Here is a 72,089-nt window from a genome sequence, read left to right on the forward strand (position 1 = left end):
AGAAAAGATAGGAAGCTTAAAGTAAGTATATGTTGATTCTGATTGCGAAGGTGGGTTTCGATCGCATGGTTCGGTAATCAGAATTTTGAGATGTTGCTTAAGAGTTATAATATATTGCTTATGAATAGATAACAACAAGGTTTTCATGTGGATTGTAAGGATAAGTTTTTCCGCAAAGTTTTAAAATAAAAGAAAAAAGGGTTTTAATTTTATTTATTTTAAAAATATCCTTACAATGACATCTGTGGAAAATTATTGCTTATATGTTTCCAGTATTAGCAATATTGGAAAGTGGATTTGATTCTTTCATTTGTGGTAGTGTCTGAATTTACCAAATGAAGAAAGTTTTTCATCTCCCAAGTTTCAATTGGACAGAAACTTGGAATCATACAAGTTGTATTGTATGATGAATGAGAATTTTTATCTTTGAAAATTAAGACTAATTCTTTGATCACATGTATATGTGAGTCAATTGACGGACTAAGGAATTAGGTACACTGGGTGTGCGCTGGTCAAGGTCCACCACAAAGATGATTTGTCATGATTTACTAAAGATTAGTAAATATGATTATACTTATAAGGTTAAGTATAATTCTGTAACATTGGAAAGGTTACAATGTATGACAAAACAAATGAGAAGAATCAAATTAGGCAGAAAGATAAAAGTTTCTCAAATCTGAAAGGATGGGAGAGTACTTTAGTATCATATTTCATGATCATCTTAATGATTATGAAACCATATCACAAATTCATACTCTAAGGACGTCTTAGTGCATTGTTATGGCCAAGAAGAGAGGTCATGAATTGTTGGATTGATTAAAATCAAGAAGATGAGTCATACTTCGTTCCAAAACAATTCTTGTAGTCATACTCCAAGATTGTAACTTTGAGTGACATAAAGGAAGATTTATTAACACTAGTCAAATGTAAGAGTAAAATGTTTTCTACTCTTGTACATTTGAAATTGGTAAGTTGTGATGTCTTGGATGAGACAAAGACCAACTAAGACCAATTGTGTGAAGTGTTAGTCTTGATAAGAATCCACACTATCCCTTGAGTATTTGTTTTGTCAAGGAATGGTTCTTGACTGGGGAAACTTATATCTCAAGGGGACAGTGGGAGCATTAAAGATCCTGAAAGAGTTTCAAGATTTAATCAAGAGTAAAACCTGTAATTTATCACTAGCACACGACTTAAGGTTTGCAACCTATTGTGTTGACATAATTCTTACTTCTGTACCTACTTCAAATAAGTTGAATTCGCATGTGAGTTATCAGAGTTCAACTTGGAAGCATTGGTGGGCCTTGTGCTACCAAGGTGACAAGAAACTAAGATTGAACAAGTTTAATCCATGTAAGGCTGAATTTGTCACTAACCTTATCTTGTGATTATGGTTTTGACAAATTCACATGGATAGGAACTCATACACTATAAAATCTAAGTGTCATAAGGTTTCTCACCGATTCATGAAAATGATGGTGAGGAAACGCTTTCACTAAGTAGATTTTAAGTAGATAGCAATTGTGTTATTTGCATTTTCAAAAGTCGTTAGTGGAGCGCGTGTGGTTAACCGGCACACTAACATGGACTTGTGAGAAATGGAAAATGCCTAAGCAATTGAGACTATGATTAAGGCATCCCTTTTCATAGTTCTGAAAATTGTTTGGACACACATGTGAGCTATCTAAGAAAGGGTGTATGAATCTAAATTTCAGAAGTCCAACAGATTTCTGGAAATATGTCAGAGCTAGTGGGAGCATAAGTGTTATGATGATAATCATCATGTTAGTGGGAGCATGATTATTACGTTTAGTGTTGCAAGTTAGCAATGTTAATTATAGAAAACAAAGTTTCAATTCGTGAAGTTGCAGGGGTTGAAAAGTTGTTTTGCTATAATTAAGGGAGAGGAAATTATACTTCATTTCACTTCTAAAGCTTAGATTGAGATTTTAGAAGTCTTTAGTCAAGAACATATATATGAATTTTATGTCTGAATGGTTCGACTTAAGGAAATTCTATATATATTGCGTTCTCAAAATTCAATTATGACTACGGCATCCCTCTTCATAGTTAAATCTTGAAAACATGGCAAATAAAAAATATTGTAGCAAAAGACTGGTCTAGTATCATGTCTTTATGTGAGACATCATGAATCGTGTCCCATATGCTTTGGATATAGGATCGATTTCATGTGCTATAATATTCATCCTTTCTAAATTTTCCAAATGCTTAAGGCATTGAGAAGGGAAAGGTATAGAACTGGATATGACTAAAGTGATTAAGCAATTGTCGAGGACAAATCTAAGGTTCGCCAAAGATTGGTTGCTCAGTGAAAGTTGGAAGTATGATGTAAGTTTTCGGAAAGGACCACATTGACATTTTCTGAAAAGACGTAACTCTTATTCATAAGTGATAGTCAAAATAGGACTATGGAAATGTTTCCATAAGTGGAAGTTATTCAATCTATGTAAGATTAGAAAACCTTAATGCAAGAAGGATGTTCAAAGCAATGTACTTTGAATATGAGATTTCCGTTCCATAGAAGTTGACCTTCTTTGGAATGCTCTGTAATGACTGGTGACAAGGTTTTTGTGACTTTGTGAATAATCATTACAAGAGGAACATTGCATAAAAGTTTAAAATCTAACAGATTTTTTGGTAAATGATAGGAATCGGGGATTCTCATATTTACAATAAGGATTTGGGATTGTGAAATGAGTATCATTGGAATCATGTTCAATTGATCTACATCACATTGTAAGGATCATAGCCAAACATAGTGTGCATACTTGGAGTATGGCATAACTATTGTTTAGAAAAACAAAGTGTACATGCTGGGAGCATGGGACGACTGTTGTTTTTATTCAAGTCTTAAGTTGATTGTTTGAAACATTATACAATGAATAATGTGTAATCAATATGGTGATAAATAAAAGGTGGTTTTATTTATATTCAAAAGGGTTCTGAGACCATATTGGATTCGATTATTATTGTGTTTCACTTTGCATGTTTTGACTTCCAAAATAGCTAGGTTATTCTTTCCGAATGACTAAGTTATTTAAACACTCCACAGTCGTTCATATGTTGGAAGTAAGTATGAATCAAGACTGTCATGAATCGGGTTTGTAGATGGCTAAATGGGTTTAGTCATAGTAATGGTTGCTACAACATTCATGAGTGCTCATAAGTTATGAGTATTGGAATAAACCCACGCTCACTTGTATCACTTCATGGAATTTATCTCGAGTGATCGTGAGACGGTAATATCATATAAATCTTCAAACCTAGAGATATGAGTTGTTACCTATGAGTTGGTTGTGCATTGATTGCACGTAAACGCATCAGTAACTTGATGTTATAAAACGTGCCTTTGTGTACAATTCAACAAGTAGTAGAACAAGTATATGAGTCGAAGTTTATCTGTTCCTTCTAGAAATAGAAGCGATATCTGGGCCCCTCGATGATTTTGTTGTGACCTATGTACCGGCCGGTCAGAACTAAATTGATGTGTTCGATTATGTTCTTTGTCAAACAAATCGAAAATCGAGAAACAAACTGTTGGACAATAAGTACGACGTTGTTCCATGTATTTGTCCGGCTGATATCATGAGAACAGAGGATTATATGATCACTTATCTAAAATGGCACTTCATAGTTCAACGGAGTTTTCGAGAGCTACGATTGCTGGTTGGTTCCTGAAGTAACATACGCAAATATAGTTATTAGACTTATCCAAGTGGGAGTCTATTGGATAAGGTGTCTAAGTCCATAACTTATTTCGTATATACTTGACCCGACCCGGCATGGTCCATTTGGGTTGCATCTCATCCAAACTATTTATGGATAATTTTATGAGAGTTATACACATATGTTTATTAATATATTATAAGTTATAATATATTAATATGAGATTATGTTATTTAATTAGTTTTAGTCTTAAATTAATTATGAATTAATTTAGAAATTAAAAGGAAGACTAATTAGATTATGGGCTATTGGTTTTATATAGTGTGGGCTAATGCTCTTTTGTTAATGGGCTAGGCTTATATGGAAGTCCATGGATGATCCATGGAGCTTTTAACCCATGGATCCTTGGAAAGGAAAGGTCATGGGTTATTAGGGTTTCATCCTAACCATGCACACTATATAAGCATGCTTATGGAGCATGAAATGGTGCCAAAGTGTAACTAGTGAACTAGTGTGTGTGAGCTTGTGTGTGGCCGAAATATACAAGTGTATACACTCTCTCAAAGTTTTCCAAGAGTTTGTGGTGTTTTGTGATTCCATTTGAGGCATTCACACTATTGGTGCTTGGCCCTCAAACTCCTTAGAACCAAACTCATCAAAAAGGTATGTAATCTCTTCTAACTCTTCTATGTTGAAATGTTCCCCATTCCATGTTAGATAGGTTATAAACCTTGGAAAATTATTATTTTGCATGTATTTAGACAAACATAGATCCAAGGTTTATTAGGGTTGCATGCACACTTAGGAAGTGTTAGATTGCTCAAAACCCAACAAAATGACCATTTTACCCCTGGTCAAACCCTAAGTCAAAGTCAGAGTCAACTTTCAGTTGACCCGACTCGCCGAGTCGGCTTTCCAACTCGCCGAGTTCCTATCCAGACGATTGTCCTGGGTCCCTGATTCTACTCGTCGAGTTAGGCTATGACTCGACGAGTTCTTCTTCTAAAGTGACATTGAAGTTCTTCGTCCTACTCGCCGAGTTGTATGAACAACTCGTCGAGTTCATCTTCATCCGATGAACACTCATGCTTAGACTCGCCGAGTTGTATGAACAACTCACCGAGTCTGTTCTTGATCTATGAAGATTGCCTTGGACTCGCCGAGCCTGGCCATGACTCGTCGAGTCCTACCATGGGTGAGTTCAGCTTCCAACTCACCGAGTCACACCCTGTGACTCACTGCTCAAACTCGATATAACAAAAAGGGACAAATTCGGTGACTCGCGAGCAGACTCGCCGAGTCACGTGAACGACTCGCCGAGTCGTCACCATGCATCCATTAATTACACCGATTTGTTCGATTCCAGTCCATGCCATTCATAGATCTGGGCTTCTAAGACACGAATCACACGTAAAGTTTCCAACTTTACGTGTAGATATTCACCAATATGGATTTTAGGGTTCAAAATTCCTCAAAAGGGTAGATCTAGGGTGAACAAGCCACATGGGTCCATAAAGCTAACAGATCTGAGCTCCCGGAGCTCAATCTTGCCTAGATCTAGAGGCCAATCAACTTATTACGAAACATTATGCACATACTAGCTTGGGGAATGGCTCAAGAATGTCTTAAATGAAACCTTAAGCATAGAAACAGGGGGAAAATGGGATATACCTCAATGAAACTGCTGAAAAACACAATGATGCTTGGATGGCTCTCCTTCCTCTTGATCTACTTCCCCTTCTTGCCTCAAAGCCTTCAAGAACACACACAATAGCCTCAAACTCTCAAGGAACAAGCTTAGAACGAGGGTTGGGAGCTCTGGGGATGAATGGGGGCTGGCAAGGGGCGGATATGAGGTTTAAATAGGGTGCAAACCCCTGAAACTTAGGGTTTCATCCAACAGCGGTGACTCGCCGAGTCGCCAACTTAAACGTGTCCTGGGTCTCGTCCCTACTCGGCGAGTCGGACCTATGACTCGTCGAGTCCAAGGCTAAAAATGGAAAATACTTAAATAAGATTTACATACCAGGAGCCAGGTGCTACACCTCTTCAACCTCCAAACTACGCTCGGGGTCCACTACCTGTAATACAGAAAACTTAGTGGGTCAGGCTTGGGAGCCTGGTGAGCATATAGGGTTTTCAACCCACAAATAATAAATTTATTAATTTTCATCAACCCAAAAATAAATTTATTAATTTTATCAACCAACAATAACCCTGATTACCCATTCTCGTTATCCTCACTTTACGTCCCTAAACACCTATCACAAGGGACCTAGTATAAGGATTTTCATCGGGGTGACAACACTGCTTTAGGGGATTCCTCAGCAATTTATGTCAAATAAGGCAACCATGTGGGGGATGGAGTATAACATTGAATACTAAGTTCACAAACACCTACAGGTTGCGAGCCTGCTAGCGTTCCACTGGACTGTCTAGAAAAGTCTATGGTCATCATCTATACTACATTAGATGACTGAAACAATAACAATACCGAGGCCTCTTATTATTTTAACACACATCAATTATTTCATCTACCCATGTTTTACCCAACATATTTGTAGATAAAAATACATATATAGTTTAACTCATTTTAAAACCTGTATAAAACATTCATTCAACACCCATCTCAAATAGGCAAACAACAAAATATACACATAGCACATATTTTATAGAAAATACTTCATATCTATGTGTAAGATGAAAGTGACTACACACTCACTTGTTTTAATGAAAATTGGGCAGCACCTCGTTTCTTAAAACAATCGTTTCCGATAAAACCGAGATGTTTTTCCCAAAAACCGAGCTCCACACGGGCAGAGTTTTGACTTGACAAACTCTTTTTCTTGGAGACTTCGGGGCTCTAGAAATTGCTTCGGGTTCTAGGACAATACACTAGGCTTCGGGGATATTTCTTGCAATTTAGGAGAGAGTATAAGGGTGAGAGATGTAAAGAAAGTAAACAAAATTCGGGCAGCCTTGAGTTCTATTTCTAGTGGCTGAACATCGGGGTTACATTGGGCGTAATGTCCTCATACGCTGGGCGTACGGGTGGATCATCCCGGACGCATCGGGGCTACGTACATGCGTCGACCATGTGATGAAGTAGGCTACGTGGCCCAACTCAGACCACGAATACAAATACGTTGGACGTACTCCGAATTTTCAAACTTCTAAAATTCATAACTTTTGCATACAAACTTCGTTTTTGACGTTCTTTATATCCACGAGTAGGTGAGACTGTGCTCTACAACTTTCGTTTAGACTTTATCGTCTAATTTTGAATTCAAATTTTAAAGTTATATTCTAAACAGGTCGAGACTGGAAAAGTCTGTTAAAAATTCATAACTTCTTCATCTGACGTCCGTTTTCGTCTGTCTTTTTACCGTCAAACTACAATCAACAAGATCTTTGATTCTCGTTTAGATTCTTTCGGCTAAAAATCACTCGATCTAAAATTCGAGTTTCGGACTGCATGCTACTATGCCAAATCTTAAAAAAATTCATAACTTCCTCATACGAAGTCAGATTTTGACATTCTTTTTATGCACGCTCTCGGTTTAATGAATACTACGACTTTCGTTTAGATCACTAATGCTAAAAAACACTTTATCATAAATTCACTTTTTACGTCATATAGCGTTGTGTCAGTTCTGTCGCGAAACTTCGACATATCATAACTTCTTCGTTATAACTCGAATTTCGGTATTCTTTATATCTCCGGAATCCTTATGTCAACCGCTACAACTTTCTTCATAGATATCGGGTTTATCTAATGTTTATTTTTGATACTTATTTTTATTTTTAACTTATTAAATCATAATAATTAAGTAAACAAGCACAAAATTCACATAATATTCACATAATTCCTCTTTATTACTTTAAAACGAGTTACAAAGGTTAACCTAGACTATTACATCATCTTTAGTGCTTAGCCCAGAAACATGGGTGTTATAATATGCAACACAATATTTCATAAGTTATCTACAACCATCACAGTTTCATATACTTCATTATAAGGCAATGCTTCAAAATAAAAAATACCATTATAGAAAGCATTTATAGAACCAATTTCATTATTAAATGAAAATCTAAAGCCTTGTCCGTACAAACCATGAAAAGAAATAATGTTTCTCGCTATTTCTGACAAGTACCAACAATTATTCAAATCTAACCTTAAGTCACTACTAGGAAATAAAGAATAAACTCTAATCTTGGTGACAGACGACACTTTCCGATTCCCCATGATCATATTAATCTTCCCGTGCTCCACATCCCTGCTTCTTATTAGACCCTGCAAATTAGACTGGGTGATTGTTGAAGAATCGTCCATGATAGCTCTAAGGAAATTGCAGAGAGAGAGAGAGAGAGAGAGAGAGAGAGAGAGTTTATTCAAGAAAGAAAATGAAAAATGAAGAAAAAAACGTTTTTATACTAGAACCCACGAAATCGCAAATGGAAAAGCAAAATCGTATGTGGGTTTAATCCATGTGCGATTTTAAATGTTATTTTTGTAATTTGATTTTTTTTTTTTTTACCTGTTTTCCACAAAGCAATTATTTTATTCGGTTAAATTTATAACTTTCTCCCTTGAAAATAATTAGTAGGTAAAAGAGTACTATACGAGTTATTGGTCATACAAGATTTGCATAGAGGGTAGTTGAGACTGGAGATATCCTAGATTTACAAGTCTACCTCATACTATCGGTATTGGATCATACTGGATCTTCTAAGGGATACACGTGGCAAACTTTTGGTGCTACCAACTCACCTGTAAAAGCCAATCCTGTTATAGGTTGAGAAAAACGTAATCTACGCTAAAACGTGGCCCAATCATATGTCTCATCGTGTCATTGTAAGGATGACAACGTTGACTTTCATGATCCTTTTTCCTTGTCCAGGAATAACCCACGTGTCCCTTTCTCCTTGCACTCTTTTTCTACAAAATTTGTTATTGAGTTTATTCTTTTAAATACTAACCATTTTATAAGCGAATTTTGTTTTTTTTTTTTTTTTTTTTTTGTCTAAAAAACGTTTGTAATTGGTCTAAAAAGCGAATGTTATTTCTATTCCGTATTTTTTAGAAGTTATTACTTGAATGATTTTTTATCATTATATTGAATCTGGATGATATTGAGGTTTTCTTTTTGAAAGTGGTGATGTTATGTGCATTATGATGGATTTATTACTCTTATATTTTTGACCGAATAATTTATATATATTTAAGATACACGTAGGCACAATAATTAAAAACAAAGGCTTGATGATATATTTATTAAAAATTCAAAACAAATAATAAATAATTCCATAACAAATTCTAAAGTAAAGCTAAAATTGTCATTTTAGATATATAACAGTGGATGTTTAACCATAAAAATCTCTTGGACAAAACAATTTTTGCCAACCACCATAACTATCCATGTAAAACTTTCAAGACATAAAATGCATAACACTGCAAACCATGGGGATAAAAACCATAATTAACTCATTCTTACTAAATTTTTTATTTACTAAATTAAAAACTACATAAACCAAAGTAGTTACTCTATTTCCTTTTAAAACTAAAAACCAAGGAGACTAAATGAATAATTTTCTTAATTAAAAACTATAATAACAAAAACTGCAATTAATCCATTGTAAATATATGGATCAAAACTATAATTAATAATTTTTCTTTTGGAATTGAAAATTTCCAAACAATATAAAGACCAAAATTATAATTTTTTAAACTAAAAACTACATTGAAAGCATATTATAATTATGCTTTCAATGTAGTTTTTAGTTTAGAAAATTATAATTTTGGTCTTTATATTGTTTATATATATATATATATATATATATATATATATATATATATATATATATATATATATATATATATATATATTATAATTTTTTAATTCCAAAGGAAAAATTATTAATTATAGTTTTGATCCACATAGTTTTGGTCTTTATATATATATATATATATATATATATATATATATATATATATATATATATATATATATATATATATATATATATATATATATATATAGAGGTATATGGAAAACAAAAACCCTAAAAATCATAAAAATGCATAAAGAAATAAATAGAGATCACAAATCTTTTTTTTACTCTATATTCTTTAAACCACACATTTTTATATAAATTCGCTAAAAAAATTGGAAAAAAAAAACAAAAAAAAATAAAAATATTAAGTAAAATAAAAAATAAAAAATTGATTTTTTAATTTGTTTTCAATGAATTTATTAAAAAAGCTAAGATTTTTAAGAATATAAAGTCATAAAAAAGATTTGTGATCTCTAAGTATTTTTTATGCATTTTAATGATTTTTAGGTTTTTTATGTATTTTCATATAACCCTTCCCTATATATATATATATATATATATATATATATATATATATATATATATATATATATATATATATATATATATATATATATATATATATACACACACACACACACACACACTAGATGTGTGCCCGAGCAAAACAGCAAAAATAAACTGTGTTTTTTGGTGAATAGTTTCTTACAATGAAATAATTATTAGATTTTATTATTAGTTATTATATAATAAAAAATTATCACTTTTAAATAAAATATTTATGTTTATATTTTTTGTTTATACTATTGATGTAAATTAATTAATATTGATATTTAGTTTAAGAAATTTAAATTAGTTTATATACATAAATTTAATATTTTAAAGTTTTTATTTTGCTCCAAATTAAATTTCTTAGTTATTTTCCTTAATTCAAGTCTTCAAACTTTCGTTAAGTATTAATGAATTATTTATGCATAACTAATTTATACAAAAAGTTTTGTAACTTATACCTCTTAAAATTTAAGATATAACTAATATGTTATATATATATATATATATATATATATATATATATATATATATATATATATATATATATATATATATATATATATATATATATATATTAGTTTATAACCCGTGAGAACTAAGGTTATAAGTTTAAATAAACTTTCATGTTAAAACTTAAAATTATTAATCAATTATTTTAAATAAATTATTAATTAAGAGATATTTTTTAGTTATATAAAATTATAACCGTTGATTTAAATAAATACATGAAATTATATCACCATATAATATATATTTATTTTATTTTATTTTTTATTCTAATGTTATTAATTTAATGTAATTAGATTGTGAAATTTAAATTTTGAAATTTAAAATGAAGAATTATATATCTATTTAATGTAATTAGAATGAAAATTTTAAAATTTAAATCTGTAATGAAGAATCAATTATTAATTTAATATATTTAAAGTGGAAAATTTAAAATTTAAAGTTTAAAATAAAAAATTAATATATTTAGATATTGCATGATAGGTGGCATATTAGAACAAACTAAAAACTAACAACAAAGAAGAGAAATAAAAAATTAAGCTAAAGAATACAAAATGTGTTTAATGATTTAAGTAGAGTTGTTTGACAGCTAATTTGAATTTATAGATTATCTAACTTTCTTTTAGATCAAGTAAACTCTAAATTCTCCCCAAGTAGGATTTGAACCTACGACCAGTCAGTTAACAGCCGACCGCTCTACCACTGAGCTACTGAGGAACAACGGACTTAAGGGGTTTTCACGAGCGTTGGCGGGTTCTGGAGTGTCTGTCCCATTGCGAATGTACCTCCGTGCTTCCAATCTGGTCATGCACTTCTTTAAGATGTGTCGCGAGGAAAGAAAGAAGAGCGACAAGGTTAAGTTCAGATTTGACTGTTTGCAGCATGGGAGCAGATTACCCAAAAAATACCTGGGAACAATGAAAAAACAATTTTTCCTTTCAATGATTTATTTGTATTTTTATAATTCAACAATCACCATAATCAATCATACAATGAAGTCATTTAACACAAATTTATGTAAAATACACTTTCGAAACAATATTTGCCAATGTTTTAAAAATTAGGTTTTTAGTTGCACTAGTTTAATGACCGATTTTTGGTTCAACCAGTTTGACTATCAGTTCAACTGTGTTTTTAGTTGCACGAGTTTAATGACCGGTTTTCTATTCAACTAGTTTGACTATCGATTTTTAGTCGCACCAATTTAATTTGAATTTATAGATTATCCAACTTTCTTCTAGTTGCACCAGTTTAATATACACATTTGAAACAGTATTTGTCAATATTTTAAAAACTAGGTTTTTAGTTGCACTGGTTTAATGACCGATTTTTTGTTCAACCAATTTGACTATCTTTTTTTCGTTGCACCGGTTTAATTTGAATTTATAGATTATCCGACTTTCTTTTAGATCAAGTATTTTTCCTCTCGATGAGATCATTTGTAATTTTATAATTCAACAGTCACCATAATCAATCATACAATGAAGTCATTTAACACAAATTTATGTAAAATACACCTTTGAAACTGTATCGCCAATGTTTTAAAAACTGGGTTTTTAGTGGCACTAATTTAATGACCAATTTTTGGTTCAACAAATTTGACTATCGGTTCAACTGTCGCTCAACATCTAGGAGTGGTGTATGTTGGCTTTTGAGTTGCACACTCTGAATAAGCCAATCGATCGGGTTATTCAATTTTGTTTTAAATTTGTTTTTTTAATGGGCCAAGTGGAATTTAACTAGACAAATACAATAAACAAGTCAAACTGTTTTTTACGGATTTAATCACGCCAATTCAACCCGATTTTTAAAGAAACCGTTTGGTTCAATTCGGTCTACAACTTAACATTAAGTTGGTTGTTATTGAACCACCATCGTCCTTGATTTCTAGTCCGACCGGTTTTTAAAATACACTACTTGCGTGATCGGCATACATACTCATTGCCTTTAGTTTTATCTTTGATTTTTCTTACATGGTGGTTTGATTAAATGAATGATTACCTTACATAATAAATGAATTCAAAGCTATGCTTCAATCACCATGTTGTAAATTAATAGTTTTGTTTAATAACTTATAAAGCGAGAATAAATCAATTTAATTGTACCAAATCAGATTAAATAGTCAACTTAATTTAATATGGTTTTACAATTCTCATTTCTAACATCATAAAATCACATCCAGAATTAAATTGACTAAAATAGATAAAAACCACTTGTAAATAATTTGTACACAACCATACAAAAAAAAAAAAAAAATCTTTCTATCAAACATTAATATAACTTCTGAATTAGCTAAAAACATATAAGTGTAAAACGGTATCAAATATCTAATTTTTATTAAACGAATCAAAATTCAAATGACATAAAAATACGTACGAGCATAATAATTATTAATCTTTAACCTTTTTCAGCTATCATTCTTCTTTTTTTTTTTTTTTTTTTTTTTTTTTTTTTTTTTTTTTTTTTTAACAGCAAGAAGAGTTATTATTGTATAAAGAGTCATCGACATGTAGCCAAATTAGTTGAAGAATTATTCAACCGTATTCTCTGACATGTAATATATGAGATAAAGAAAGAATGGGAAGTTGTTTAGTTGACTCAGGAAACTTAGGACACATTAATAAGAATCACGAGGGCAATCTTGCACTTTTTGCTTAGTAAGCTATGAGCTGGTTTCCTTACCACCCTATTTAAGTCGACCTTAATCCTAGCCAACTTCCAACACAAAATGGCTAGATTAACTTTCTTCATAGTGGCAATGCTTCATCTTCTCCTCCTCTTATCTCCTCCGGGCACCACACATAGTGGTGGCAACGCTATATTCTGTGGTGGTGGTGGTGGCGGTGGCGTTGCAGCTATGAGACCATTAGGAGAGAAAGGTGGAGAGTATGTTACATACAAGCCCAAGACAAGCGTGATAAATCAAGGCCAAGGTGTTGATGGTTGCTTGCCTAAAGGAATTCGACACAGTTCTGGTCCTAGCCGATATATTAATTATCGAACTCTTGGCTTGCCTAGCGCATGTTCCACAAATGCACCTGAACCATAACCTCAATTGTATTTGATAAATGACGAGTTACACATGTTGTGATTGTTGTCATACATTACAATATACTACATATATAAATTAAACATGTATACAAAAACGTAGTTTGTTTAATTTATAGTAATGTCTATACATGAAGTGTGTATATATATACAAAAATGTTATACCTAATACATGTAAATGCATAGTAGTTGGATCTATCAATAAAGATATTATATGTTATATGTACTATACTTGTTTTATGAATATATATATATATATATATATATATATATATATATATATATATATATATATATATATATATATATATATATATATATATATATACATATGTTTTTAGTGTAGGAATAATCAAACAAGAAAATAGAATAGGTTGATGTTTGTGTTTAATATAGTGTCCTTAAAACAAATTCGTGTGCTATGAGATTTTTGTTATTCAGGATACAACAACTTTGAACGATTCTTTAAGATTGTCGAACATCACAACGGCTTGAATTTTACGTTTTATGTAGCAATAACAACTTATTAGAAGTAGTAGAAAGTGACATTTTTTTCTTTGAATTCTAGCCTCTAGTCTTTTAAATTGGTTTTAAAGTGGTGTTATTTATACTAGATATTTTCTAATCATCAAATTACGATTATTCACACCTTGGTTGTACATAGGTGTTATTTATACTAGACATTAAGTGCACCACGTAGATTCGTATGGTTATTCACATCTTGTTTGTAATCCTCGGCATCCCAGTCGCAAATTTGAAAGGCATAATCGATATTAAACATGTCATTGAAAGGTTCAATGAATCTCAAAAGATCTATGAATTTAAATTCATTTAAAACTTAAACTTTCTTTTTCGTTTTTCATGGTGGAAATTGGTAAATCGTCATTACCTACCTTCACATATTCTGCAACTAAATTACGGCATTCCTCTTCTAGATTGTAAAGTATTGTGTTCGATCCTAGCCTTAATATCACATTTGGGTGTTTTATTAAGGACTCGATCAATTTAACTTGAATTTTTTCTCGTTTTTATAGATTTCTAGTTCTGACAATCATGGTCTTCCTGAATTCTTTGAAAATGATATTCCATGATATGATCGAGGAACAAGAGATCATGTTTCACTTCCTCTACCTCCTCCAATTATTCTCTCTAACCCACAAGTTCGAAGGCTTGAAAAGTTCAAACTCACTCAAGCCCTTTTGACAAGTAAACACGAAGATGGGAAACCTGTGTGTACACACGTCTTAGAGATGAAGTCACACATTGACAGGTTAAGGATGATGAGTGTCGAGATTTCAAGTGAGTTGGATGTTGACTGGGTTCTTCACTCATTTCCTGAATCATATAATGAGTTCGTAAGAGAGTACTATATGATGGAACACGACGTGACCCTAATTGATCTCACTTATTTGCTTATAGCTGCTGAATCAGCAATGATTTGGCGTGCAATTCAAGCAAATTTGACTGGTGAGTCAAACTCCCAAGATTCAATGGATATTAGCAACATTGGAAGTCCAGAAAGGACTGAGCATGAGATTGTCCTATGTAATTTTCCAAAGGAGTCCATTTGCTTTTATTGCCAAGAGAAGGGGCATTGGAGACGAAGCTGCCTTGTTTACCTGAGAGATCTAAGAGATGGGAGAGTCAAGACGTATGGCTCTACTTCAAGTAAAATCCATTAACTAACTCTATAAGTTCCTATTTTTGGTTCTTAATACATGATGTAATAAGATTACATTTTGATGTTTTGTAGGATCGAAGAAAAGAAAGGAAACTTAAGGAAGAAGCGTGTTGAATCCGATCACGAATAAATGGATTTCGATCGCATGGATTCAAAGATCGGATTTTTGAGCTGTTGCTTTAGAGTTAGAGTAGATTGCTAAGAAATATGTAATAACATAGTTTTTCGGTTGAATTACATTGTAAGGACAAGTTTTTCCGCAATAAAATAAATTTTGAGTTTTATCATATTTATTTATCCTTACAATGGCGTGTATAAAAATATTGATGTTTGTGTATTTCTATTATTAGCAAATGGATTTGATTCTTAATTAGGTTATTTGTGGAAGTGTCGAGAGTTTACCAAATAGGGAGAGTTTCTCATCGCCCAAGTTTCAATTGGATGGAAACTTGGAATCATGCAACGTGTATTGTATGATGAATGAAAAACTTTCACATTTGGGAAATTTAGACTAATTTTTTGACAAAGTGTCAATTGAAGGACTATGAGATCAAGTACATTAGGTCGTATGTTGATCAAGTCTACCACAAGAGTAACAAATATATTCGTCATGATTTACTAAAGTTTAGTAAATATGGTTATACTTATAAGATTAAGTATAATTCCGAGTTGATTGAAAGAGTTTCAATTAATAGCAGAACAAAATAAGAAGAATCAAGTATGCAGAAAGACAAAAGTCTCTCTATTCTAAGAAGAAGGGAGAGTACCTTTTATTGTGTTTCTGATAAGTCTTAATGATTAATAACCATGTCTCAATTGATCCTCTAAGCGAGTCTTACACCCCGTTCCCGAGTTCAACTTAACGAGAGAAAGGAAAGGAAACGGGTGGAAATGAGAAGAAAATTAAAAAAAATTGGTGTTCCCGAGTTTCATTAAAGGAGGAAGTGGAGGGAAATAAGAGGATCACTTTCCCTCCTAACTTTCCTTCCGATTTGGGAGGATTTGGAAAGAAAGAACAAAATGATTCATTTTCCTTCCACTTCTCTCAAACTCGGGAACACAAAAGAAAATTTTATTTTCCTTTCCTTTCTCTTCTTTTCTCTCATGACTTTCTTTTCTCTTCTCTTCTTTTCTTTTGTTAAACTCGGGAACGAGGCGTTAGTGCAATTTCATGTCTAAGAAGAGGAATCGAGAATTGTAGAAATAGTTAAATCAAGAAGTCAATCATACTTCGTTCCAATATCAAGTCTTAGAGTCAAGATTGTGACTTAAGTAAAAGGTCTTAAGTAGGTTTGTAACACTTATCAAATGTAGAATAAGAAAGTTTCTTATTCTTGTACATTTGAAATTGGTAAGTTGTGATGTCTTGGATAAGACAAAGACCAACTAGGACCAATTGAGTGAAGTGTTAAGCTTGATAAGAAGCTACGCTAACTCTTGAATATTTGTTTTGTCAAGAAATGTTTCTGTCACACCCCCGAACCAGACGGCGGAAACGTCCGAGGGCTATTGTGACTCAATTGAATACCATCACCATGAATATACATGAAACATAACATCATACAATACCAAGCATTGGAAAATTACAACTGGTAGCGTTTACATTCGGTACATTGATCCATAATATTACATGCCCAAAAGTAAATTGTTCGGTACTAATTAAAACAACAACAAAACGTTACTGAGTACATTTCTTTTTCCTTTTCGATTTACCTGTTACCTGAGAATACAAGTATTTTGAAAAAAATGTCAACATATGAAATGTTGGTGAGTTCATAAGTATTGTTTGAAATAAAGTGGTTTGTATTGTTTTGAAAATCACCAGAAAATCCGATATTTTCTTAAAAGAACTTAGTATAAAAAGTGTGAAGATCCGTAAGTATGCTTGTTTGTTTCTATAAATGTAAAAGTACAATTTGTAAAACTCGGTATGTACTCGTAGGTGTGTTAATTGAAAACCCTAGGAAAACCCGGTGTTTTCCTAATATTTTGCATTAATGAGTTGTATCTTGTTATTTCATTACGACGGGTGTATTCGTTGAGTCCCGGTGACGTTGGATTAATTATAGGTTGTGAATTGTTATAAACACACATTAATGAAAATGACTAGTTTACAACCATGCAAACGATCCCTTAGGCGTCGCTCGCACTATTCACTTAATCCAATCACCCGGACTTCGTGTAGCCCCACAACCGAGGAGGAAAAGAGGGTGCGAAGTCCCGATATTTTCCGTAAGTCGTTCAAGGCTATCGTGAATGCGAAGGGCCCTTAGCCCGACTCGTATTTGGTGAATTCTCGACTTTACTAGCAGCACCAGAAGGCCCTTGGGGTCCAATAGCGCAAAGCCTGTAAAAGTCCTTTTACACGAAATTAGGTCATATAAGACCCATTTACATGTAAGCGAGTTTCCTTCGGGCCTAAAGATCATGCCATTGGGCTAGCTAGGCCCAACAACCACGATTTGAAACTTTTGAGCCCAAAGACGGTGTACCGACGACTGGTGTATTCTCACGTGTGTATTGACTTCCCGAAATTTCCGCGTGTGTATTGAAGTTTCGTCGTGTTAGTAATTTCGGATTCGCTATTGATTCGAGACCTAATCAATTCGTTTGATAACGATTTTTGGTGTTGAAGGTGTATTATAATTTGCCGATAGTCGAGGTGCTAGTATTTCATCATGACGGATTTATTTCTTAAAGCATTAGGATGTTTCATTATTGCAGCCCCTTTCCTTTAGATAATTTACACATTTAACCCTTTGTATAAAATAAATTTCTATTTTAGTCCTCAAACCATTTTTCTTGACACTTTAGCATCCAAACTTGTGGAAAAGTTATTTTTCAGCCCAAAGTTATTTGAAAAACAGTTTTAGTCCACCAAATGAAAATTTTCTCGTCTAAAACCCTTATTTTCGCAATTTTTACACTTTGGGCCCAAAATAGAAATTTTTTGCATCTTTGGTCCCTTTTAAATATGAAAAGCATTTTTAACCCTTGAAATGGACTTAGAGCACAAGTAGTCCCCTGTTTTACAAAAAAATACAGTTTCAACCCCTCTAAATTGAAAATCTCGCATATTGGGCTTTATTGGGCCGAAAAATTCATTTTTGGCCCATTATGCTTAAAATTTTCACATTTAATCCTACAAAGAGAGTATTTCCAGAAAAATACCTTATTGAAACTGTTTTGACTCATTTCATCCATCAGAATTTGTATTTTGTCATTTTGGGCCCTTTAACTTCATATTTTTAACATTTTGAGTCCAAAAATGAGATTTTTAGCCCAATGAGTTCATTTTAACCAACTTGGTTATTTTTCTAGAAATGATTTGTGTGTAGTAATATGTTTAACACTTGTTTCATACATCCTAATGCAAATCTCGATTTTTAAGGTCTTTTGACTAGTTTCAACACCATAATCACATATAAACATGTAAATAAGCATAGAAATCATACAAAGCATACATATACTCATAGATCTACACATTTGCTTGTATTCCCCCCCCCCCCAAAACCTATAAAAACCGAAAAATAAGGGGTATGAAGCTCACCTTTGGGTGTGGTTTCGGTTTTGGAGAAAAGATGGAAGAAAATGAGGTGATTTTCGGCCCTAGCACACTTTGATGAAGATCTCGACCTTGAGGTGATTCTAGGATGCAAGATCATAAGAGTGAATGAATTTAGAAGAGATTTTGATGAAGTGGAGGGAGTTAGATCATAAGTTAGACATTAAATTACCTTAGATGATGAATTTCTTTATGATGATCCTTAGGCTTCAAGCCAAATTTTCGAGATTTTTGAATGGAGAGAGGGGATGATTCTTGAGTAATTTAGAGAGAGTTTGTGAGGTGTGTGTGTTCCTTTCTTATTCTCGGCCGAAGGAAAAATAGGGAGAAGAGAGTGTGCATGGGAATGTGAGTAAAGCTTGGATGTATGATGAATATTAGCTTGGATGCCCACAATATAATAATAAGGTGGCTAGCCTAAGTCAACCCTTCTTCTTGGGTTTGCTTTGGGCCGAGATTTTGAAAGAAAAAGGGGATTATTGGGCTTTAATGCCCCTAAGCCCATATTATAGTTAGATTGGATGATTTTTGGCCCAAAAAAAATATAATATGATTTTTACACTTTGTTGGGCTAGTTTAGGTTAATTATGGTTCAAATATTTAACTTATTTCATTCTAGGCCCAATATGGCCCAAAATGTTGAATTAAATGGATGTGGATCCAATTAGAGCCCATTTAAAGGTTCTAAGCCCATGGTAGTCAAATTGGAAGCTTATTGGTCCATTGAGTCCAATAAGGAAGTCCTAGTCCAAAATGGACCTAAACAAGAACTTCTAGGGTTTCCAATTGCTTGTTGACTATTTGTAGTACTTGTATGGTGTATTGGATTGAAATTTTGTTATCATAGAGTAAGCATCATACATGCTCTTAAGTTTTTGATTCAACATCTTACTTGAGTATAGTGATTACAAGACACAAAATTTCTAGTTGTGACAGTTTCTTGAAAAGAGAACCTTATATGTCAAGGAATCAGTAGGAGTCTTAAATGTCCTGAAAAGTTTCAAGAACAAATTCAAGAATAAACCTAGTTAATTATCACTAGCACATGACTTGAGTTTTACAACCTATCATGTTGACATAATTTTGTTTCTGTGCCATTCCAGTTAAGTTAATTATGTATGTGAGTTCTATGAGTTCTAAATTAGTTGCATAAAGGCAAGATACTCTGATCAATGGAAAGTACATTGATGGGTAAGGGTGAGCTTCTTAACAAACTGAAAGCAATGGTGGGCACTCGTGCTGCCATGAGGAAAGAAATTAAGATTGAACAAGTTTAGTCCATATGAGTTAGATTTGTCACAAACATTGTCTTATGATTGTTGTTATGACAAATTTACATGGATAGGAACACATACGCTATAAAATCTAAGTGTCATAAGATTTCTCTCCTTCATGAAAATGATTGTGAGGTAATGCTTTCACTAAGAGAGATTTTAAGGAGATAACAGTTGTGTAAATTGTATTCTCAAATTCGACTATGATTACGGCATCCCTCTTCATAGTTCGAATTGTGAGATTTGGCAATTAGTTTGGACATTTGGTACTTAGTAACATAAGTTCTGAATTCGTTTGGACACACATGTGAGCTTTCTAAGACAAAGGTGTATAAGTTTAAGAAGCTTAGATAAAGGCTTATCAAAGCATCAGGTATCAGAAATATGAACTTAAGAAATTCAATAAGTATTGTCTTCTTGAAGTTTAATTGTTTTCTGAATACATGTCAAAGCTAGTGGGAGCATAAGTGGTATGCTAATAAGGAAATAATCATTGTGTTAGTGGGAGCATGATTATTATTTTAAGTATTGCAAGTTAGCAATATTAATTATAGAAAACAAAGATTCAATTTGCTAAGTTGCAAGGGTTGAAAAGTTGTTTTTGCTATAATTAAGGGAGAGAATATTATACTTCGTTTCAAAATCTAAAAGCTTAGATCGAGAAATTTTAGTAAAATTTAGTCAATGATACATAGCACGTTCTCAAATTCGACTATGATTACGGTATCCCTCTTTGTAGTTCAAATTGTGCGAACATTGCATAACAAAATGTTATGGAAAAAGACTGGTAAAGTATCACGTCTTTATTTAAGACATTATGAATCGTGTCCCATATGCTTCGGGTACAGGATCGATTCCATATGCTATAATGTTTGACCATTCTAAAATTTTCCAAATGCATAGTGCATTAAGAGGGAAAAGGGACTAGAATCATTCTTGACTGAAATAATTAAACAATTATCAAAGGACGATCCAAAGTTCGCTGAGGATTGGTCACTTGTGTGTAGTTGGAAGTATAATAATGGATGGATCATATCGACACTATTATAAATAGATAAGATTCTATTAAGAATGAGTTGTCATATGGAAATTATGGAAATGTTTCCATATTGGGAGTTAGAAATTAAGAATTTATGTCTAGATTAGAAAATTTTATGCAAAAGGATGTTCAAAGGAATGTACTTTGAGTGAGAGACATCACATCTATATAATTGTTTTATAACAATTTCTGATAGAGAACCTTGTAATTTCATTGGCCAAGTCTTGGTGACTTTTGTGTTATGACTTTACAAAAGGATCGTTGCATAAAATGTTAGAATCTAACATATTCTAGTAGTGGCAAGGACCTTGTGTTCACAAAGCATGGGACAACTGTTTTTGTGAATTGAAGTAATAAATTGATTATCCGAAACATTAAACAATGAATAATGAGTAGTTAATATGGTGTTTAAATAAAAGTGTTTTATTTACGCTCAAAAGTTTTGGGGCCATATAAGATTAAGTATTATTATTGTGTTTAAATTTTGCATGTTTTGACTTCCAATATAACAGGGTTATTCGAACCTCCACAGTTGGTCATACGTTGGAAGTAGGTATGAAGGAAGAATGTCATGAATTTGTTTGTAGATTGTCTAAAGTGTTTAGACATAGCACAAGTTTGCTGCAGAGTTCACGAGTGCTTTAATAAGATTAGAGTATTGGATTAAACCCACGCTCACGTGAATCACTTAATAGATTTTATCACGAGTGATTGTGAGACGATAATAATGTATATTCTAGAAACCGAGACGTGTGAGTTGTTATTTGCTGGTCAATTGCACATTGATGATAAGTAAGCGCACCGGTAACTTGGTGTTATAAAACTTATTGTTGTTTGTGATTTGATGAGTAAGTGCAAGCGAGCATTTGAGTCAAAGTTTATCCATTGCTTTTACCCAAAGTCGGATAAAAGCGATATATGTGGGCCCCTCGATGATTTAGTGATGACACCTAAGCGCTTGGCCAAGCCGGGACTAAGTTGATGTGTTCAATTGTAGTCTGTTGTCAATCGTCATAAATCGGAATGTCGGGAAACAATATAGAGAGAATAATTAAAATCCATGTCTCGTGTCTATATGATATCTTGAGAATGGAGGAATATATGATCCCTTATCTAAAGGACACGCGTATCTGATAAGATCAGAGTTGACCGCGGTTTTTGAAAGCTACGATTGCTGATCAGGTTCTAAAGTTATGCAAAATAGTTATTAGACTTATCCAAGTGGGAGACTGTTGGATTAGTGTCTAAGTCCATAACTATTTTGGTATGTACTTGACCCGGTTATGAGCATGGTCCTTTTGGGTTACCTTCACCATAGCAATATGTAGGATGAATTAAGGAGAGAGAGGTTTAATTATGATTTATTAATATATTAGTCAAGAATTAATCGGAATTACTTTTGTGGCTAAAAGAGATTAATTAAACTTAACGGAATTATTGTGTAATTATAAGATAATTACATAGATGGGCTAATGGACTCCATAGAAGTTAGAGTGGACGAATTCTATGGGGAAACCCGTTAGAAATCTTCCAAGGCTTCTAAAGAGGGAGTCCATGGGCTGCTTAGGGTTTAAGCAGTCAGATTAGTGTTTCCTAGCTGTAAACCTTAATAGCCAACATATATAAGGAACCCTTATGGCCCAAAAAACGTGGTGAATACTTCCTTTAGGGTTTCCAGCAGTTTTGGTGCCTCCTCTTTCCTCCCTCTTCATCTAGTTGCTTAGTGGTGTTTGTGACTCCATTAGAGGTGCAACACTTGAGGCACTAAGATTTCTGAAGCCAAGGAATTGATTGTTATTGCTATATAACAATCAAAGGTATTCTCTAAACCCCTATTCAGTTTATTATATGTTAGATCTAGGGTTTATAGGTTTGGGTATTCAATTGCATGTTCATTAGACAAACTAGATCCTAAAGCTATTAGGGTTTGCATGTACACCATAGGAATGATGTATTGATCGAAACCCATCAAAAACTTCACTTTTAATTTATAAATAAAACCATAATAATCCAAATCATCTCATAAAAACATAAGTGATAGTATTTCAAACAACGTGTCAAAACACTGTATCAAATCACATGTCTAAATATCAGAGTATAAGCATCCTAGGCTGAACAAATAATGTGTGCACTACAATCATCCCGAGCTCTTCCCCTTGATACCGGAACTACCTGAAACCAAAACTAAAATCTGTAAGCATGAAGCTTAATGAGTCTCCCCAAACTACCATATATTATACATATAATCATGCTACTTGGAGATACGGGCCCCGCCCACACTCTAGGAGATACGGGCCCCACCCACACTCTGCTAACTAAGAGATATGGCCCCGCCCACATTGTATTGGCTAGGAGATACGGGGCCCTCCCACACTCGACTGGGTAGGAGATACAGGCCCCGCACATACTCTGCTAGCTAGGAGATATGGGCCCCGCCCACACTCGGCTAGCTATGAGATACGGGCCCTGTCCACACGCAACTACTAAGCATACATACTGGTATCACATAGACAGCAAGCATAACAAATCTATCAATCAGTTCTATATCAAATGATGCTATGAGATACGGGCCCCGCCCACACTCGGCTAATGATGAGATACGGTGTAACAACCCAATATTTTCAATTCAATATAATGATCTAAAGTCATGTATTGTAACCTATTGTTTTTGAAATCATAAGAATAGTGTCAAAAATGAAATGTTCAAATTATCAATTGGAATGTACTAAGTGATAGATATTGTACCAAGGCTTTCAAAAACATAAAGAACACTAAAATCCGAATTATAATGAATAAGTTATGACCAATCGAAGATCCGCAACAAAAACCTGTAAAAACATTGTTAAGCATAAAATGCAAAATTTCATAAAATACTTCTTAGCCTTAGGTATCAAAAGGAAAGTCGTAGATATCATTAAACCGTAAACGTATATAAAAAGAATGTCCAAATCTGACTTCGTATGAGGAAGTTATGATTTTTCTAAGTTTCGGATATAGCAGTAGATAGCTAAAAAATCGAAATAGAGATCGAGTGACTTTTAGCCGGCACAACCTAAACAAGAATCGAAGATCTAGACAATGGTAGTACAATGGTAAAAAGACAGACGAAAACGGACGTCAGATAAAGAAGTTATGAATTTTTAACAGCCTTTTACAGTCTTGGCCTGTTAAAAATATAATATTAAAAAGAAAAGTTAAAATTAGCCGATGGAGTCTAAACAAAAGTTGTAAAGCATAATATCACCTACGCGTGGATATAAATAATGTCAAAATATAAACTCGTATGCGAGAGATATGAATTTCCGAAGTTCGGGACACGAATTCCCACCCTGTCAGAGGACTCACGACGTGAGCCTGAAGCTCATGACGTGAGCCAGTAATGGATAGGTTCCAAGGTCGGGCTGTCAGAAGTCGAGTCAACAGATGGATAGGATCGAACTCACGACGTGAGACACTCCATGCTCACGACATGAGCTCCAAAATTACTCCCTATAAATAGAAATCGATGGTCTCGGGTTTAGGCTACTCAGTTCTATTTCCCTCTCTACTTTTACTCTATGGTAAGCAGCCCGAGACTACCCCGATGCCCCGGTTAGGTGTCCAAGCCCTGACGAAAGCCCGAAGTTCCCGAGAAACTTGTGTCTCTCCGATCAAAGTATTGCCCTCGTGAAGCTCGTTTCTTCACCAGAAACCCACAGTTACGTCAAGAAACATTCCTAGAAACGAAAACGCTGCCCGATTCACTATTACCAAGTGAGTTCGTACCCCTAACTTATCTTTTAAATGATTTTAAATGCTTTTATAGGGGGAATACAAGTAGAAAACCATATAGTTGTATAATCAATCACATGTGATTTATAACTATCAAAACAAAAGATTTCTTATACTTCAAACTGTGTTATCAAACAAACTAATTCAAATCAATTCAATACCTTCGAGTAGCAAAGGTGTACAAACATACCCAGTCATTCAACACAACATTACTATTAAACTATAATAGGTATAGTTTGGAGGACTACTTGTGACATCCCCAATTTCACGGCCAGAAAAGACCGATTTGTTTATGCTTTGTTTTATAAAATCAGAGTAAATCTTTTAAAGAAAACGGTTGCGGAATTTGTTCCCAAAACAAAATATGATAACCATTTATAAAAACATTTCTCAATGAGAACGTATTTTCATTAAATAATAAAAATCTCCGGATGTCATGTCCCGATACAAACCAAAAGCATAAAAATATAAAATAGACCTTACAACAGTTATTTATAACTACTGATCTATAATCCAAAACCTCTCGTCAAATCCACCAACTTATACTCTTGTGCCATTACCTATAATGCAAAGAAAACTGAGTGGGTCAGGCTTGGGAGCCTGGTGAGCATATAGGGTTTTCAACCCACAATAAATAATTATTAATTTCATCAACCAATAATAATCCAATTACCTATTCCCGTTATTCTCACTTTACATCCCTAAGACAACTAACACTAGGGACCTAGTCTAAGAATATTTCATTGGGGCGACAACACATGCTTCGGGGGTTTCTTATCAATATAAGTCAAATAAGGCAACCATGATGGGGATGGAATACAGCGAATGAACACCCAAGTTCATTAACACCTACAAGTTATGAGCCGGATAGTGTTCCACAGGACTGTCTAGAAAGAGTCCGTGGTCGTTATCTAAATTCCGCTAGATGACTGGATCACAATGACATCGAGGCCTCTCATCTGTTTATCACACAACTATCTACCCATGTTCTACCCAACATATTAGTAGATAAAAATATATATTTTTATACATAGTTTAAAACCTTTATATCATTCTCATTCAATACATATTCCAAACAACAAATGAGGCACATACACATAACACGTATTTCATAGAGAATAAATCATATCTATGAGATAGAAGAAATTGAATATACATTCACACATATAACAACAAAATATACACCTAACACGTATTTCGTATAAAATACTTCATAATTATGCGTTAGAAGAAAGTAACCACACACTCACACCAAACATATACTTAATACATTCAAACAATACTTGTATTAAAATAGTGTTCATGAAAGGGACTATACACTCACGCATATAAACAACTTTATATTATACACATAGCATGTATTTCCTAGAAAATACTTAATATTTATGTGTTATAAGAAAGTGACCACACACTCACACATATAAACAACAATATATATATATATATATATATATATATATATATATATATATATACACACACACATAGCACGTATTTTATAAAATACTTCATATCAATGTGTAAGATGAAAGTGACTATACACTCACTTGATCCGAAGATGATCAGACAACACTATGACTTGTAGAAGTAGTATTCTTCGGTAGATCTGGAAGATCTTCACAAAAACCCGGACTCCTCGCGGGCAAAGCTTCGGCTCAGAAACTCTTTTCTTCTCGGGATCTTCGGGCTTCAGGACTCGCTTCGGGTCTCGGGATGATACCGGGGATTCAGGGGTACTTCTTTTCATTTAAATCGAGGTAATATGGGTGAGAGATGAGAGAATGAGCAACCAAACTTGGCTGACCCTTCAAATCTATTTATAGGGCAAAACTGGCCCTTGCCACGTCGTGGGCTTGGTCGTCACTGCATGCGTCATCTCAAGTTGCATCTGAGGGACTCCCGGAGGTGTCAGAAGGCTTTCCACGTCGTGGCACTGCTTGCCACATCGTGGTCTCTAACATAGCTTTGGGGTTCGCGCCCCGAACTTTAAAAATTCATAACTTTCGCATACGAACTCCATTTTCGACGTTCTTTATATATACGCAAAGGTGAGATTATGCTCTACAACTCTTGTTTAGAATCCATTGGCTAGTTTTGACTTTATTTTTAATATATTATAAGTATATTACTTATATATTATCTTTAGTAGGTCGGGACAAGAAAACTCCGTTCGAAATTCATAACTCCTTCATCTGAACCCCGTTTTCGTCTGTCTTTTTATCGTTGGACTACTATCGAAGATATATTCGACTCTAGTTTAGATTACTAAGGATAGATATCTATCTACCTTATATTCACTATTTACGTCGCGTTGGGTTACGCTAAGTCATGCCGGTTCTGTCGCGAAACTTCGACATGTCATAACTTTTTCGTTATAACTCGGATTTTGGCGTTCTTTATATGCACGGAAACCTTGTGACATATACTAAAACTTGGTTAAGATTAATCCTTCTAAATAATCGTCCATCAAAAAGTCATTGTTGATGCTTATCGTCTATAATTTGACTAGCCTGGATCTACGGGCGTTACAATTATCTCCCCCTTAGGATGATTACGTCCCGGAATCATCAACGAAATAGGACTTGCATAATGATTCCACACGTTATTTCTTCATCCTAGGTAATAACCGTAACTTCTATGTTTCCTCGAAAGAGTATTTAACTCTATGGCTTTCTTGACCGCAGAAGATGCCCAATCTTGCATCTGCTTATCGTACTATGTTGTACTTTCAATCGTAACATTCAAGTTACCAAATAAATCCTTATTGCGAACTCCTTCTTCATCTTAGGATAAATACATTCCTTTATCCATTGTAACAGACTGATGGGTCGTGTTCTAACGACCTCTCATCATAGTCGGACTCAATTTGATATGACCACTAGGGTCGGAATAACAACCATCTTTCTAGTCACTACCGAAACAATGGTAATTACATACTTGAATAAAAACGAACTCAATTACAAGCTTCTTGGTAATCTTGTGACTTTCCCTGATCCAAGCATGAGTCCTGTGCTTCCAGTAGTATAGATCTCTACTACTATTCACACCTACTCATAATCACCCCAAGTATTGTCTCGCAGTCCCCAAGTCCTAAAATCACAAAACAATTTAACACATACTAATGTTTCCAATTAATCATAAAAATTCTCCTAGACTCTACTAGGACTTCTTCCATGCGTATCTTTAATCATCAATTCTACTTCAACTCGGTTGGTGATGGAAATTCCAGACGATGGGATAACTTCAATAATTACACCAATCGTTCCACCATCTTGCCAATCGTAGGTGTACTTCAGACGTATCGTACTTCTCTTAACGTTCCGTTATTTTATCAAACGTATTCTGAAGGCAAGATACCACTCTTACGATAACCTTCGATAGATGTCATTCAACACATCAGATAACAAAACCAGGGTTTATATTAATTCTTGAAACTATTACACAAAAGTTCAAGTTCACCCTATACTATGCCTCTAATAGGTTACACTTCTTGATGCTAGCTATACCTTGATACGGATTCTTCATCCTTGATTCCTCGCTTTGTCATTTGCTTCGTCAATGATCATTTAAAATGCTTTCTGCCTTTGTCTGTGGCAATGCATTTGGTTTTTCTCCCTCATTCTTCTTCTGGTAATCCCTAGATAAATGTCCTTCTCCTCGGCATTCATAACACACCCTTTTTTGGATACACACTTGTTGGCATAATTCCCTGTCTTTCCACACTTATAGGAAGTCACCTCTTCGTCGCATCTCTTAAAATGTTTCAGTGAAATATTTGGCTTTGTAGCTTCTTCCTTCTTTGGGCAGTCCTGTTTGAAGTGTCCTTCCTCATTACATCTGTAACATACCTTTTCATTTGAATGTACATTCAGTGGCATAATGTCCATGCTTTCCACACTTAAAACATGTCACCTCCTCGCCACTTTTTCTAGAGTTTTTCTTTTTTGCATTTCCCGCACCATTTTTCTTCATCCCCTCTTTAATAAAACTTCGAGAACATGTTGCTCTTGTCAGACTTTGAAGACCCCTCAAACTTCCTCTTCTTTCCAACTTCAACCTTGTTGGCGATACAACCATTGATCACTTCTTTGAATGACTTAGCAACCCTGATAGTTGTTTCAAGAGTAGGTTCCTGTCGTACTGGCATAGTATGTTCATCCTTACTTTGTTGAAGTAAATGCCTTGTTTCCTCCATCTGATGATCTAACATCATTCGCACCATTGCGTATACTCCCGTCATCGTGATTGGCTCAGGTGCAGCTAATAGCTCTGGTGCACTCCCAATCACGTGTGGCTTAGGTTGCGGGTTATCATTTCCCAATCCATTTTGTGTGTTTTCCATTTCGATCTATACACCAAATTAGGTGAATTTAGATCTCTATTTCGATAGACGTTCAAATCATCCTTTTCACTCTTAAACGTTTACATGCTAGTTCTAATACCGTATTCGTACGCTTAGATTCCTAAACACATAAGGTTTCCAGATCCGGTCGGCAACAGACCATAGATCCGAACAAAAATATCATATATGGTAAACATATAGCATTTAGCACATAATAGCATTTTAGGCATCTTTCCTAAAGCATATTAGTGCTCGTGTCAATTTAGGTGTACTGCCTAAAATATAAAAGACACACTCAACTCACAATCATCGCTTAGCATCCTAAGTTTAAGTCTAGAAATTTTATACAAATTCCTACTTCGCTTAAACTAATGCTCTGATACCAACTGTGACATCCCCAATTTCACGTCCAGAAAATACCAATTTGTTTATGCTTTGTTTTATAAAATCAGAGTAAATCTTTTAAAGAAAACGGTTGCGGAATTTGTTCCCAAAACAAAATATAATAACCATTTATCAAAACATTTCTCAAAGAGAACGTATTTTCATTAAATAATAAAAACATCAGGATGTCATGTTCCGATACAGACCAAAAGCATAAACAATATAAAATAGACCTTACAACAGTTATTTATAACTACTGATCTATAATCCAAAACCTCTTGTCTAGTCCACCAACTTATACTCTTGTGCCATTACCTGTAATGCAAAGAAAACTGAGTGGGTCAGGCTTGGGAGCCTGGTGAGCATATAGGGTTTTCAACCCACAATAAATAATTAATTTAATTTCATTAACCAATAATAACCCAATTACCCATTCCCGTTATTCTCACTTTACGTCCCTAAGACAACTAACACAAGGGAGCTAGTCTAAGAATATTTCATCGGGGAGACAACACATGCTTCGGCGGTTCCTCAGCAATATAAGTCAAATAAGGCAACCATGAGGGGGATGGAATACAGCGAATGAACACCCAAGTTCATTAACACCTATAAGTTATGAGCTGGATAGTGTTCCACGAGACTGTCTAGAAAGAGTCTGTGGTCGTTATCTAAATTCCGCTAGATGACTGGATCACAATGACATCGAGGCCTCTCATCTGTTTATCACACAACTATCTACCCATGTTCTACCCAACATATTAGTAGATAAAAATATATATTTTTATACATAGTTTAAAACCTTTATAGCATTCTCATTCAATACATATTCCAAACAACAAATGAGGCACATACACATAACACGTATTTCATAGAGAATAAATCATATCTATGAGATAGAAGAAATTGAATATACATTCACACATATAACAACAAAATATACACCTAACACGTATTTCGTATAAAATACTTCATAATTATGCGTTAGAAGAAAGTAACCACACACTCACACCAAACATATACTTAATACATTCAAACAATACTTGTATTAAAATAGTGTTCATGAAAGGGACTATACACTCACGCATATAAACAACTTTATATTATACACATAGCATGTATTTCATAGAAAATACTTAATATTTATGTGTTATAAGAAAGTGACCACACACTCACACATATAAACAACAATATATATATATATATATATATATATATATATATATAGACACACACACACACATAGCACGTATTTTATAAAATACTTCATATCAATGTGTAAGATGAAAGTGACTATACACTCACTTGATCCGAAGATGATTAGACAGCACTACGACTTGTAGAAGTAGTATTCTTCGGTAGATCTGGAAGATCTTCACAAAAACCCGGACTCCTCGCGGGCAAAGCTTCGGCTCAGAAACTCTTTTCTTCTCGGGATCTTCGGGCTTCAGGACTCGCTTCGGGTCTCGGGATGATACCGGGGCTTCGGGGGTACTTCTTTGCACGTAAATCGAGGTAATATAGGTGAGAGATGAGAGAATGAGCAACCAAACTCGGCTGGCCCTTCAAAATCTATTTATAGGGAAAAACTGGCCCTCGCCACGTCGTGGAACCTTTTGCCACGTCGTGGGATTGGTCGTCACTGAATACGTCATCTCAAGTTGCATCTGGGGGACTCCCGTAGGTGTCAGAAGGCTTACCACGTCGTGATCTCTGACACAGCTTTGGGGTTCGCGCCCCGAACTTCAGAAATTCATAACTTTCGCATACGAACTCCGTTTTCGACGTTCTTTATATCGACGCGAAGGTGAGATTATGCTCTACAACTCTTGTTTAGACTACATTGGCTAATATTCACTTTATTTTTAATATATTATAAGTATATTACTTATATATTATCTTTAGTAGGTCGGGACAAAAAAAACTTCGTTCGAAATTCATAACTCCTTCATCTGAACCCCGTTTTCGTCTGTCTTTTTATCGTTGGACTACTATCGAAGATATCTTCGACTCTCACTTAGATCACTAAGGATAGATATCTATCTACCTTATATTCACTATTTACGTCGCGTTGGGTTGCGCTGGGTCATGCCGGTTCTGTCGCGAAACTTCGACATGTCATAACTTCTTCGTTATAACTCATATTTTGGCGTTCTTTATGTGCACGGAAACCTTGTGACATATACTACAACTTGGTTAAGATTAATCCTTATAAATAATATTCCATAAAAAAGTCATTTGTGATGGTTATCGTCTCTAATTTGACTAGCCCGGATCTACGGGCGTTACACTACTACTCACTAACTCTAGTCAACAAACCGTAGATCCGAACACATAAACCTTCAGATCCGTTCGGCAAGAAACCATAGATCCGAACAAATAATATCATATATGGAAACATATAACATTTAGCACATAAAAGCATTTTAGGCAACTTTCCTAAAAATAAACAAGTGCTCGTGTCTAAAATCTAACAGACACACATCTCAAAATTTGTGACAATCATCAATCTAGAGTCAAGTCAAGTCATCAAGTCAAACTGGTCAACTCGATTAAACCTTGTGTATTAGGGTTTGTGTTATGTACATACTGTATAACTTGCTATATTAATGGGAAAACATCACTTGGGAAAAGTCTTGTGTTAAAATTTCCTGAGCCTTAGTGCTAATCAATGAACTAAACGGATAAAACCATGTTGCATACTCATCGGGAGTGTGTAGGATCCTTAATCATGACTTAACGGGGCTCAAGAACCTTGCATTGCGGAGCCAAACACTCACAATTGTCACACATGGAACCTCTCTCAATCGTTTTCACTCTATCTCTCTCTATGTCAAATCTCTCTCAAAAGTTCCCGTAACTTTTTAGAATCATTCGGGTCATTCCGACCCTTAACCGGGTCAAAAACGGCTCAAAACGGAGTGAAAACGAGTAAAATAGGCTTTAGGAACCGAAACCCTTCTTAGGAACCGAAACCAAGAAGAGAGGCCTCTCGGGCCGAAACTCGCGAGGACAAAGCCTCTGTTCTCGGTCTCTGTCCCTTCTCGGTCCCCATGCCCGCCTCTCGGCTTCCTTCCCTCCTCTCGGCTCTCTATCTCTTCCCCTCTCAGCTCTCTGTCTCTTCCCCTCTCAGTCTCTGTCTCCTTCTCTCCTCTCTGTCTCTTCGTGCCTCTCTGTTCTCTCTTCCCTCCTCTCGGTCTCTGTTCTCTCTTCTCCCACCTCTCGGTCTCTGCTCCCTCTCTTCTCTTCTCTTGGTTTCTCCTCCCCTCTCGGTTTCTGCCCTCTCTCCTCTCGGTTTCAGCATCAGAAGACCAAAACTCGGCTAGCTTTCGGAATTTTGTCACTTTTAGCCCCTTTTTGATATTTTTAACATTTTAAGCCCATTTTTCGTGATTTTAAAGCGGGATTTTCTCCAGAAATTATATTTTAACATAATAAACCCTAAATATTCATAATTTAAACATATTTTTGATGAAAATCATTATCTAAATAATAAAGATCTAATGGGGGATTTATTTAAGGTGGAGTGTTGACCTTGCCTTAACTTATGTCACAAGCAACCACCCCACACCCACTCTATGACTAGCCACACCTCCCCACCTTACCTAGGTCACTTCAATGTCCCTTACACTCAATTTCCACTCATTCCCACGTTTTTAGAGCTGGAACAAACATCCTCTCTCCTCATTTCTCTCATTTTCTCTCCTTTCACTAAGTATCAAACACCACTTTTCTCTCAAACTTTTTCTCCACCAAATTCGAGATTCAAGGCTGATTTTCTAGTGTTCTTCCACTCTTAGTAAGTATAATTCATCCTCCTTATGATTATTTCACTTCATTCTACTCAAATCATTGATTGCTTACACAAACTCCATAACTATGATGTTAGATTCTCGAAAATCTTCAAGGCATCTCCAAGTGTTCTTGAGTTAAACACTTCCATTCTTCAACAATCATCTACTGAAATCACTTAATATGAGTTCATACCCCTACATTTTCATGTTTTCTCAAGTTTTTAAGGGGGGGAATACAAGTTAAAACACCAAGAACATAACTAAAATTTTCTAACAGCCTTCATCAGAAAAGTTCAACTCCATTCACGGACTGTTTTGGGCATCTTAAACATTTTTATTTCCAAAACTATACAAGTTGCAAATAGGTCAAGTTCTTAGATTTAAAATGACTACTTGCACATCTCCATACGATTTTTCTACAATTTATGGTGATTTTTACAAACCTGCCTATCATTTCAAACAACAATCCGGACCAGTCTGTGATTATGGACCTTTTCACCCAAGTTGGAGGTCATTAAAAATCGTGATAAAAATTATGAGTAAACTAGACACATTTTGTGAACTCCCAGAATTTACTAATCTAGTTTTCGACTTCGTATGATTTTTCTATGATTTTTCCAAAATAGTGCAGAATGGCTAAAGTTAGCCAACAACATGTAAATATCATAACACTTTTTATTATGTTGAGCAAAATGTATAATCATAAGTTCTAATTATTGAATGTGTTTCTTTGTTAGTTTATCATCATGAACTGAAACTAAGTCATTCATAATAAATATTATTCATTCATTTTAGAGCATGTATATTAAACTATAAAAAGTATAGTTTAATGAACTCATAACACTAATACATTTCCATAAAAGAGTTCTTACATATTACAAACGTTTTAGATAAACCATAATAGGTATAGTTTATGATATATTGCATAACACACTCGTACTAAAAGGGTACATTCATAAAAAAAGATTTACACTCACACACATTATACGTAAACTTGTTACCCTAAATTGTGAGACAATCTCTCTTTCGGTACGTCCGAGTGCGGAATATAATTCCTGGTAGATATAATCAGAGTCTCCTGGAGGGAGAACGTGATACTTGTATATAGATCTATATTGGGTTTGACACCCCACACCTTGATGCTAGCTACAGTGGGACCTGCAGGTCTACGGTGACAAATGTCATTTCATTTTCGCGACGCCTGAGAAACGTCGTGGCAGGTTCACATAGTCATAGTATGATTATAGCGACTCACATAGGGAGATAACAATTCATAAAGTTTACGGGATTTCATAAAACCTAAGTAGGTTTTAGGTTGATTTAAATTCACTTTTTATATCAATTCAAACTCATGACATTTCTACTAAGTAAGAATGATTTCTTATACATTTTGGTCTTTGGTCATAAGGCTACATTATACGAATTTTAAGGAAAATATCAGATTTTTCTGAAACAAACGCGATATACACATGAGAAAGACTTCTATTAAGTTTTATAGCAAAAGCTTATGAACTCACCAACCTTTGTGTTGACACTTTTCAAACAACTTGTATTCTCAGGAAATCACTAAACAGGTAATCAAGTGCTTTTGAGGATGGGACGTTAAGGCGTCAAACTTTTCATATTTTGTCAACATATTGTAATTGATTTTGAAACATGTAATTCATACAAGTGATGTAACTTTTTCAATTATATATATATATATATATATATATATATATATATATATATATATGTTGGTTGTGTTTGCTTAAATTACTATTGAAATTGTGGTTATGATACTGTACATGAAGTCCTCCACCCCCGGACGTTTCCGTCATCCTTGGTTTGGGGGTGTGATAAAATTCCACTTAGCATTCTAAGTTTAAGTCTAGAAATCCTACCAATTCCTAGTTCGCTTAAACTAATGCTCTGATACCATTACTGTGACATCCCCAAAATCATGGCCAGAAAAGACCAATTTCATTTATGCTTTTTAAAATAATTTCAGAGTAAATCCTTTTGATTAAAAGTGTTGCAGAATTTGTTCCCAAAACAAAACATGATGAAATAATATTTATCAAAGCATTTCATCAAGAGATGCATTTTCATTATATAATAAACTCGGGGTGTCATGTTCCGATACAAACCATAAAGCATAAACGATAACATTACAAGTCATTCAACAAATATATACATATACAGACTTGTAAACAAAACAACTCGATGATTCATCCATCTTACACCCTTGCGCCACTTCCTGTAATACAAATAAAACTGAGTGGGTCAGGCTTGGGAGCCTGGTGAGCCTATAGGGTTTTCAACCCACAAAAAATAAATTATATTTAATTTCACCAACCAATCACTATCCCGATTACCCATTCCCGTTATCCTCACTTTACGTCCCTAAAACAACATCTATCTCAAGGGACCTAATTTAGGATTTTCATTGAGACGGACATTACTGCTAAGGGGTTTCCTCAATAATAGATATCCTAAAGGCAACCATGAGGGGGATAGAGTACACCGGTGAACACATCGTTCACAACACCTACAGGTTATGAACCTGCTAGCGTTCCACAAGACTGTCTAGAAGGAGTCTGTGGTCGTTATCCATACTCCGTTGAATAACTAGGTCAACAACAACAACATCGAGGCCTCTCATCTGTTTATTACACACCAACTATCTACCCATGTTCTACCCAACATATTAGTAGATAAAAATATATATTTTTATACATAGTTTAAAACCTGTATAGCATTTTCATTCAATACATATTCCACATAACAGATGAGGCACACCCACATAACACGTATTTCATAGAAAATAAATCAGATCTATGAGATAGAAGAGAGTAAATATACATTCACACATATAACAACAAAATTATACACATAACACGTATTTCGTATAAAATACTTCATAATTATGTGTTAGAAGAAAGTAACTACACACTCACTTGATCAGAAGATGATCGGACAGCACTACGGCTTGTAGAAGTAGTAATCCTCAGCAGATCTGGAAGATCTCTACAAAAATTGAACTTCTCGCGGGCAGAGCTTTGGCTCGGAAATCGCACTTCTCGGGATCTTCGGGGCTTCGAAACTTGCTTCGGGGCTCGGGAATATTACCGGGGCTTCGGGGTACTTCTGGCATGCAAATCGAGGTAAAACGGGAGAGAGAAGAGAGAAAAAGAGCAAAAGAACTCGGCAGCCTCGCATCCTATTTATAGGAGGCTGGAGCCTCGCCGTACGCTGGGCGTACGCCTGTACGCGGGGCGTACGCATCCGAAATCGTCATGGCGTTCGTCATCTGAAGAACTCGAGTGCGAGGGACATCACGCTTCGCTGTACGCTGGGCGTACCTTGGATAAGCTCGGTGACTCCCCTTCGGATAAGGCCGAATTTTATAATTAAATTTAAATATTAATTATTTAGTAAACTTTGAAAATTCATATCTTCTTCATACGAACTCCATTTTCGACGTTCTTTATATCCACACGTAGGTGAGACTACGCTCTACAACTTTCGTTTAGACTCCATTGGCAAATTTTGAATTTATTTTTATTAATTATTTTTAATAGGCCGGGACAGAAAATTTCAGTTATAAATTCATAACTTCTTCATCCGACGTCCGTTCTCGCCTAACTTTTCATCGCTTTGATACTAACAACGAGATCTTCGATTCTCGTTTAGATTGTCTCGGCTAAAAACCGCTCGATCTCAAATCGAGTATTTCGGGCTCCATACCGCTAAGTCGAAACTTCAATAAATCATAACTTCCTCATACGAAGTCAGATTTGGGCGTTCTATATAAATTCGGAAACCTCGTTTCAACTACTACAACATTATCCAAAGATAACGAGTTTATTTTACACTTAAATTTTGACGCTTATTTTTATTCTTAATTAATCAAATCACATAATTAAGCAATTAAGCACAAAACACATAATATTCAAATAATACACTTCTATTATTTCAAAACGGGTTACAAAGGTTAACCTAGACTATATCATCATTAATGACAGGCCCAGAAACACATGCGTTACAATTACCAATGTGAATCTAAGTCCTTTCACTGATCACATGGTCAAAGGTATTACTTTAGTTATCAAAATAGCAGAAAACAATAACATGGGGAAATAACTCGGAATAATAACATATCAATACCACTGTGAATCTAAGTCCTTTTATTGATCACAGGGTTAGAGGTATAGCCTTGCTATCAAAATAGCGAATAAAAATATCACGGGAAAGCATATAGCACATATAACACATAACATACAATTGTTCCTATATATTGAACTCACATTGAAATAACCGGGGGTTAAAATAGTCATTTGTGCAGCACTTCATTCCTATAAATAGCTTTCTTCTATAAAAATCGGGAGCTTTCTTGAAAACCGGGTTCTGCGAAGGTAGAGCTTCAAACCGAAAAGATAAATTTCTTGGGCTTCTCCTTGCACTTCGGGGCGTGTTTCGGGTGCTAAAAATAATATCGGGGCTTCGGGGGAAGTGGAAATAGCCAAAATATGGAATAAGGGGTGAAAATGGTAAAAATCCAAAAGTAGTCGGATAATCTCGCAACCTCCCTTTTATAGGGTGCGAGCTTCGGATCCGAGGGCTGAGAAGCGAACACACGACAACAGATGCGAAGGGCAGGTGGCTCGTGTGAGGCTCAGACACGGAGCTGAACACGCATTGCAATCTCAGTGGACCGCGCTTCAGACGGAATGAGCAGGCGACACGAGGCGGAGTCATATGCGAGGCGCATCGGAAGGCTATTGGACCACATCTTCGGTCAAATCAGCAAGCAACACGCGTCGGGCATGGGGCGAGTTCCGGGCGAGGGTGACGTGGCCAAACAGCAACCATGCAAAATTCTTCGGGTTTCGGACTTTTCTTGATGTTTGTGCTCCGAAATACGCGTGCATATAAAGAATGTCAAAAACGAAGCTCGTATGGCCAAACACCAGTCATGCAAAATTCCTCGGATTTCGGACTTTTCTTAATGTTTGTGCTCCGAACTTCTAAAATCCATAACTTTCGCATACGAGCTTCGTTTTTGACATTCTTTATATGCACGCGTAGGTAAAATTATGCTCTACAACTTTCATTTAGAATTCATCGGCTAGTTTTGACTTTAATTTTAATGTTATTATTTTTAACAGACCGGGACAGGAAAATTCGTTAAAAATTCATAACTTCTTCATCCGACGTCCGTTTTTGTCAGACTTTTTACCGTTGTACTACTATTGACGAGACCTTCGATTCTCGTTTAGGTTGTGTCGGCTAAATATCGATCGATCTTTATTTCGTGAGTCTAGCTGTCTATTGTTATTCCGAAACTTAGAAAAATCATAACTTCCTCATACGAAGTCAGATTTAAAAGTTATTTATATGAAAGTTTATTTTTTACGAGTACTACAACTTTCATTTTTAGATCACTTAGGCTAAAAAGTAGTTTATCGGAAACTCACTTTTTACGCGACATATTGTTTGCCGGTTTTATTGCGGATCTTCGATTGGCCATAACTTCTTCGTTATAACTCGGATTTCAACGGGGTTTTCGCCTAAACATTTCTAACGAGTTTCTTTACAACTTTAAATAATAAAATTTTTACTTACTTCAAATTTTATATTTTCGCTAAATTTCACTATTTAGCTTTTAATTGGAATCTTATAAGACTTCCAATATTTTATGAGTGATTGTTTTATTTTATTTCTTAGTAAAAGCTATCCGTTAAAACTCAACGCTCAATATCATATAATATTTCATAATATTATTCACTTTTATAATTTACAATACACGATAACTGAATGTGCATGTTACAAGTAGGCGGTGGTTAACATAAACAGGTGGTGTTAATGATGGAACCTATTATATTAATTCATCTTTTAATTAATAAATAATAATAAAATAAAAATAATAAAAAATGAAAAAGAAAATATAAAGGGCATTATAATCTTTTTTATGTTTATGAGGGATCAAGAATGCAAAATATCAAATAGTAAGGACGATCCGAGAGTGTCAAACAAAAGTTAGAGAACGTAATTTTAATTATAAGGATGATTTCAATAATTTGTTGATTTTAATATTAAAAGAATATTAGACTTTTAATATATTTTTATTCTAGAAGGATATGAAAGAAAAATTAGGAAAGGACGTCGAAGAAAACCAGTTAAAGAAAACGGAGGACCTACGCTTCCATAAACGAAATCAAGATCAATCAAACCCTTTCCTTTTTTCCAAAGTTCACTTCCTTCGGAACCATACAGATCGATAAAACAAGACTTCTGTATATATATAGAGAGATATACAAGAATAGTCGTTGCACACCATGGGTTGCTCCTCCTCCCTTCCAGGTATCCCAAATTTCCTATTTTAGGGTTTTACTGATTCTATATAATCAACCTAAAAATTTCAATCAGTACCCTTATATTCATTTATATTATCGATCTTGAGCTGGAAAAAAGTAATAATTAGACTTTGAATTGAAATTGCTTCTTATGCTTGCTGCTAAAACCGCTTTGTTACAAGACTTAGCTTTTGCGATATTTCTTTTGATCATTTGCTTGTTCTCGGGGATTACCGGTTGCAGATAGGAGTGTCGGGCGGGTGGGTGGGCTTAATCCCGACGGCGGAGATTCTGATGCCAAAAATCTACGTGTTAAGGTTGTTCTTTTGCTTGTGAAAGAAGTTTTGTTTACAGCCTGAATGCAAATTTACATTTTTTGCCAACTAGTTGAATGTTAATTTGTGTTTTTTGTCGCATTAATCCATAGATATGCTAGATCTTCTTCTTAATTTCATTTACTACTATTAATCTCTTACTATACACTAGACCATAGCATCTGGTCTTTGATATTGTAGATATCACTAGCATTAGCAATTGTCAGATAAGACCTGAACATTTTCTTTTTCCACTTTTATAATAATATATAAGTGGAAATTACTCAATAAATGAAAATTGTATGCCAACATTTTGTTTTGATTACAGCTGGTGCTATTAGGGGACTCTGGTGTTGGGAAAAGCTGCATTGTTCTTCGCTTTGTTCGTGGTCAGTTTGATCCAACATCCAAGGTTTTACTTATATAAATATTTCTTTTTCCACTTATGATAAGATTTCATTTCATATTAAACTTTTTATATAGTTTTTACACTTAAAATAGTAATTGATTTGATATGCTTTACTATTTATCTAATCTCAGGTCACTGTTGGAGCTTCATTCTTGTCACAAACAATAGCTCTGCAAGATTCTACAACAGTAAAATTTGAAATCTGGGATACTGCTGGCCAAGAGAGGTTAAATTTTATTTTATTTTTTGGTTTTGTTGACTTGGTCAACGGTAAATCTATTTTTTTTTTTTAATCTGTGTATTTTCTAGATATGCAGCTTTGGCCCCACTTTATTACCGAGGTGCAGCTGTTGGAGTTATTGTATATGATATAACTAATCCTGACTCATTCCATAAAGCTCAATATTGGGTCAAGGTATTGTGTTTCTTTATTGATTCCGATGGAACTGGAATTCTAGATTCCATTCCATACTTAATGGAGAAGAATGAAGGAACTCAATTTTACTCTTCCTCTTCTAATAAAAGACTAAAAATAAATACCATTTTATGTTGTACAGGAACTACAAAAACATGGTAGCCCAGATATTGTATTAGCTTTAGTTGGAAACAAGGCTGATCTTCAAGAAAAACGAGAGGTGTCAGTTCAAGTAAGAAACTTTCTTCATTTCAAGGACTAAATATGTATTGTCTTTTTTACCCTTGTTTAACCATGGTTGAGTTTGTTTAACCCAAGGATGGAATCGAGTATGCTGAAAAGAATGGCATGTTCTTCATTGAAACTTCTGCCAAAACAGCTGATAACATCAATCAGCTATTTGAGGTAAAAATAAAACAGTAAAATTTGGTTTTATGTGAAAAAGAATCCGATGACGTGGCATTATTGTTGACATGGCATTGTTTTTTATTTTTTTTAACAGGAAATTGCAAAGAGATTACCACGACCTTCTGCATCATGATACCATTTGATTTGAAATATCAAGTAAACATTGTGGTGTGATGAGGGGAAGTTTCTATGTATATTTGTGAGACAGTTGTTTGATGAATGTTACCATGTATTTTGTTGATTTTGTGTTGCATTTGCCAGACTAGAACTGTTGTTAAAAATGAAGAAACAGTATTTTTCGCCATTACTTTTGATGCTATGTTGCAAATTATGTAATCAACTTATTCTAACAATATAATTGAGAAGATGATTAGAGCAAAGAAATTGCTAATACAATGTTTTTAAAAATATTAATTTTGTTATTCAGAAAAGATTAGCAACACAGCTTATTGTTTGTTAATACTGTTTTCAAAAAGTTTAAACTCCTCTTGATTATATCAGAAAAAAATCGATAGTTGACAAAGAGACTTAGATAAAATTATAGTAATTAAATGGAATTTTGCCTTATAATATGTTGAAACTAATAAACTATCATATATTTCTATATTTATATCAAATAATTTATTTAAATGAAAAAACTATTATGAGTAGAAATAGACAAATAACCCCACAATCGCACTATTCTTAGTGTCAAATATGTGGGGCCCATAAACATTTTTATAACTAGAAAAATAACTACCTGCAATCGCATTATTTTTCCAACAAACATTTTGTTCTCTCTCAAGTCTCAAACCACATCCCGCATGGCAGCCATAAAACAATCCGATGTAGTGGTGGTCATAGTCCCTTTTCCGGCACAAGGTCATCTCAACCAGCTCCTCCACCTCTCCCGCCTCATCGCCGCCTACAACATCCCAATCCACGTCATCACCACCACCACTCACGCCCGCCAAGCCAAGACCCGCATCCATGACGCCTGGGATTCACTTCCAACCGACACCATCCACTTCCATGACTATCCAACTCCGCACTTCCCCTCCCCTCCACCTGACCCCACCGCCGCCATCAAATTCCCCTCCCACCTCATCCCATCTTTCAAATCCGCCATGCAACTCCGACAACCCTTTGTCAACCTGCTTTCGACAATATCGCCGGCGTCAAAACGAGTCGTCGTCATTTACGACTATCTCATGGGACCAGTTGTTCAAGACGTTGGTTCTTATCCTAACGCCGAGGCCTATATGTTCTCTTGCTGCTCCGCTTTCGCTTCCTTTTGGTATCACCAGGAAGCCACCGGCCGGCCACCTCTCGACGGCGAGCTCGAATCGATAAAGAAAGAACTCCCTTCTGGTGAAGATTGTTACACAACAGATGGTTTACAGTTCATTCTCTCCACAGATGTTTCTTACAAGAAATTTACATCTGGTACGATTCTCGATGCATGTAGGGTTATCGAAGGGAAATACATCGATCTACTCGAACAAGAAGAGAATGAAGATCACCAAAAGCTGTGGGCCCTTGGTCCATTCAACCCAGTTGCCATAGCTCACGATTCAAGTCACAAGCGACATAAACTATTCGATTGGTTGGAAAAACAGAAACCCAACTCAGTTCTATATGTTTCGTTTGGGACGACGACTTCCATAAGCAATGAGCAAATCCAAGAGATCGCTTTGGGTTTAGAAAAAAGTGAACAAAGATTCATCTGGGTGTTGAGAGATGCTGATAAAGGCGATATCTTTGATGAAGAGGAAGTTAGAAAGATCCAACTTCCAAAAGGGTTAGAAGAGAATGGGTTGGTGGTGGCGGACTGGGTACCACAGTCGGAGATCTTGGCCCACCCGTCCACCGGTGGTTTTATAAGCCACTGTGGGTGGAACTCGAGCATGGAAAGCATCACCATGGGTGTGCCAATTAATGGCGGCATGGCCGATGCATTCTGATCAGCCACGAAATGCTATGCTTATAACTAGAGTGTTAAAAACTGGAATGTACGTGAGGGATTGGACACAAAGGAAGGAGTTGGTGAGTTCGATGGTGGTTGAAGGGGTGGTTAGGAGATTGATGGCGTCTGATGAAGGGGAGGAGATGCGGAAAAGGGCGGCTGAGCTAGGTGATAGGGTGCGGCGATCGGTGGTGGATGGTGGCGTTACGCGGATGGAGTTGGATGCATTTGTCGCTCATGTGACAAGATAGAGACTGCTTGTGTTTTGGAATATGGAATTTGATGATAATATAATATTATAACATTGATAGACAGTTCCATGATAATTTACGGAGAGAATTGATTTTGGTCTCAATTTTCAGAGCATGTTTTAAGGCTTTTTTTTTTTTTTTTTTTTTTTTAATGATGTCTTTGGTTTTGTTAGTTGGCTTTGAATTCATCACCATTCGCCCATATTTGTATACTTTTAAATTATCAATTTAGTAAAAAAAAATTAATTTAAAACCTAATGTCTCATTGGATAAAGAAAAGTAAACTTGCTTTTCATACCCATTTTGATAACAAAATAGTCTTCAATTTTCATGTTTTTTTTATGACTTTGGTTTTGTTAGTTGGGTTTGAATTCATCACCATTCGCCCATTTTTATATACTTTTAAATTATCAATTTAGTAAAAAAATAAATTTAATTTAAAACCTAATGTCTCATTAGATAACTAAAAGTAAACTATGTACGATTCTCTTTATTCCTAATAAAATATTAAGTTGCTTACTTGCTTTCCTTCTGCTGACTTCGTCGACTGCTTTTAGTTGTAAAAAACCAAAAATGGAAAAGAAAAAAATAACGCCATCCGTGGGACTCGAACCCACGACCACGTGGTTAAAAGCCACGCGCTCTACCAACTGAGCTAGAACGGCTACACGTACTTCCAAACCCTAAGAACTTTGATATTTACCATATAATCAAATGTCATAGTTATGATTAAAGAAATAAATAGAAGAAAACTTCAAATTAGGTTCATGTGATTTTTAAGCATTGAATCTAATATGGTTAAATGTTGTTAAAAATAAATTTAGGTTTGTTAGCGAATTTGGTCCTTGTAATTAAGAATAGTTTAATTTGTAGTTAACTTTTCTAGTTTAACAAAGATAATTTTTTTTCCAACTCTGGATCATTCATAGAAATATTTTCCGTTTTAAAAAATAATTATATCATATTAGTGCATTTATCATCCATATATAAAAGACAAGTTGCATATTCACTTTTTTCTACGATGATCAAACTCTAAAATAAAATCTTAACCCCAAAACAATGATTTCGAATCAATTAGTTTGAACCGCTTAGTCATCGGTTGTGACTGGATTGGTCTCTTATCTCTCTTATGCGTATTCACCTCAGTCCTTCTCACCTGAAACTCCAACTCAATCTCCCTTCTCCTAGCACTAGGCTGCAGCTCAGCCAATGTCCAGTATTGAGAGTTCGTCACAAACTCTCTGATATCCCTCTTAAGCATGCTCAAATACTTATTCGACTTTTAGCAAAAAGCACAGGCCATGCCAAAAACACATGGTTAAGATACATGGCAATGCTAAAAACACATGGATAAAAGGCATAACCATGCCAAATACGCATGGCCTTTAACTTTTAGAAAAAAGCACGGGTCATGCCAAAAACACATGGTCATGCTAAAAACACAAGTGCAAAAGGCATGGTCATACTAAAAACGCATGGTCATAAGTTAGGCACGTGAGCATTACTAAAAGAAGACATCATTTTTCAGAGGAGACGATTTTTGGAGCAACTTCTTGCGATCTTGGGCAATTTTAGGGAGATTTCTTGGAGCTTTTGAGAATACCAAATCATTGCAAACATTTTTTTTTTAATTTCCATTAGTAAGAATTATACAATTCTATTTCCGCTTTTTGTTGGTTGATTTGTTTTTATCTATGTGTGGCTTAGAAACCCTAATTTCTAGTTCGTGTTCAAGACATGTTGATTGCTTGACTTGAAGCATATGACTTGATACTTGTTTTATGATTTTATTCTAGTGATTATGCTCGTGTTTAAACTAGAATCCTTGAATTTGATTTATGTTTCATTGACCACTTTCATAAATTAAATTTTTGTGCAGTTAATTAACTTTTAGCTAGGGCACCTAATCATTATATAAAGTTAAGGATTGGTAACAAACAATAGTTTTTCTTATTGTGGAACATATATTACATGTTTTCACACTTTCAAGCGTATAAGAAGAAATGAACATTGTTGGGAAACTTGTAAAAAACTTAATGCAGTTTTTCAGTAAAATCTAAGAGCGTGTTTAGATTGAATTAGTAAAGCTAGTTCTAGTCAAAGAGTGTCTTTTGGTTAGATAATGTGGCAAGCGAGAGGTATTAGAGTGTGTTAATATCTTTCAGTACCAACTTAGAATAGCAATCATGAATTACATCAAGTCATAATCAAGTTGAACAACAACATTAAGAACTAGAACGATAACCATTCAAACAAATTGTTTACATGTTTAATTCATTTGTTGTTTGTTCTTAAAGTAGATTGTTATTTTCATTATTTAACATTTTTAAAAAAAACACCCCCTTTTTCTGTAACTAAAATACCTTATGCAAAAAAGTATAGACTTTTGTCCCGTGTCTCTGAGGATCGACTCTACTTACATTGTACTACTTTTTAGTACATTAAGGCAGTGTATTTGGAGTCCCTTGTACCCTTATTATTTGTTGGGTTTGACATGCCTAACAAATTGGCGTCGTTGCCATGGACACGATATTAATAATTGTGCATGCCAAGAATTTTTTCGCACAGGTACCCTTTTTCCAGGTTATACAGAGATCGAGAAGACACTCAAGAGGATAAAGAAACTAGCCAAGCTTTGAAAGAAGCAATCGGATTCCAGTTTCTCTTCATCACCCATTCCTCCTATCATCAACATTTGGGAGGAAGTTCCCCTCTCAAGTGATTTAGAGACAGAAAACCCTTCATCGCTATCTAAACCATCCTCACCCATAAATATCACCCCACCTTCCTCACCCACTCATACTATCCCATACCCTACACTTAACATGGACGACAATCCACCTAAGCAAACCCTTTGCCAATAGGCGAGGCAAGAGATTGGGTTTATGAACTTCCACCAGGGACGGTTACCACGTGGGTAGATCTTGCACAATTATTTTTGGACAAGTACTTTCCCTAGATGAAAGATTTACCCTTGAGAAGGGAGATCATTGGAATCAAGCAAAAGAAGAATGAAGCATTGTACACATATTGGGAATGATTCAAGAAGTTGTGCACTCGATATCCGAAGCATGGTATGTTCAAGTATAACCTTCTTCAATACTTCTATGAAGGTATGTTACCATGGGAGAGATAGCTCCTCAATGCTTCAAGTGGATGGTCAATTGTTGATAAAACTCTAACAGAAATCTAGGCATTAATCAAAAACATGGCTAAATATTCCAAGTATACTTATCATGAAGATAATTGGTATATGGATCCACCTCGAGCTGTGAAAAGAGTTGCACACTCCTTAAATCGAAGCTCAACTATCCGAGCTAACAAAGGTGGTAATGATGCTTGTTAAAAACAAAGGTGTGCAATCCACACCCCGTCATTATGGTAATTGGACTCAAGAGGGACACCCAACCGATATGTGTCCTTAATTGCTAGAAGAAAATTTTGAAGAAGCAAACACAATGGGAGGCTATTCCAGGAATAATCAAAGAGATTATGATCAGCCCTGAGGCAATAAAGGATGGAACCATAACTAAGGCATGGGTTATCAACCAAGACAATCACCTCTATACCAACAAAGACCATCATTTCAACCTCATTATTGAAGGGTTATGAGCATTCTAACACTCCTAAGGTGTACATGCAACCCTAGAAACCTTGGATCTATGTTTTACTAAGATACATGCAAAAAAATGATTTTCCAAGGTTCTTAACTTATCTAGCATGGCATGGGGAACATTAAAACATAATTGCAAGTAGAAGAACATACCTTTTAGTTGCTTGGATTCCTTGAGAACCTTGTGAGCCTAGAACCTCAAGTGTGATGCCTCAAATGTCTCACGTAACACCACAATACTTGGAATAACCTTGAGAGAAGTACACTTATACTCTAAAATTGGTTTTCCCTCTTACTTGCTTGTAGTGGCCGATTTTCCTAGGCATGGGGCCTTTATATAGTTGTGACACAAGTAGGGTTACACCATGTAAACCCTAATTGTCATGGCTTTCCATATTTCATGATCCATAAGTTTGTAACCTCTATGGACTACCCATGGAGCACCTTATGGGTTTTAACCCAATCCATACAAACCATGGATCATTAGCCCAACTATACAAGAATAGATGATTTACACAATTAAACCCATATATTTAATTAGTCTCCTTTTGATCACTTAATTAACTCTAAATTAATTCTTTGATCAATACTAATTAAATAATATTATTAATATATATTAGAACTTATAATATATTAATAAACCCTAAGTGTTATTTCTCTCGTTTAGTCTATCCAACCCAAATGAACCATGCTAACCGAGTCAAGTACATTCCAGGAATAGTTATGAACTTAGACACCTAATCCAACAATTATTTCCATCCAAAACATCCACCTCAACAAGCGGGTTCGTCAAGTATGTCCTTAGAGGACATAATGAAGAGTTTGGCCACTAGCACCCAAAACTTTCAACAAGAGACAAAAGCAAGCATCAAGAACCCAAAGCAAAAAATTCCACAGCTTGCCACTTCGGTTAGTAGGTTGGAATATTAAGGAAAGTTTCCTGCCCAAACAGAGACAAACCTAAGGCACAACGTATGTGCTATCACATTGAGAGGTGGAAAGAGTTATGATGTCCCACCAATATCGGTTTATCAAAGTTAGATGCCATTTTATGCTTCGTGTAGGATTAGTTTTAGTAGTATTTTGCATAATATTTTATGTTATTTCATGTGAATAATCTTAAATAATGTTCAACTCATGTATTTTGTTAGAATTCCCGCACTGCTCATGTTTTTATGTCAATTTTAGATAGATCGAGTGGAGTAGTGCTTTGGGAGCAGTTGGTTGCGCGTTTGGAGCTTAAAATGGAGCTTCAAACTGAAAGAGGATATTGATGAATGCTTAGAAAATGTTTTGGTCAAAAAACATCTGATCGAATTGATCACACGAATATAGATTCTACAATTTGAAGCTAAAGGATGTTGGTGGCAGCTTTGACACCCTGTCAATATTTTGACCATATCCCATGAACCGTAACTCTGATTGACAAAATTCAAAAATGTTCTGAAAACTAGATGAAATTTCAAATGACTTAGGAAAAACATGCGATCACAACTCTTGTCCATGAGATTGCATGGAGCCTTTATGCGATCGCATTTATGCTCACAACTTGTCTTCGAGGTTTTTTTAGTGCCAAAATTTTGTATGGGAGAAGAAAATGAATATATGCGATCACAACCTATGTACATGCGATCACAACTTTGCCAAAAAGTTCCAAAATAACATCCTACTTCATTAAAAAGGCCTGAGACACGTTTTCTTCAAAACATGCGATCACAACTTCAATACATGCGATCGCATGCACGCCGTTTTGGTTGTTGGGCGTATAAATAGACCCACAAAACCTTCCAGTAAGGAGATTTGATACCCTAGTCGACTCCTGAAGTTCCAGATAATGAAAATACAATTTGTAGAGGCGTTTCTTCTCCGATTTCAATGATTTCTGAAGATCTAAAGACTGTGGATCATCTCCTTCAATTATATTAGTGAGATTAGTTGTTTGATGTCTCTTTTCATCTATTTTCATCGTATTTTAGCCATGTATGGATAAAACCTTAGTTTTTAGTTCTTCATTAGACAAGTACTTTTCATGTAATTGATCATTAGATTTGGTTTTTGACTTGTGTTTCTATCTAGATTCTTCAGTTTTGATCTTAATGAAAGTTTGGTTTAAATTCTTGTTAGTATGACACCTAATTATGGTTTAATCATTCCAGTTAATCTGTTAATAGAATCTGTAATTGTTCTAATTAATTGGTAATAAGTAACAAGTAATAAATCAGTTTCGTGTTTGGGATTTGACTTTATTATAAACTAAAAAATCATATCTTTACGCTTCCGATCTTGTGATAAGTATTGGATAATGCCGGGAATTTTACAAAGAACTAAATGTAATTTTTTGATTTAAGTAAGAGTTTGTTTAATTGAATAGTAAAAAGCTAAGGTTAATTCAAAGAGCTTGTTTTGATTAACTAGTTTAAGTAAAAGATATTATACTAGAGCTTGTTAGTTTTTCTCAGTACCAGCTTAGATAGAACGCATCTCAAATAATCAGATTTGGGTTAGTTGCATGATTAGGAAATTCGCAGCAAAGCTCAAACCACTTTTATTATTGATTTTTTGTTTAATTTAATATCACTGCATTTTTAGTTTTTAGTTTTAATCAAAACCCCCCTCTTAATAATTTCACTCTTGACCAGAATGTGCCTGATGCAAAAAGGCATTGACCAATAGGTTGTGTCCCTGAGGATTCGACCCTTATTCCCTGTGCTATATTTTTAGTGCTACCAACAGTGATTATTATATCATTTTAGATCGGGTGCGACAACGGGTCCTAACAATCAAAAAAAGAATAAGAGGAGACAGTGGTGAAGAAGCCATGTAATAAGTAGGAAAATAAAGAAAAATCCAACAAAAAAAAGTCTGCCACGACCGAAGTCAAATATACTCCAATCACTCCAGTTCCCGAAGATTAGTGAGCACAAATAAAGAATGAAAGGAGAGTGAGATCATGCAAATGTTCCGAAAAGTTCATGTCAATATCCCACTCCTTGATGCCATCAAACATGTACCTAGATATGCTAAGTTCTTAAAAGAACTTTGCATATCTAAAAATAAACTTAAAGGTAATGAAAAGGTAAAAGTTGGTAAGAACATTTAAGCAGTTAAAGGTAATGAAACAGAAAAAGTTTGTGAGAACATTTCAGCAGTTTTGCAAAAGAGGATGCCCCCGAAGTGCAAGGATCCCGACGTCTTTATTGTGCCTTGCGAATTGGGGAATCTTCATGTACCTCGAGCTATGATTAACTTGGGTGCATCTATAAATGTACTACCATACTCTGTTTAAAAATCACTTGGTGTATGAACATTAAGCAAAACAGGTGTAATCGTTCAACTTACTAACTGGTGGATAGTACACCCAAAATGTGTACTAGAGGATGTGTTAGTTCAATTCAATGAACTTGTTTTCCCAACTGATTTTTATGTTCTAGATATGATAGATGATGACTTTAAACAACAAAAACCAAAATTGATGTCTACAATGGAATTTGATGGGGAAGTCATTAACTTCAATATTTTTAAAGAGAAAAGGTACCCAAGTGATGTTCACTCTTTGAATTTTGTGGATATTGTTTAGCCTTTGACTGAAGAATGATTTGAGTTGACTAACCATGATATTTTAGAGTTAGTTTTGAATATGAAATTTGATAAAAATTTAGTCAAGGAGATTGCAGAAAAATTCAAGCTAGATGATGAGTTGTTGGGAATTGTAGAGTTTATGAATGGCAAGAAGAACATTGGGTTCAATGAAATACGTATTCTTTGAAAGGTAAAGAGTCAAGAGTTAGAGGAATTCCAAAATAAAATATTCGAGAGCTTATACATCTACAAAGACAAGACCAAAGCATTCCATGATAAGTACCTTTCTCGTAAGACCTTTGAGATTGGTCAAAATGTAATACTCTATAAGTCTCATCTTAAATGGTTTTCCGGTAAGTTTTGGTTCCGGTGTGTGGGACCGTTCAATGTTACTAATGTATTTGATCATGGTGCAATCGAGATTAAAAGTAACAAAATAGGAAAAATGTTCAAAGTTAATGGTCACAAGTTAAATGTCTTTTATGAAGGTTTCCAAGAGAAGGATATGGAGGTTGATAGCTTGGAACGTCTGGACTACATTGAGTAAAATCTAAGGGCAAGGTCGAGCCAAATACTTGAAACAACGGCGACTAACCGAGAGGCAACTCGGGAATATTTCTTTCCATTTTCTTTCTTTTACTTTATTTCATTTGTGTTGCAATGTTTTTGAGTATTTTTTAAATTTCATGCAAAACATTGTTCATATCTAAAAGATTGAGAGGTAATCATGTTAAAAAAATGTTTTTTTTGACGATTACAGAATAAAAACGCATGGGCATGTACAAATTAGCATGGGCGAGACTAAAAAAATGTATGGCCTAATTTTAGACCGTGTGTAACACTCTAAATTTTCAAACAAAATTTTCATTTTTAAAACCACATAAAACACAATCTCACATTTCTCAAAACCCAAATATATACGTTGTTCAAAACACAAGACAACAAAATGTTTGACAATATCCCATAATTCTCAAAACATAATCTCAAGCTAGTGTGTACAATTAAGCCGGTGATTTCCCGCGATCCTGAGAGGTACCTGAAACACATTTCACACAACACTGTAAGCACGAAGCTTAGTGAGTTCCCCAAAATACCACACACAAGTAATTAGCCTCTCATGGCTATATCTCAATAAGGAACCTCCGGTCATGTGTCTCAGTGAAGGCCCTCTAGTCTCACAGCTCAGTTCGGACCCTCTATTCTAGTATCTCAGTGAAGACCCTCAAATCTCACAGCTCGGTTTGGACCCTCCGGTCCTAACTCAATAAGGCACAAAATAATATACAACATGAATCACAAAGATAAAATGCATGATATCACATAACTCAGTATAAGCACATGAGACCCTCCTCTCAGTAACTCAAATAAGACCCTCCGGTCAGTAACTCAAATAAGACCCTCCGGTCACACAGTAATACCACTCAGGTAGCTATAGTGAGAAGACTCATCTCGTACGTAAGTAATTAGGTCTCGTACTCAACGATCAGTCTAGACTCCACCTACATATCATAATCATCTCTAATTAACACTTTATAACAACAACTCTAAAGATGTTAAGCTAACTCCTTTTCTAATTCTCATAAAGGGTGAAAGATCATTTTAACCCCTCCATAGTCTCCATAATCCATAACTTGACCAAACCCTAAAAGTCAACGGAAGTCAACACTCGAGTCAACAGTCCATGTTGACCCAACTCATCGAGTGCATCTATACGACTCGTGAAGTTCCTTCGTTTATCTTAAATACCGAGAAATCCAACTCAACTCGTCGAGTTTGTAACCCGTCTAGACTATTGGGGGAAACACTAACCAACTCGTCGGATCCCTTTAGTCCATTCTCTCATTCAGATGCTTTTAAGCCGAAGTGAGGCCCCATACTCTAGATCTAGCCTTCTAAGGCTGAAATACCACGTAAAGTTGCAAGCTTTACGTTTATGCATGGCATATAGGGCTAAGTTTGCCAACCTAAGGCTCAATAAAGGGTTTAATGCATGAAAGTTGGCCAATAGCTTGATAAAGCTTGAATCTTTAGGCCCAAGGGACCTAGTATTGCCCATATTTGAAGTCTTATCTTCAAGGCATGCTCAAATAACTAAACGAATCAAAGAGAAGATGGAAATGGCCATAAAATCCCTAGTGGAGAATGTTGGGTTTGATGTACTATAACACTCCTATGGTGCACATACAACCCTAATAGCTTTGGATCTAAGCTTTCTCTAATTATACATGAAATAAAATTTCCAAAGCATGAAGCCTACAGCTAGCATGCAATTTTGACATATAAATCATAAAAGTGAGATAGAAGATTACCTATTGTTGTAGATTGTTGAATTTGGCCTTTCAAGAGAGTAGTACCCCAAGTGTTGTGCCTCAAACAAGTCACAAACATCATGAACAATTAGAAGACAAATGAGAGAGATGTTAGGCACCAAAAATCGTCCATACTCATGCAATGTCACTCTTAGGTCCGATTTTGGCTAAAGGGGTTACACATATATAATGTATAATTCCAAGAGTTATATGTAACCCTAATTCTTACACTTAGGCTTATGATCCATAACTTATATGGACTAATAATTTATGGACTTTCACATAATCTTAGCCCATTACAAATTAATCATGGATCATTAGCCCAAACCATATGTCTCACTTATTTACATAATCAGTCCCCGTTAATTTAATTAGTCTATTTTGATCACTAAATTAATTCCAGATCAATTCTTGATCAATAATAATTAAATAATATGATTTCTCAATTAATATATTATACTTAGAATATATTAATAAATCACAAATAACCTCTTACACAAATATCCATCCTATCAAATTGTCCTGATGAAGGCAAACCGAAATGAACCATGATATTCTCAAGTCAAATACATACCAATTATAGTTATGGGCTTAGACACCTAATCCAACAGTCTCCCACTTAGATAAGTCTAATAACTATAATTGTAAGTACGACTTCAAAACTCGACTAACAATCGTAGCTCTCAAAAGTCATTATCGAACTCTGGTCAATAATGTGTCCATTAGATAAGAGATCATATATCCTCCATTCTAGACATCGTATGAAATGATACATGGATTATAATTATTTTCTCTGTTCATGTGTTGTTTCCCGATTTCAGATTTATGATGACCGACTAATTGAACAAATCAAATCAGTCCAAGCTTGGCCAAACACTTAGGGTTGTCATCACTAAATCATTGAGGGGCCCCACATATATCGCTTTTATCCCACATTGGGCAAAAGGAACGGATAAAATTTGACTCATGTGCTTGCTCTATTTACTCATCAAATCACACACCACAATATATTTTATAACACCAAGTTACCGATGCGTTTACATATATCAATGTGCCACCAACTTGTAAACCGCAACTCACATGTCTTGGTTTCAAGAATATAAGATATTATCTTCTAATGATCACTCATGATAAAATCCATGAAGTGATTCAAATGAGCATAGGTTTAATCTAATACTCAAATCTTATTACAGGAGTACTCATGAATATTGCAACAAACTTGTGCTATGTCTAAACACCTTTAGACAATCTACAGACCCATTCATAACAGTCTAGCTTCAATACCTACTTCCAAAGTATGATCAACTGTGGATAGTTTGAATAGTCTAGTTATTCGGGAAGTCAAAACATGCAAAGTGAAACACAAGAATAATCGAATCCAATATGGTCTCAAAACTTTTGAATATAAATAAAACACTTTTTATTTAATCGCCATATTGATTACACATTATTCATTCTATAATGTTTCGATTTATTAACTTTATACTTGAATTAAAACAATAGTTATCCCATGCTCCAAGCATGCACACTATGTTTACCTATGGTCATTTCTTTGAGAAATAGATCAATTGAACACATATTCAATGAAACTCATTTCACAACTCCAAATATTTATCACAAGTGTAAGAATACCACTTGCCACTATTAGAATGTGTCAGATTCTAAACTATTATGCAATGATTCCTTTCGTAATGTCGAGGTACAAAAGTCACAGAGACGTTGCCAACGATATTACAAAGTATTCCTTTGGAGATTGTTACAATAACAATTCCATGGAAGTGAAGTCTAAATTTCAAAGTACATTCCTTTAAACATCCTTCTTGCATAAAAGTTTCTAACCTACACATAGATTTTTTTTAATTTTTTAATATCCAACTTCCATTATGGAAACATTTCCATAATTGTCATATGACAACTCATTATTAATAGAATCCTGTCTATTCATAATAATGTCAATACAATCCATTCATTACTATACTTCCAACTTCAAGTGATCAATCCTTAGTTGCACCTTTTGAAATCAAAATTAAAACTATTTAATTAATTTTAAGTTATGAACCCATGAGTTACACCTTTTGAAAACTTTTCAAATTACTAGGATTTTTAGAATTCAATGTTTCATAATTGTGATTTTTCAACTTTCAAAACTTGAAGGCAAATTTTGTAACTCTTGAAAACTTTTTAAATTCCATAACTTAAGGAGTTAAGTGTTTAATGAAGATGATGAATGAGACTTTTCATGTTCCATAACTTGAGGACAAGTTATGAAAGTCTTCAAAAACTTTTGAGTTCCAAATTTGATGACAAATATTGTAACTCCTAAAAAACTTTTTAGTTCCCAATTTGATGACAAATATTGTAAGTCCATAAAAAAAATTTGGAATTCTAAAGCTTAAAACCAAGTTTTGTAAATATCCAAAAAAAATTTAGGTCAAATTTTAAACTTAATAAAATAACCATTTTATCTTTTACCAATTTGATTATAATACAACTCTTGTAGTAAGATAATTTCAAATCAAATTACACTAATAATTAAGTTATCATATAATATAGTAATTATTTTATAGTTTGACAATTTATCTTTTAATTGCATGAGGATAATCACTACCTTATCAAAAAAAAATATAGATTTTATGATACAAAATAGTTTAAGGTAATGATCCAAATCTAGTTCTGGCAAAAAAAACCCCAAAAAACTACAAATAGACTGTTGAACTCGTCGAGTCAACATATGGAATCGTCGAGTTCATGAATGGATTCGCCGAGTCCCCCACCCCCCCTGTCAGACAACATCTTTTTAGTTTTTCCAGCTTTGAACAATTAACCAAGCAACAATATAATAGAAAACTACCCATAACTCTGATACCACTGTTGGGTTTTATATACTATAACACTCCTATGGTGCACATACAACCCTAATAGCTTTAGGTCTAACTTTTCTCTAATTATACATGCAATAGAATTTCCAAAGAATGAAGCCTACAACTAGCATACAATTTTGACATATAAATCATAAAAGCGAGTTAGAAGATTACCTCTTGTTGTAGCTTGTTGAATTCGACCTTTCAAGAGCTTAGCACCCCAAGTGTTGTGCTTAAAACAAGTCACAAACATCATGAACAATTAGAAGACAAATGAGAGAGAGGTTAGGCACCAAAAACCATCCATACTCATGCAATGTCACTCTTAGGTCCGATTTTGGCTAAAGGGGTTACACATATATAATGTAGAATTCCAAAAGTTATATGTAACCCTAATTCTTACACTTAGGCTTATGATCCATAACTTTTATCGACTAATAATTTATGTAATTTCACATAAGCTTAGCCCATTACAAATTAATCATGGATCATTAGCCCAAACCATATGTCTCACTGATTTACATAATCAGTCCCCGTTAATTTAATTAGTCTATTTTGATCACTAAATTAATTCCAAATCAATTATTGATCCGCACTAATTAAATAATATGATTTCTCAATTAATATATTATACTTATAATATATTAATAAATCACAAATAACCTCTTACGCAGATATCCATCCTATCAAATTGTCCTGATGAAGGCAACCCAAAATGGATCATGCTACTGTCGGGTCAAATACATACCAATTATAGTTATGGGCTTAGACACATAATCCAACAGAGAGATGTAACAAACAAATGGTCAAGGTGATAGCTTTTTACCTCCAAATAACAGCTAACATTGAAAGAATCCTGGATCCAAGGGCTCTTTCTCGTTCCAAGCCTTTTGTTCCTCAAACTCCTTCCAAGAATGCACTAAAACATACAATCTTAGCCTCTCTCTCTCTCACACACACACAAATGGTAATAACTCGATTAGGGTTTCTCTCAGTGTGTTAAGGTGATGAGGGAGGTAGGGTAAAGGACTTAAGGTCCTTTAAATATGGTGCAAACCCTAAAAATTAGGGTTTTTGCACTAAGCTCTTACTCATCGAGTCAAGTCCCCCCAACTCGTCGAATAGACTCTAAAAATCACGCGGCCATCTCAATATCTACTCGGCGAGTTGGAGGATCCAACTCTTCGAGTTGCCCTGAAAAAATGAATACAATTTAATTAAATATTAGAGTAAATTACCGAAATCGTCCCTATGGTTTGGTCAAAATTACAAGTTTGGTCCCTAACTTTTTTTTGCACTCGGATCATCCCTGTGGTTTGATTTTTTTGCGTTTTTCGTCCCTTACATACATAAAGTTAGGGACCAAACGTGAAATTTTGACCAAACCATAGGGACGAAAAACGCAACAAAATCAAACCATAGGGACGATCTGAGTGCAAAAGAAAGTTAGGGACCAAACGTGCAATTTTAACCAAACCATAGGGATGATTTTGGTAATTTACACTGAATATTACACCTGGGAGTCGGGATGTTACACCGTGCTTGGCTTTCAAGGTTTTCAAAGAAAAAAAAATCAAGCACAGGCTAACACAAAATCACATGGGCCAACACCAAAAAAGCATGGCCTAGGGCTAGACCGTGTGTTGGCATTACAAATTTGGAAAAAAAAAATATGCACGTGCATCCTAAAAAACACACGAGACCACAACCAAAACGCACGACCTTAGCTTGAACCGTGCGTTGTTGACACAAATTCCTCATCTCGAGAAAAATTTGCACGGTCACACTTGCAAAACGCACGACCTTGGGGATAGACCGTGACCATCGTTTCTCGAATTAGGTTAGGTCGTACGCTTCAAATAGAGACCATGCGATTTAATCTTGAGTTTTCATAACCCTTGTTTATTTCTCACGTTGTGCGTCCCCCTCCCCCCATATACCCTCTTCATCGACCGAGACCACCAAACCCTAGCTAAGGTTTTGATTTTATTTAAGTAATCCAACATTAAAGGTCAAAGTTATGTTATTTTCAGTTCCTAAATCCATCTCCTTCATCCCTTAGGTCGATTTCCTCCATTGTTGGGTACTTTTTGGATTTCCCTTTTAAACCCTTGTTTTTGCTATGTAAATTTTGACTTGATTTTTGTACCAGGGTTCAAGATTGTTGCAAAGAGTTTCAAAAGCAAGCTTGGGCGTACTTTCAAAGTATCCAAAGATGTAGAAACATTATCAATTTTAAAGAAACAATAGAAAAGTGGGAAACAAATATACCACTCATCCAATAGCCACAAAATAAGATTGGAAACGATCCATCAAATCAGTTTTAATGTGAGTGTAAGTATATGTGTTGGTTCGTCTAAGGTTGTGAAGGGAAACAAACAAGTTGTTAAAGCTTTCTTCGTGCTCACTTTATGAGAAACTCATTTTGAGGCAGTTATAAGATATAATTATGAATTACATGGGTTGCCTAAGGTTGTGAAGGTAAGGGTCTAAGCACATGCGGACACATAGATATGTAAGAGACAAAAATTGAGTTTTTAATCTGAAATGCAAGGTCCAGAATGTGTCTCCAAAATACGATCTCCGAAACGAATACCACCACACCGGATGCTATATTTCGGAGCATGTCGTCATTTTACCCAAAAAATATTTATTATATATATATATATATATATATATATATATATATATATATATATATATATATATATTAATGAAGGACAATGCTTAGGAACAGTAAAGTTCCCAGACATTTGGCAAAATTGGTCCTCCATTTACTTGTTTGGTTACAATTCTGTGTCGTTTCTTTTAGGGGTCATATTTCTCCATTTTCTATATTTTGTGTACATGTATTGTTTTGGATTTCTTTCACAATTTTGTCCACCAACCAGGATTCGATTTCTGTTACTGTATTTCATGTATATTTACGTATCCAAATACCCACCAACTTTGATTTTTCTCATTGCCGATTATGTGGCTCTTCTCTCTCTCTCGCACCGTCGTTCTTCAACCACTTGTCACCCACAACTTCATAGTCAACTTCACTAATAATTGGGGTCAGGGAAGATGTATGTAACGTCTGTGTTTCTGGGCCTGTCATTAATGTTGATATAATAGGCTAGGTTAACATTTGTAACCCGGTTTGAAATAATAGAAGTGTATTATTTGAGTATTATGTGTTTTGTGCTTAATTTCTTAATTATGTGGTTTGATTAATTAAGAATAAAAATAAGCATCAAATTTGAAGTGTGGGATAATCCCAATATATTTGCATAAATATGTAGTGGTCGAAACAAGGATTCCGAAGATATAAAAAATGCCGAAATCCGAGTTATAACGAAGAAGTTATGACCTGTCGAAGTTTCGCGATAGAACCGACAACGCTGAATGACGTAAAAAGTGAAACTTACGTTAGAGTGATATTTAACCTTAGTGATCTAAACTAAAGTCATAGAGTTCGTTAAACCGAGAGCGTGTATAAAAAGAACGCCAAAATCTGACTTCGTATGGGGAAGTTATGATTTATTGAAGTTTCGACTTAGCGGTATGCAGCCCAAAATACTCGATTTGAGATTGAGCGGCTTTTAGCTGAAGCAATCTAAACGAGAATCGAAGGTCTCGTTGTTGGTATCGAAGCGATGAAAAGTTAGGCGAGAACGGACGTCAAACGAAGAAGTTATGAATTTATAACGAAGTTTTCCTGTCCGGGCCTATTAAAAATATTTAATAAAAATAAAGTCAAAATTAGCCGACGGAGTCTAAACGAAAGTTGTAGAGCGTAGTCTCACCTACTCGTGGATATAAAGAACGTCGGAAACGGAGTTCGTACGAAGAAGATATGAATTTTCAAAGTTTATTAAATAATTAATATTTAAATTTAATTATGAAATCCGGTATTATCCGAAGGGGAGCCACCGAGCCTATCCGATGTCCGCCCAACGTACAGCGAAGCATGACGAACTTCGCACTCGAGTTTCTCGGATGACGCATGCAGTGACGATTTCGGAGGCTTACGCCCCGCGTACAGGCGTACGCCCAATGTACGTGCGAGGCTCAACCTCCTATAAATAGAATGCGAGGTCAGCCGGCTCATTTGCTCTTTTTCTCTCTTCTCTCTCCTGTTTTACCTCGATTTGCGTGCTAGAAGTACCCCGAAGCCCCGGTAATATTCCCGAGCCCCAAAGCAAGTTTCGAATCCCCGAAGATCCCGAGAAGTGCGATTCCCGAGCCGAAGCTCTGCCCGCGAGAAGTTCGATTTTTGTAGAGATCTTCCAGATCTGCTGAGGATTACTACTTCTGCAAGCCGTAGTGCTGTCCGATCATCTTCTGATCAAGTGAGTGTGTGGTTACTTTCTTCTAACGCATAATTATGAAGTATTTTATACGAAATACGTGTTATGTGTATATTTTTTGTTATGTGTGTGAATGTATATTCACTTTCTTCTATCTTATAGATCTGATTATTTCTCTATGAAATACGTGTTATGTGTGTGTGCCTCATCTGTTATGTGGAAAATGTATTGATTGAGCATGCTATACAGGTTTTGAAACTATGTATAAAAATGTATGTTTTATCTACTAATATGTTAGGTAGAACATGGTAGATAGTTGGTGTGTAATAAACAGATGAGAGGCCTCGATGTTGTTTTGATCCAGTCATCTAGCGGAATTTAGATGACGACCACGAACTTTTCTAGACAGTCCAGTGGAACACTAGCAGACTCATAACCTGTAGGTGTTAATGAACTTGGGTGTTCATTCGCTGTATTCCATCCCCCTCATGGTTGCCTTATTTGACTTATATTGTTGAGGAACACCCGAAGCATGTGTTGTCGCCCCGATGAAATATTCTTAGACTAGGTCCCTTATGTTAGTTGTGTTAACGGGAATGGGTAATCGGGTTATTGTTGGTTGGTGGAAATTAAATATAATTATTTATTGTGGGTTGAAAACCCTATATGCTCACCAGGCTCCCAAGCCTGACCCACTCAGTTTTATTTGTATTACAGGAAGTGGCGCAAGGGCATAAGATGGATGAACCATCAAGTTGTTTTGTTTACAAGTTTGTATATGTATATATTTGTTGAATGACTTGTAATGTTATCGTTTATGCTTTATGGTCTGTATCGGAACATGACATCCCGAGTTTTGATTATATAATGAAAATACATTTCTTTTATGAAATGCTTTGGTAAACATTGTTTTATCACGTTTTGTTTTTGGGAACAAATTCCGCAACTCTTTCAAATCAAAAGGATTTACTCTGAAATTATTTTAAAAGCATAAATGAAAATCGGTCTTTTCTGACCGAGATTTTGGGGATGTCACAATGTAGGTGTTGGGGTATCAGCTCCTGCATCTGTCATCGATGGGGTTTTTTTTTATGCTGCTCTACTTGTCGCTTCTCAATCCTTCCATCTTCCTCGATTTTTGTTTCTTCTCCCAATTGCATCCAAATATAGAGTCGATTATCAGCTGCTATCGACAAGTTTAATCCTTGTTTTACTTTTGATCCTTGTTATATGTTAATTCCATATGCTAATTTCTTAAATGAATTGCAATTCTCGGATTAACTGATTCTTCATTTCTAGGTCTAAACTGCTTCAAGATGGAACAACATACCAAAAAGCAAAAGCGAAATGCTGTGATTCTCCGATTGATTCTTCCAGTTTCTTCCACTGCTATCGTCTGTTGCTTCTGATGTCCACCATCTCATTCAATTGCAATCTCGGAGAAGAGATGATAGACTTCGTCTTTCTTTTTTCACAGTCTCCTCTCTTATTCACTTCATCATCTCTCCACCTACTTTCACCACCACCATCGCTCGATTGAGGGTTCCTACGCACAATCGATTCACAGTCAACTGTTTGTTATCACTGTGGATTTCCAATTTCCGATTTCTCTCTCATTTCTCCATACATATCTGATTTTCGTATGTGTTATGTGCTTTCTATTGATTTTGGCTTTTCTACCGATTTGTTGTATCCAATACAACTAAAGGTTCTAAGTTTGCATGTTAATTTGATTTCACTGTGGATTTTAGTTCTGATTACATGTTTATTTGATTTCAAGTTTGTATATGTAGTGGATTTCACTACTCATGGAGACGATTGGACCTTACCATGACCTCTTCTCATTCCTACAATTATGGTTTCAACCATGTTTACTTAATCAAATTTTATGTTCTATCACTTGCTTTCAAGTTGTATAGGAGGGTGATTAGATTGATGTACTTACATGGTGGAACTTTCGATTTTGTTTTAGATTGATGCATGTGTGGTTATTTTCTTTTGCAAATGAATTGAGTTGCTTCAGTCTTTTGGAACTATTTATTCAGCTATATGTGGTTTTGTTAAGTCATTAAGTATTGCTCATTTATGGAAGAACATATAGAGTCAAAATTGAAAATTGGAAGAATCTTGCTATTTTTAATTAAAAGAAGTCATTATTTAGTATTTGCACATTTTGTTCTAAAAAAATGTTTGATAATAAGCATAAGTAAATATATTATTTTAATATCGAAATTTAGTTTATATATAATTACACTTTAGGTTTAATATTTATTTAATCTTATTAACCAACTTATAATTATTATTAGAAAGAAAATGAAAAGTCATGGGAGTTTCAAATTAATGTGGCGAAAAGAAAAATGAATGAAAGAGTTTCAAATGAATATGATGAAAAGAAAAAGGTTTCATTTATAATTTAGTATGATGATATAGACCAATCAATTGATCAATAATCCCTTATTATCTATACTGTTAACAAATCTATACTCTTCAAAGCGAGGGTCCTCATCTATTTTTTTTATTAAAAGAGACGTTTATAAAGATTAGATTATTCAATTTCCCCTTATTTTATTATTTACAAAAACAAATGTTTACACACATGGCCAACATTAGAGACTTCTTACCGATTACTCATAAAATGGCTTTAGTGATATAGTAAAACTTAAATTTTTGCGGGTGTAAAATGTAAGGGATAATGATTTAAAAGGGTAATATATATTCTTCAATTTGTGGTCACTGAGTTTATTTTTTGTTTACATTTACCCCTTCAATTTGTTAAACTGTACACATTCAGTTCTCATGATCGGTTATTTCAGGTTAACCAGTAAAAATGTTTTAATAGGGTTATATATTTTTCATTTTGTACATATTTAGTCCTTAATACTTTTGTACACATTCAGTCTTTAATTTTTTTTGTTGCAAAATAATTTATTTTTATTTTAGTACCCATTCAATACTTATGAATGTTTTCTTTAAGTTTTTTCTCATAACATCTTACATGGAACAATCATTAACGAAGTGTTTTAGGCTTTTGATGCTTATGTTCATCGTGATCTCGACTACTTGGTTGCTTAGATTATGTGTTTTGAACGTCATAACTTTTTCATACTATCTCGGATTTTAACGGTCTTTATATCTATGCGTTTGTATTTTAGTCCACTACAACTTTCGTTTAGATTACTCTCGTTAAAAAGTAATATATTTTTTAATTACGATCTTTATATCCATACGTTTTTTTAATGCATGTATGGGTGTTTTTATTTTTTTTTATTTTTTTTTATTTTTTTTTTTATAAAATTGTATGTAAAAACATATTATATTTTAGGGTTATTGTCACTGTAGCCCAACGATGTTTAGTATATTAGTTTAAAAGGTCCCTTGTGACTTTTTTTTTAATTTTTAAGGGTACCTACTTATGTTTTACCTGCTAATATAGGAATATGCCACATTTTAAGCTGGTTTTACCGGTTACAAGCTAATTTGGCTTTTTTTATTACTGTATATTTTACCTGTTTAGAAAAACCTCCTTCTTCTTTAATGAATCAATTTGTAGCTACGGGTTCTCACGATTGTGGGTTTCTTCTTTATCTCAACCTTTACAATCGATCTCAAACCCCGCTTCTTGTTAAAAATTGGTCGCAAATACCCTATTCTTACCTCATTCTTCTTTTATCTGCTCAAAATCGCACAAAGCCATCCCCTTTTCTTTTGTATTCGATCACCGCCTCTTGCATTTGATCAACTCTAGCCACCATCGACTTCCATATTTGCCATTCCTCCATCTTTGTCGTCTAACTAGAAACCTACTCCTTCGAAGTCCTGGTTGGGTTTACAGTCGATGATGAATCTCTGTCTATAATGATTGATCGGTGTTCATTAGACTCACCGAACTTCCCCTCAAAATCGCAGGGATCGCACAACATGCCACAATCTGCTACCTCGTATCGATTCGTGGTACATTTTTGTCCGGTACGCATGAGGAACACGATCTGGATCATAAGATTTGACGTCTTCAATTTTGTACATGTTTTATCGGTTTGGGAACACGATTCTAGAATGCCGATTTCACCGATTTTGCAACTTCGGATCGTTGATTTCATCAAATTTTCGTCGATTTGGAATGTTCTGGGTTGAAATCGTTTGTCAATTTCATAAAATTGGAAGGTTTATTATGTCGATTACTTATATATAGACTTAATTGATTTCACAGAGTCGGATGTACATAATTGACTTCAAATTGATTTCTTTGACATAATTGTTTTTACATTTATAATTGATTTCGTGACTTTTAATTGATTCCTTTGAATTAATTTAATGAATTCACTTATAACATTGATTTAATTGACTTCAGTTGGTTTTAGGATCCAATCGGAAGTCGGTTGGAAAGTTTGGGTCTTCTGCAAGGGTCCTTTTCAGTTGGTTGTCCGGAATAGATTCATGGTTCCCGTTGCAAGTATCTGATTCATCCAAGAGCTATCCTATGTAACATAAGTAGGTGCCCTTAAAAAGTTTGTTAGTAATTACATGTATTTCGAGATATGTATTTTAATATCATTAATAGAAAAAGTTTGGGTCTTCTGCAAGTATCTTGATGTGAGGATTTGTGAAGCGAGAATGGAGTTGAGAGCAAGAAGCAAAGAAGATGATGAGGTAGGTACAGGAGACTGAAAGGAACACAACATTTGTTTTCTGGTTTGCAGTTTTCCAGTGAAGTACCGAAGCTCAAGCAGTCTTTCACTATTGTGTTTATGGAAGCAAGTCAAAGTCAAAGAAATGGACGAGAACGAGTGAATGCAAGACCTTGATTTAATTTAGGTGATTATGAAGGGGTTCACCGGGTGACCCCTTCACATTTTTTATAACGACCTTTTAAAACTGTAAAACACAAGTACAAACCCTTAAAATACAAAAAATAGTCACGAGGGACCATTTAAACCATTATACGGAACTTTGTTGGATTAGAGTGACAATAACCCTATATTTTAACGGGGGTAATCTTAACGAAAGTTATAGCAGACATAAAAAGTGAACACGTAGATATAAAGATCGTTAAAATAAGATATTATATGAAGAAGTTACGACGTTCGGAATACAAACCCTAAGCCAAACCACAAGACTTATGCAACCAAGTAGTTGAGGCCACAATGAACATAAGCATCAACAGCCCCAAACACCTCATCAATCAGGGACAGCCGTAGGATTTGGTAGTAGGTGTTGCCGGTCCGCAGTATGTGTTGCTGGTAAGTAGAAAAAAGAAAAAATATCGAAAAATTTACACTGCATACAGAAAAAGCAGGGGTTGTCGGTGCCACTGTGGGCACCCAACGAGAACGTCCCTGTCATCACTGATAGTCTTATGTTAGATGTCATAGGAAAAACCTTAAATAAATCATTCATAAGGACTGAATTGATACAAAAACAAAAAATGATTTATTTTGAAACAAAAAAATATTAAGGATTAAATGTGTATAAAAATATTAAGAACTAAATGTGTATAAAATGAGAAATATATTACCTTAATAAGTCATTTTTCCCCGCTAACCTGAAGTAACTGGTCATAAGGACTGAATGTGTAGAGTTTAATTAGTTGAAGGGGTAAATATAGACGAAAAAAATTTCAGTGATTAAACGTGTACAAATTAAAAAATATATTACCCTTTTAAGTCATTATCCCAAAATGCAAACCTAAAAAAATAAAACATATAGTTTATTGGACAAGAATGATAATATTGAAAAAAACGTAACATTATCCAAGATAATTTAAGAGGCACGTCATGACCCATTTTTTTGCGTTTATACAAATCACAGGGCAAGAGGCACACCAAAAAGTACAAATCACAAGGTAAGAGCCACACCAAAAAGTCAAAAACATCCTCCACTCCTTCTCATCGCGTTCTGTGAGAGAGGACATGACCAGTTTTTTTCGCGCTCGGCGCGTAGGGGTCACGGCTGCCTCGCTCGCCGTCGCTGTAGGCGGCTCCTATGTAGCACTGCGTGATCCTTACGTATCCTCTAATGATCGGAATGGCAGTGGTACAGCGCTAGATGCAGTTCGGAGGAAGATCACAGACCCCGTTGCGGTTGTACCTTCCCGTACCTTACAGGAGTCATCTCTGATCGCTGCTAATTCTTCTAATCCGCTCGACATTCTTGTTGTCGGCGGAGGCGCTACAGGATGCGGCGTCGCTCTTGATGCGGTCACCAGAGGACTACGCGTTGGCCTTGTGGAACGAGATGACTTCTCTTCTGGAACGTCTTCCCGCTCCACCAAGTTAATTCACGGAGGTACGTATTGTGGTTTTTGAATTTTTATAGTTATCATCATCTATGTTTGCTTTGGTATCCACTGGGTTGTGACTTGTGAGTATGAATCAATTATGTGATCATAAATTTCCAATAAGTTCCCAAAATTATTGTAGTTGATTTAAAAGCTATCAAGGCAGCCCCCTATTTAGGGTTAGGATGCTATTAATGTTATCCACAAGTTGTAATGCGTTAATGCATACATCTGTTGGACAATAATGACCTTGATGAAGATGGTTAACTCTGGGGGTTTATGACATTACTTGATCTGGATCATATTTCTGATTTTCTGTTTACTTACAAGCATATATGGGGACTGGATAGCCATTTAATAGCTGCAAAATTGGGGATTTGGGATTGAACATTTTCCGACTAAGAAGATAATTTAAATTGCATTATTATTTGAAAGCTGCAAGATCAGGGTTGTACTTTTCCCACTCTGAAGACAAATTAAATTGGTTTGTAGGTTTTAAGAAGAATTTCAGTTAACATGTGGCTTTAGGTTTTCTTCGTATTTCTATTATAACTAGTTTTCATTTGGGGATTCCTTTCTAAATCATGAGCAATATGTATAATGTACTGATTTGTTGTATACATATACCTTTTAGGTGTTCGCTACTTGGAAAAAGCAGTATTCAATTTAGATTATGGGCAACTAAAGCTGGTATTTCACGCATTAGAGGAACGAAAACAGGTTATAGATAACGCCCCACACCTATGCCATGCATTACCCTGCATGACACCATGTTTCAGCTGGTTTGAGGCGCTATACTACTGGGTAGGGTTGAAAATGTATGATCTGGTAGCAGGAAGACGCCTCCTTCATCTTTCTAGGTATTACTCTGCACAAGAGTCTGCTGAACTTTTCCCTACACTTGCAAGAAAGGGTAAAGACAGAAGCTTGAAGGGTACAGTTGTGTATTATGATGGACAAATGAATGATTCACGCGTTAATGTTGGATTAGCATGCACTGCTGCTTTAGCTGGTGCTTCTGTTCTCAATCATGCTGAAGTTGTAAGTTTGATTAAAGAAGACGGTGGGGACCGGGTAATAGGAGCAAGGATACGCGATAACTTATCTGGTGAAACATATTTTTTTTTTCTTATTTTAATTTTAAAAAAATAGTAAATTCTTACTAAGCGTTTACAGGCACGGAGTTCGAGACATATGCGAAAGTGATAGTGAACGCGGGTGGACCATTTTGTGACTCTGTTCGAAAACTAGCTGATAAAGATGCGAAACCGATGATCTGTCCTAGCAGTGGGGTCCACATAGTTCTCCCCGACTACTATTCTCCAGAAGGAATGGGTTTGATTGTCCCAAAAACAAAAGATGGCCGTGTTGTGTTCATGCTTCCATGGCTCGGAAGAACAGTCGCGGGGACCACTGATTCCAACACCTCCATCACCATGCTTCCGGAACCTCATGAAGACGAAATTGAATTCATACTCGATGCCATTTGTGATTATCTCAACGTTAAGGTTCGTGTTTTTTTTTTTTTTTCTTTTCATATTTTTTTCTTCTGATATTGATTTATTTATTGGTTTATATAGGTAAGGCGTACGGATGTATTGTCTGCTTGGAGTGGCATCCGGCCTTTGGCAACGGATCCAAATGCAAAGAACACAGAGAGCATCTCAAGGGATCATGTTGTGTGTGAAGATTTTCCTGGTTTGGTCACCATTACTGGTGGAAAGTGGACTACATATAGAAGGTAAGCACACGTGGATTACTCTTTCTTAAGTTTGTGTTGTTGTGAAAATTAAAAATGGTGCTAATTTAACATAAATTCAGCATGGCTGAAGATGCAGTTGATGCGGCTATAAAGTCAGGGAATTTAAATCCGAAAAACACGAGTTTGACATCGAAGATACGTCTCGTGGGTGGAGAGGGATGGGATCCTGCGTTTTTCACAGTTCTAGCTCAAGAATACGTACGAATGAAAGTTGCACATAATGGGAAAATTGTTCCTGGAGTTATGGACACTGCAGCTGCTAAACATTTGTCCCATTCCTATGGCACCATGGCTGAAAAAGTAGCTTACATAGCTCAGGTTTTGAAAACTTGAATACTTATCATCTATAAGACTATAAATACAATATTGCTAATTCATTACTCAAAGTTAATTTGGAAATAATGTTTTTTTTTAATAGAAAGAGAATTTGGGGAAACGGTTGGCCCATGGGTACCCGTATCTTGAAGCTGAGGTGGCGTATTGTGCGCGGAATGAGTACTGTGAATCTGCGGTTGATTTTATCGCGAGGAGATCACGGCTTGCTTTTTTGGATACTGATGCAGCAGGCAGAGCACTGCCACGTGTCATTCAGATATTGGCGGATGAACACCGATGGGATAAAAAGAGGCAGAAGGAAGAGTTTCAGACTGCAACGCGTTTTCTTCAATCTTTTAAGTCGTCAAAGAATGCTCAGTTTTATGATGGGAAACATATATAATGATCATGTCTTTCATCACTCGTTTGATTTCAAATCTTTAAAAGTTTATACGATGATTTTGTCTGATTGATTGTAGTATTATATTATACATTAATCATTCAGATGAAGATTAAGAAGATAGGTCAGGTCTATTATATACATGTATTCACATTAATTTAGAAATATACATGTATTCACCTATCAAAATGTTTAATGCCAGAATAAATCAAATTTCTAACCTTCTTCCGTATATTAAACTTTCATTCATTATTTATTGAACAATATCAAACACAAAAAAATCAATCTTGTAATATGTATTATTTTAAACTGTTTCCTATAATTTAAGAATGTTTTAAACTATATATTATTCAATGTTCTGTGAAACAATGAGTTGTAGAGTTTGTTCACCGAATAACGTGTAGATTTTAAGGTTACTGTCGTCTATTATTAAATCAAACAAAATTTCGACATAATCAGAAGGACAATAATTCCAAAAAAAATAGAACTTAAACTTTTTGTTTAATAATAAAAATATATAAGGTACTTGGTCTCAATAGTCAATAGTCATCTTGTTTACCTGTATAAAGGTAATGAAAGCCAAGGTGGCAACACAGTCTACACATGTGGGTGGGGAGGTTGACACTCACAATCACATGCCCTCCATTATTGTCATGAATAATTCTACATACATACATACATGTCATCTATTACTGCATTAACATTTGTAATATTATATCTCATTTTATTTTTTATTTTTTCAAATATCGTAGTCATAGAAGCATTGGATAAGTTATTCTATTTGAGAAACTTAAATATTTTGATTTGGTTTTTGTAAGTTGAATTTATTATGAGCTTTTAAAGATCTAAAGCAAGGACAACGGTTTAGTTTTTCAAATATAATCTTGTAATAAAAGTTTTTTTTAACATCCATAATATGTTTTCTTAATAAAAATCATATATAATAATTATGAGCATCGATTAACATTCGCAATAAATCATCAAAAATATGATTAGTAATCTACGGTTTAAGAACTACTCATCTTTATTAACATAATACAAGTTGTTACAAGTGATCACTTTACCTTCAACTAAATACAAGCTGATTTTGGATAAACATAGCTTTGCTTTTAATGTGATGCTAAAATTGGTAAAGAGGAAAGGGGGGAAAGCGACGCAACAATAATACAAACGACAAAGGCCCCCCCAATAGAATGGAAGGCGGGAACGTACACACCACACACCAAACACGCACGACCGCCGTCCAGCCGGCCGGCCGGAGTTTCAACGGGCAAATATTCTCTCTCTCCCTGTCACAATCACGGTAATTGTTTATGCTTTGCACACTGTTACAATCGTGCCGGCCTCACTCCCTCTGCCAGGTATGCATGTATATATATGATTTCTCTCTCTAAAATTCAGAATCGAGGACTGAAGAATTAATGGCTTCCGGTGTCAGAATGTCAAACAATGGTAGCAGTAAGCATGTTACGCCACCGCCTTCTGCTAGAAGTGTTGGTAGCGGAGGTGCTGCCTCTGTTCGCTCTAAAACACCGTCTTCTTCCGCTTCCAGACGTTCTGTTACCCCCAATTCTCGTTCTCACACTCGTCAGAGCGACGACGACGCAGGTACTTCCTATCTATCTATCTGAATGCTCATTCGTACTTAGTTATACGTCCATTCATGTGGTTTTGGGGTGGAAATGGAAAAATGCGTCATGATTCGTGCTTAGAAATGTATCAGTTGCTTTTGCGTTTTGCATATAGAAGGGTTGCTATTTCGTATGACATATACTCCATTTGTTTCGATGAACGAATTTTGAGTGTTGCTTGTATATGATACGCAGAACCTGGAAGAGTGAGAGTTGCCATTAGACTACGGCCAAAAAACACAGAGGATCTTTCAGATGCTGATTTTTTCGACTGCGTAGAACTTCAACCTGAGGTGACCAGAATATTATTTTCCCCAATTTTCATTATAAACAACAGTGTCCTCTGAATTTCTTGAACCATGAATGAATAATCATTGCTTTCCTTCAACCAGCTTATGAAACTGAAGTTGAAGAAAAACAATTGGAGTTCCGACTCTTACAGATTCGATGAAGTATTTACAGAATCTGCTTCTCAAAAGCGTGTCTATGAGGCAGTAGCAAAACCTGTAGTTGAGGTAAGTGAACATTGCTTGATTTTTTAAAACTTAATCATGTTTGTTTGACAGATGCCAATATTTTGAATACTGTATTCTCATATTTATATGTCATCCTCAAAGCTCTTGTATTTACTTGTGCAGGGTGTGTTGAATGGGTATAATGGAACAATTATGGCTTATGGTCAAACAGGAACTGGCAAAACTTATACACTTGGCAAATTGGGAAAGGATGATGCATCTGAGAGAGGAATTATGGTTAGGGCTTTGGAAGACATTATTGCTAGTGCATCTCCAGCATCTGATAGTGTGGAAATGTCCTATCTACAGGTATTACTAAGATCTAGTTATTGCTTTGACTTTTATTATGAACATACATACCATAAGTAGTAACTTCATAGAAAGATATTATATCAAGAGGTGATACCTGATAGATTTATACTTCTTCTGTTACCTTTTGTTTATCTACACATTGTTTATCTGTTATATCAGCTTCAAAGAAGTGACACATCACACATGACTTGGTTATTGTAATTTGTAACAGATATATATGGAAAGTGTTCAAGATTTACTTGCTCCAGAAAAAGTCAACATTCCAATTGTTGATGATCCAAAAAATGGGGAAGTCTCAGTGCCTGGTGCAGCAGTTGTCAAGATTCAAAATCTTGACCATTTTTTGCATTTACTACAAATTGGAGAAGCAAATCGCCATGCAGCAAACACAAGAATGAACACTGAATCTTCTCGTAGCCATGCAATTCTTATGGTATCTGTTAGAAGATCTGTTATTGATAAAGAAGAAAACAACACATCTTTTCAAGGGAAAGATGATACAACTGTGTTAGTTGGTGGCCATGTGATACCAACTGTTCGAAAAAGCAAGCTGCTTATAGTTGATCTTGCAGGTTCTGAACGCCTTGACAAATCTGGTATGTTGCATATGACCTCAAATACTCGACTTTTAATAAATCTGGCATATAATTATTACCCATTTTCTGAAAAT

The 72,089-nt window shown here is 35.0% G+C and overlaps 3 protein-coding genes, 1 long non-coding RNA gene, 2 other non-coding genes and 1 pseudogene across 7 annotated transcripts in view; 4 read left to right on the forward strand and 3 right to left on the reverse strand.

Annotated features, from left to right (window-relative positions):
* Positions 1-11,226: 11,226 nt before the first annotated feature.
* On the reverse strand, positions 11,227-11,298 carry TRNAN-GUU (transfer RNA asparagine (anticodon GUU)). The gene has a single exon. It is a non-coding gene; the product is annotated as a tRNA-Asn (tRNA).
* A 28,323-nt stretch (positions 11,299-39,621) lies between these two features.
* Positions 39,622-41,664, forward strand: ARA6 (Ras-related small GTP-binding family protein). The gene is made up of 8 exons (XM_078970912.1): positions 39,622-39,821; positions 40,058-40,131; positions 40,457-40,540; positions 40,669-40,763; positions 40,847-40,952; positions 41,095-41,184; positions 41,271-41,357; positions 41,455-41,664. Exons 1-8 carry the CDS (start codon positions 39,797-39,799, stop codon positions 41,491-41,493), a joined length of 600 nt encoding a protein of 199 aa, XP_078827038.1. The 5' UTR covers positions 39,622-39,796; the 3' UTR covers positions 41,494-41,664.
* Positions 41,665-42,103: 439 nt separating this feature from the next.
* Positions 42,104-43,666, forward strand: LOC145011213 (zeatin O-xylosyltransferase-like; annotated as a pseudogene).
* A 482-nt stretch (positions 43,667-44,148) lies between these two features.
* On the reverse strand, positions 44,149-44,221 carry TRNAK-UUU (transfer RNA lysine (anticodon UUU)). The gene has a single exon. It is a non-coding gene; the product is annotated as a tRNA-Lys (tRNA).
* A 21,019-nt stretch (positions 44,222-65,240) lies between these two features.
* Positions 65,241-65,976, reverse strand: LOC145010802 (uncharacterized). The gene is made up of 3 exons (XR_013663912.1): positions 65,863-65,976; positions 65,723-65,771; positions 65,241-65,444 (listed from the first exon to the last, which is right to left on the reverse strand). It is a non-coding gene; the product is annotated as an uncharacterized LOC145010802 (long non-coding RNA).
* Positions 65,977-66,017: 41 nt separating this feature from the next.
* Positions 66,018-69,181, forward strand: LOC145010801 (glycerol-3-phosphate dehydrogenase SDP6, mitochondrial-like). Its single transcript, XM_078969350.1, has 6 exons — positions 66,018-66,492; positions 67,119-67,592; positions 67,661-67,992; positions 68,065-68,225; positions 68,306-68,564; positions 68,665-69,181. Exons 1-6 carry the CDS (start codon positions 66,117-66,119, stop codon positions 68,962-68,964), a joined length of 1,902 nt encoding a protein of 633 aa, XP_078825476.1. The 5' UTR covers positions 66,018-66,116; the 3' UTR covers positions 68,965-69,181.
* A 971-nt stretch (positions 69,182-70,152) lies between these two features.
* The window catches only part of MRH2 (Armadillo/beta-catenin repeat family protein / kinesin motor family protein), a 5,738-nt gene continuing 3,801 nt past the window's right edge, over positions 70,153-72,089 (forward strand). Inside the window, exons 1-6 of one of the 2 annotated variants that reach the window (XM_078969374.1) lie at positions 70,153-70,322; positions 70,400-70,569; positions 70,788-70,885; positions 70,985-71,107; positions 71,231-71,416; positions 71,631-72,015. In XM_078969374.1, the coding sequence (XP_078825500.1) occupies positions 70,401-70,569; positions 70,788-70,885; positions 70,985-71,107; positions 71,231-71,416; positions 71,631-72,015 (961 nt within the window). In that variant the 5' untranslated portion in view covers positions 70,153-70,322; position 70,400. Of the gene's footprint in view, positions 70,323-70,362; positions 70,570-70,787; positions 70,886-70,984; positions 71,108-71,230; positions 71,417-71,630; positions 72,016-72,089 lie in introns of both variants that reach the window. The other variant, XM_078969372.1, reaches the window with a different exon arrangement.

The sequence above is a fragment of the Lactuca saligna genome, chromosome 8, assembly GCF_052625555.1.
Source record: "Lactuca saligna cultivar CGN05327 chromosome 8, ASM5262555v1, whole genome shotgun sequence".
Lineage (NCBI taxonomy): Eukaryota > Viridiplantae > Streptophyta > Magnoliopsida > Asterales > Asteraceae > Lactuca > Lactuca saligna.

Bases quoted from the DNA above. Each gene is read 5' to 3' on its own strand.
- LOC145010801 (XM_078969350.1), top strand. From the start codon at position 66,117: ATGACCAGTTTTTTTCGCGCTCGGCGCGTAGGGGTCACGGCTGCCTCG. The intron at 66,493-67,118 runs GTACGTATTGTG...TATACCTTTTAG, and splicing joins CACCAAGTTAATTCACGGAG to GTGTTCGCTACTTGGAAAAA. The intron at 67,993-68,064 runs GTTCGTGTTTTT...TGGTTTATATAG, and splicing joins GTGATTATCTCAACGTTAAG to GTAAGGCGTACGGATGTATT.
- ARA6 (XM_078970912.1), top strand. From the start codon at position 39,797: ATGGGTTGCTCCTCCTCCCTTCCAG. The intron at 40,541-40,668 runs GTTTTACTTATA...ATCTAATCTCAG, and splicing joins AGTTTGATCCAACATCCAAG to GTCACTGTTGGAGCTTCATT. The intron at 41,358-41,454 runs GTAAAAATAAAA...TTTTTTTAACAG, and splicing joins ACATCAATCAGCTATTTGAG to GAAATTGCAAAGAGATTACC.